Source organism: Lissotriton helveticus, chromosome 1_2 (assembly GCF_964261635.1).
Source record: "Lissotriton helveticus chromosome 1_2, aLisHel1.1, whole genome shotgun sequence".
Classification (NCBI taxonomy): Eukaryota; Metazoa; Chordata; class Amphibia; order Caudata; family Salamandridae; genus Lissotriton; species Lissotriton helveticus.
Window position 1 is genome coordinate 314462775 of NC_136058.1, and position 72089 is coordinate 314534863.

The window sequence follows — 72089 nt, forward strand, 5'->3', positions numbered from 1 at the left end:
GGAAAGTATGCGGAGTGATGGTATGCGGAAAGAAAGTTGCCGAATAATGGGTGTTTATCCTCCCCCGGTAAGTACATTGGTGGCACAGCGGCCCACATCTCCAGCAACATACTCATATTTTTTCACCAACGATTTGAACAATTCACAGGTCTCTCTGATTGATGGCCAGCATCGACATACACTTTTAGGCACACCTCCCGCCACAAGTTCTAGAATTACGAACTTTAGATCTGGGGAGCTACGTTCGAATCTCGGCATCAGCTCAACATCCTGTGATTCCAGGCAATTCGCTTTGTCTCCTCGTGCCTACCACAAATGAATGTGTTCTTCTGTAATGTAAATTGTGCTCATGCCATGTTGTCGAGATCGCGCTATGTAATATTTCAAGGAAAAATAAAGTAGGGCAACTCGAGTTCACACACTATTGAATGCGCACTCTTAAGTGCATCAGCAGTGCACTGTGAATCGGAGCGTTTCACAGGCCTGTCACAGATAAGAAATGCTATCAAAACGAAATCCTACAAAACAATATACTACTGGCCGGCAGCAATTCATACCCGGACAACGTCGGGACGGGCTGCTAGTACTAATATAATAAAGAGAGAGCCCAAACCTTTGAGGTGGGTAATCTCAGGAACCACAGCACCAATCACAACACCCAATACAGCGTTGGAAAGGGCAGTTGCAGCAGAAGGACATAGGCTATGCAGACGCCCACAATATACATTTAAAAGGTAAAAGAACCGTGCCAGCACAGTAGTCCCTTGTGGGCGTGTCTGCGTTGTGCTGTGGGCGTGTGCTGGGGCGTGACAAACGCTGGGGGCGTGTGGTATGTTCCGCCCTTTGGGCTGGACTGTTCCCATGAGGCACAGGGTCAAGGCTGATTTGCATATGGCCATGTCTGAACTGGGGTGGTGTGGCGTGCAAAAAAACGATGGATTTAGGCCCAGATCTCTGTACTGGGGTGAATGTATGACATTGTTCTGCATTCTGTTTATCAACTGTTGTTTTTGCATTTATCACCCCGAGTGGGATGGGTATGCTCAGATGTGAGTCCCATGCTCTCCACACCACTGGAGTCAAGCAATCCTGGCTGAAGTTGTCTGATAGCCAGAAACTGGTCTTTGGATGCTCGATTTCGGTCCAGGAAAGACATGGCTTGGCAGTTTGGGTTGGACTGTTCCCATGAGGCACAGGGTCAAGGCTGATTTGCATATGGCCATGTCTGAACTGGGGTGGTGTGGAGTGCAAAAAAATTATGGATACAGGCTAAGATCTCTGTACTGGGGTGAATATATGACATTGTTCTGCATTCTGTCCATCAACTGTTGTTTTTGCTTTCTGCCCTTCATGCCATGTCTCATATTGTGGACGTGTGCTGGGGGTGTGGTCGTGTGCGGGGTGCGGGATTATGGTGTCCACCCTGCTCCCTTTAAATACACCTGCACCCCATAATCATAACCCACCCTTATTCCTTAAAATACCCCAACACCCTTAAACACTAACCCATCTTAACCCTATAAATATACCCTGTACCCTAAAACCCATACCTATCCCTAAACCCTAAAATACCCATGTACCCCAAAACCCAAACCTAGCCCTGAACCCTATAAATACCCCTGTACCTCAAAACCTAAAATACCCCTGTACCCCAAAACCCAAACCTAGCCCTGAACCCTTAAAATACCCCTGAACCCCAAAACCCAAACCTACCCCTGAACCCTAAAAATACCCATGTACCCCAAAACCCAAACCTAGCCCTGAACCATAAAAATAACCCTGTACACCAAAACCCAAACCTACCCCCTGAACCCTAAAATACCCCTGTACCCCAAAACCCAAACCTAGCCCTGAACCCTAAAAATACCCCTGTACCCCAAAACCCAAACCTAGCCCTGAACCCTTAAATACCCCTGTACCCCAAACCCCAAACCTACCCCTGAACCCTAAAAATACCCCTATACCCCAAAACCCAAACCTAGCCCTGAACCCTAAAAATGCCCCTGTACCCCAAACCCCATACCTATCCCTAAACCCTAAAACTACCCCTGTACCCCATAACCCAAAACTATATCTGAACCCTTAAAATACCCAAACACCCAAAAACATATACCTCAGTACCCGAAAACATATACCCCTATACCCATACTTACCTTATCCAAACATTAAAAAAAACATGCTTTTACCATTCATGCATTTACAACGAATTTTGTTGTAAATGTATGCGTGGTAAAAGCATATGAAATGTAATGCCATGCGTTATAATGGCATTGCGGAGTCATGGTACTTTCGTAAGGAAAGTATGCGGAGTGATGGTATGCGGAAAGAAAGTTGCGGAATAATGGGTGTTTACCCTCCCCCCCGTAAGTACATTGGTGGAACGGTGGCCCACATCTCCAGCAACATACTCATATTTTTTCACCACCGATTTGAAAAATGCACAGGTCTCTCTCATTGATGGCCAGCACCGACATACACTTTTAGACACACCTCCCGCCACAAGTTCTAGAATAGCGTACTTTAGAGCTCAGGAGCTACGCTCGAATCTCGGCATCAGCTCAACATCCTGTGATTCCAGGCAAATCGCTTTGTCTCCCCGTGCCTACCACAAATGAATGTGTTCTTCTGTAATGTAAATTGTGGTCATGCCATGTTGTCGAGTTCGCGCTCTATAATATTGTAAGGAAAAATAAAGTAGGGAAACTCGAGTTCACACACTACTGAACGCGCACTCTTAAGTGCATCAGCAGTGCACTGTGAATCGGAGCGTTTCACAGGCCTGTCACAGATAAGAAATGCTATCAAAACGAAATCTTACAAAACAATATACTACTGGCCGGCAGCAATTCATACCCGGACAACATCGGGACGGGCTGCTAGTATATGTATAAGGAAGGTAATATATGGAGATTTAAGTTGAATTTAATAAACTCAGACTTTCAAGTGTTGCTGTACTTTAAGTTCATGTAATTGCTTTTATACTTTTTTTGTAATTCAGTAGTGAAGCAATTGTAGATAAATAGTTATGATAAAGATATACTTATCTATGCAGTCACCCATATACATGTTAAACATAGAAGAATATAACCATAAGTAATATGTAAGTTTGTTAAGTGGAATTAACGAATATCTATATATTTAAAAACATAATTATTATACATGTTTATACAAAGCAAAACACAAAACTAGGTACAAATATATAGTCCAAATAAATGCTTATATACACAGGCATATGCTGTATTTGTATGAGGATGGTAGGTATGTGGGGCACAGCCAACTCTTGAGTACTCTTCTGATGATAAGGTAGCTATCTGTGGCTCTTATGTTTGGGGGTAAAAAGTCCCATGGTTTGGGTGCTTGAACAGAAAAGTATGTGGCACCTATGGGTTTTTTTCTTGTATGGTGGGATTTTGTGGCGAGCTGCCTAGCATAGGTGCAAGGGGATCAGATGCATGCGGACGCATAGATTTGTATGATGTCCACATACAAAATTTACATGGAATTGAAGTAAAAACAAATCAACTACTTAATCATTGGTTAACCTAAAAATTTGTCATGGATTGAGCCCTTCTTCTGCTGTGTTGTATGTCCCTTCGGTATATATAAACAAGGCAATTACATTTATTAGCATTCATAGTCTAGGTATATGATAAAGGATAAAACTAAACATGATCTTACCAAAATAGGCTTTCGTTTTCCCTGTGCACGTTTAGGCAGTCAGTCGTGGGCAATGGATTGGAAATCGTGGGGGAGCGGAATGTGTACATTATTTTGTGCTTTCATTTGGTCAAACTGGGCTATCCGTCATTCAATAAAGTGCAACCTAAAGGCAATGGAGCATGAAGCTATGAGTTACATACTCCTGACATAGGCCTAGAACTGACATGCCTGTAGGCAAGATAAGGCAGCTGCCTTGGGCCGCCAACACTTGTTCGCATTAAGCCAAAAGAAATTGCCTAAAAATAGCATTGCATGGAGGGGTTATAGATGGAGTCAAGAAAATGTTTGCTCTCTTCCTGTATACTCATGTCATGGTAAGCTTGAGAACTGTGAGGAAGCAGGGTAAAAGAGTGTTTGAGGGAATGGATGGGGGGAAGGAGACAGATGCGAGCGGGGGGAGAGCTGTAGGGGTGGAGTCCGCCTCAGTAGTGTGAAGGGCTTGCTGATGACTGCTCCCACTATCCTACTACTGACATTGCTGTTGTGCTGACACCATCCTTTACTGGAACAGTCAGGGGATATAAGAGGATCCTTCCAATGTCTTCCCCTCAGTGCTTAATTTGAGCCGGTGGGTTACGGTGCTCGGCACCAGAACATCAGTGTCAGTACTGGCACTTATGAAAGTCTGCCACATGGTGGTGCTGTTTGCTCAATTTACAGATGAGCACAACAGTTGTTTATTATTACAATATACATTAGAAATGACTGATGCATGAGTTTAATCTATTACTATTGCTTTGGGGGCCTTGAATAGTCTGAATTGTCACACTTGTAGGTAGGACTAAGATGGTTAGTAGATGTGTTTGTGGTTTCATTAGCAGCATGTCAGGGGCAATGGGTGGTGCAAGCTGCAGCAGGCCTCCTGACCAGGGCCCTGGTACTTGTTTTTGTACAAATGAATCACTGCGTTTAGACCCATCCACCTTGCCCAATTACACACATGTGAACACACCAGACTCCCGCGGGAGATTCCCGATGTTTTAATGCCAAAAGTGGGATTCATTCAATCTGTCTGAAAAGGCCCCTGCACCAATACAAGTCAATGGGGAAAATAAATTCACTCCATTGCTTCTTCTTTCATTATGTTGCCATGTATGCAGTAAGGGCTGTACATTTTGCCCGTGAAATGCAAGTAATTTAAAAATTGCGATTAAAACGTTTTTTCTCACGCTAGATAGATAACCCTTTGCAGCATGGTCTGCTCAGCAACATCTGAAGTAGTACTGAAGCGACGTAAAGCCATAATCAAGAAAAGGCGGAATGATCTAAGAGAACAGTTAGTAAATGTTGCTGCTGAAGTGTCCTGGAACAAGAAAGAAAAGTATATGAGTCTGTTGAAAATTATTAAATGCAAAACGTGTGCCCTCTGTGAGGCTCGAACTCACGACCTTCAGATTATGAGACTGACGCGCTGCCTACTGCGCTAAGAAGGCTCTGACATCACTGCCTCCCCCAGTCGTACTTGAGCACACTAGCAGCGCGTGGTGTGAGAGTGCGCGTGATATATGGTGATCCTGAACTAATTCACTTAACACACAGGGCTCTGCCCAGAGCTGGTCACTGGCACGTGCAGCCAGCATCATCAAGGACAAACGCAGCGCTAGACAGACCCAAGCACGCCCCACTGACCCCGCCCCTCCCACCAGGCTCCGCCCTCCTTGTACGAGCTCAGAACGATGAACCACAAGAGTCTGAACATCATTTATGGCCCCCCATGCGTGTGTGTCCCTGGAGGGGGGCGAGCCCGCGTCTGGCTCGGTTCCAGGCGCCTGTGCCCGAGCCGAGCCTCGAAAAGATTCCTGCAGCGAATTGTGCAACACGAAAAATACGATAAAGTATCTTTCAAAAAGTTCGTATTTTTCTAGCACGTGGAAGTATTTCATCAGACTTTATCAACGAGAAACATGTATTAAAAGCGATAGAAGTTCTTCGTTACCCCACAGTGGACAGGACACTGTCTGCTGTAGATGCCAATACTTTATTTGCTTGTAACCATACAGAGAGCGCCGAGCCTGTTGCGTCACTGGCTCCGGCACCCGCCGATACATTCGCGCGCCTCACCAAAATGGCGGATCGGCGTGCTATGTCATCACGCCGATCCAGACACTGGAACGCTAACTCTACAAAACCAAGACCCATTCCTGACCCCTGCCCTGATGATGCTGCCATTAGTGAACTGAGAGCCGAGTTATTTGAGTGCATTACATGAAGCCTAGGGGTCTCATTTATGAGGCTGTGCGACACTTTTACGCCGCCAGTGCGTCACTTTTTGTGACGCACCAGTGATTTAAAAAATGCGCATTGTTGTGCCATATTTACAGAGTGACGCATCTAGGTAGATGCGTCACTTTGTAAACCCCTGCGCCACATTATACATGCGCCAGGTATAATGTGTGCAAGGGAGGGCGTATTGACCCAAGAAAGGGTCATGGAAGTGACGCAGTGAAATCTATAAGATTTCACTGCGCCATTTCTTGGCCGCTAATGCGTAAAAATCTTATGCCTGCTTCATGGCAGGCGTAAGACTGACGCAGGCACTAACAACATGGGACTTGCCCATGTGAAAGTACACATTGCTGGAGTTGCGTCACTGTTGTGACACACTCCAGCAATGCGTCACTTTTGCGACTATAGATACGTCAGAAATACTGACGTATCTGTAACTCCTTGCGACATGATGCGTCATATTATAAATATGATGCATCAATCATGACGCAAGGAGTGCGCACTGAGAAGTGACGCATCACTGCTTTCACGCAGCGATGCGTCATTTCTCATAAATGAGGCCCTAGATTTTTACCATACATGAAGAAATCTCCGGGGCAGATTTACAAGCCCCTTGCGCCACTTCTCCGTCACTTTTCCCATGTTAAAAGTGACGCAAAAGTGGCACAAGGGACTTGTAAAACTACCCCTCTATTCTTTTAAATCAAATTCTTGTAAAAATGCATTTTTATGGTTATGAAAAAACTACATAAAGTTCAATGTCTGATTGAAATCAAGTACCGGAGGTTTTAGCGCAGTTCACATCTGAAACTCACATATTCGAAGGTGCTTGCATGTGTAAGAATGAAGAAATAGAAGAGTGGTGTAATAAAACTTTTGCCGAGTATGACAAAACTTGGGTACATGGCCAAGCCAAGATTGATTTCAGATTTTCTGGTTTAATTTTGTGCAATTTATGCACTGAAAAGGTATCTCTTTCTCTCTCTCCTTTTTAGGTTTCGACCTGGCGAAAAGCTGCGCCGCGCAGCTTTTCGGCACAGGTCGAAATCTTTTGAGTTACACTGTGTGCTTTAGTTTAGCCTCTCTCTTCCATTGGCTAGCTCCATAAATGGAGGCTAGCCTTTGGAAGAGAGAGGCGTCTGTCATTCACCGAGGCGATTGGTGGGCGTTCCGTCGAATTTTTCCCTTTTGCCTACGTCATGCGGCGGTGGGCGTGTTTATTTATTTATTTTTCTCGGCAATGCGGCCGCCATTTTTTCGTGGAGCTGGGGCGGACAGGTTGATCCTACATCCTGAAACATCAAGGGTGGTCTGCTCGTCTGTCTTGCCCAACAGCTGGAGACTTGTTCTGTCCAGAGATGCCCTTATTTTATTATGTTTTATCCTTGTCTTAGTCTGCGAAAAAAGACATATGATTTTGTGAATAGTGTTAGTTTGTGGCACTCCTGTAACCCTGTTGGGTACTGTGACATACGCGGAAGATGAGGGAGGGCGTTTTAGGTTGATTGTGCGAACTGAAGTCCTCTAATTTTACCTTTCATTTGAAAAGATGTGATGGGTTAGCGGTCGTGCTTTTTTGCCCTGCACAGCCCGTAATGCAGAGCCAGACTGATTTCCTAGAGGCTGTGTGGACTTTGATGACAGTAGGTGGTGGCGTAGACGTTGTTTTAGACTCTTTAAGCATGTTAAGCTGTTCAGCACAGTTGAATACTCTGTGCAACTGAACACTGAGCTATGTCACTCCTTTCCTTTTATCCCTGTGGCACCTTATTTTTGCTGACGGACACACAGCGACTTAGCTTTTCTATATTGAAGCGGGGGTTTGAGCTCAATTGCGAACGCAAACAGTGCTTGGTGTAAGTAACTTTAAATTTCAGGTCGTGTCTTGTATGCTTTAAACTAACTTCCTTTCAGATTTAGGCTCAGTTAAATATTTTTCTGTCTTATGGACAGACTGGAAACCCTCTTAATAGCCATTCGGTAAGTGGCCGTTGGACTACTTAATATAATAAAGATCACATGGCCTAATTCCAGGCATTTTAACAATTCTGAATGCATTTGTTTTTCTTCACTTCCTCCATGAGAGTAGGCACTGGAGCCGCATTGCCTATTCTGCTGAGCTGTGTTTTAACTCTGTGGAGTTTGGCGAAGAAAAGTGATTTCTTAATATAAAGGATCTTAATTCAGGATTGACCAGATGAATTTATACAGCTGCCTAAGTCTGTAATTGCAGTGCAGAGTGCAAAGTGAGTGTGCAGAGTAGTGAGTGCTGAGTGTGAGTGCTGAGTAGAGAGTGCAGAGTAGAGAGTGCAGAGTGCAAGGGAGTGCAGAGTGCAAGGGAGTGCAGAGTGCTAGGGAGTGCTAGGGAGTGCAGAGTGACTAGGGAGTGCAGAGTGCTAGGGAGTGCAGAGTGATAGGGAGTGCAGAGTGCTAGGGAGTGCAGAGTGCTAGTGAGTGCAGAGTGCTAGGGAGTGCAGAGTGCTAGCGAGTGCTAGGGAGTGCAGAATGCTAGGAAGTGCAGAGTGCTAGAGAGTGCTAGTGAGCGCAGAGTGCTAGGGAGTGCAGAGTGCTAGGGAGTGCAGAGTGCTAGGGAGTGCAGAGTGCTAGGGAGTGCTAGGGAGTGCAGAGTGCTAGGGAGTGCAGAGTGCTAGGGAGTGCAGAGTGCTAGGGAGTGCAGAGTGTTAGAGAGTGCAGAGTGTTAGAGAGTGCAGAGTGCTAGGGAGTGCAGAGTGCTAGGGAGTGCAGAGTGCTAGGGAGTGCAGAGTGCTAGGGAGTACAAGGGAGTGCAGAGTGCTAGGGAGTGCAGAGTGCTAGGGAGTGCTAGGGAGTGCAGAGTGCTAGGGAGTGCAGAGTGCTAGGGAGTGCAGAGTGCTAGGGAGTGCTAGGGAGTGCAGAGTGCTAGGGAGTGCAGCGTGCTAGGGAGTGCTAGGGAGTACAAGGGAATGCAGAGTGCTAGGGAGTGCAGAGTGCTAGGGAGTGCAGAGTGCTAGGGAGTGCAGAGTGCTAGGGAGTGCAGAGTGACTGCAGAGTGCTAGGGAGTGCAGAGTGCTAGGGAGTGCAGAGTGCTAGGGAGTTCAGAGTGCTAGGGAGTGCCGAGTGCTAGGGAGTGCCGAGTGCTAGGGAGTGCAGAGTGCTAGGGACTGCAGAGTGACTGCAGAATGCTAGGGAGTGCAGAGTGCTAGGGAGTGCTAGGGAGTGCAGAGTGCTAGGGAGTGCTAGGGAGTGCAGAGTGCTAGGGAGTGCAGAGTGCTAGGGAGTGCAGAGTGCTAGGGAGTGCAGAGTGCTAGGGAGTGCAGAGTGCTAGGGAGTACAAGGGAGTGCAGAGTGCTAGGGAGTGCAGAGTGCTAGGGAGTGCTAGGGAGTGCAGAGTACTAGGGAGTGCAGAGTGCTAGGGAGTACAAGGGAGTGCAGAGTGCTAGGGAGTGCAGAGTGCTAGGGAGTGCAGAGTGCTAGGGAGTGCAGAGTGCTAGGGGGTGCTAGGGAGTGCAGAGTGCTAGGGAGTGCAGAGTGCTAGGGAGTGCAGAGTGCTAGTGAGTGCAGAGTGTTAGGGAGTGCAGAGTGCTAGGGAGTGCAGAGTGCTAGGGAGTACAAGGGAGTGCAGAGGGCTAGGGAGTGCAGAGTGCTAGGGAGTGCAGAGTGCTAGGGAGTACAAGGGAGTGCAGAGTGCTAGGGAGTGCAGAGTGACTAGGGAGGGCTAGGGAGTGCAGAGTGACTAGGGAGGGCTAGGGAGTGCAGAGTGACTAGGGAGGGTTAGGGAGTTCAGAGTGACTAGGGAGTGCTAGGGAGTGCTAGGGAGTGCAGAGTGACTGCAGAGATTAAGCTAATAGCAATGTAAATGACAATGCCATTTATTTATCTGTTTTCAAAACCAACACATAAATACAAATTTTGTCATTTACAATGCCAATAGGTCTAACTTTTCCAAAGGCGAAACCATTGCATTGTAAATGCTTGTTACACTTGAAGGTATATTTATCACAGTCATGCAGAAAGCTAAAGGAGCCGAGATATGCCTGAATCCAGGAAGGCATTGCCCTACACTTTCCTGCTGCTTTAGTGAGGAGCAAGAAGTGGAAAGGGCTTTGCCGCGTGGTACGAGTGATGACGTGCACTGGTGGATCACATGTACCCAATCACAATGCTGTATGTCCTGGCAAGCCTCAGGTGGGCACTGCTACTTGGACCTGAGAATGGAAGTTGGCGAAACAGCAAATCAGTGACTTTCAACAGTTCAAAGTACCATCATCTGAAAGGTGACTAAGCAGGAGACTCTGAAGACGTAGAAGGCAGAGTCATTACTCTCCACATTAGCATTTCATGTGCCCTCCACTAAGGGGCGTATTTATGATGGTCTTGCATCACCTCTGCGCAACACAAGGGGGCACAAGGATGACACAAAACCTAGATTTACATTTATCAAGCCATGCAAGGCCACCGTGCGTTGCCCTTTGTGCCTTAGTAAAAGATTGACTAACATAAGGCTGCGCAGTTGCTGCCTTGCGTTACTCTGCACCAGCGTTCCATGGGTGGAGCATAAGTGTTCCCACACATCCACCCGTGGACTTTGGCACATGCACACATTTACCATTAGTGGAAGACCTGGGAATGTGTCAAATTGCTAAGCCTCCCCATCCTGCAGCACACAGAGCAAGAGGAAAACGCCTCTGTGGATTGTGCTTGTTGTTTCTGTGCAGGAAGGTGTCCCTTCTGGCACAAAAACAATCCTGCCTACAACGCAAGCACACTTGGATCATGGTGCAAGTGTCTGCTTTGGCGCTGGGCAGCAGCCTGTGCACCATCGCAGGCAAAGCGTAGGAATGTACCATATAATGTCAAATATGGCACAATTCTCCCATCTCCCTTTCACGTGGCTTACTGCCTTGTGTTGCGTGGATATTATGCCCCTTGGACTTTGCTTGTGGTGGCCCTTGTTGACATTAAGACTTAGGTACAACAGTTTCAAAGTTGCATTGATCCCTTCACCCCAACAGAGGGCACTGTATAGTACACCCAGTGACTGGCCTTGTCACTCTCCAGGTTAAATGAACTGCAAACCTTGGGATGAAGTCTTAAATCCTTCTTTTTGCCACAGTTAAAGCATCTGCTTTAGCACCCAGAAAACTCTAAACCCACCCAGAGAACATGCAAATTGTTACCAAAACCGATTGATAATTGCAACTCAGAGGCACTTGAATTAGGTCAATCCGCGGAGGGATAAAGGGACTACAAGGGGCTGGATGAGCAGCTCGGGCAGCTTTAATCCTCTGGTCTGACCAACATCATGACCTCTGCAGACATCTCAAGAATGGCAGTACAGCCGGGCCCTCGTGGGGAACTGAAGGATAAACCAATAGATATCAGCAGTGAGGAATGTTCCACCTTTACTTGTAGGATCAGCCTTATGGTTTCAATGAGTGAGTTTAGGCAGTAGCACTCTGGGGCAACTCTCTTACCATAAATGAGTGCCACAACTTATCCTGATGCATAAGTCACCCATACTCTCGTAATGTCACTTTTCAGATTTTGGGGCTTCTTGGTACATAATAGCGAGATTGTTTAAAGTTGGCATGAGGGGATCAGAGGTAAAGGAAACACAGAGGAAATACAGACCTCCATTGGCTGCCTATCCAGATGAGATGCCAGTTCAACATCCTGACGAACAGGTACAAAGCCATCCATGACCTAGGACCTGCCTACATCAACCATCGACTGAACTTCCACCAACCCGCTACACACCTGCACTCCTCTTCATTCGCACTTGCACACATACCCTGCATCTGACACAGCCATGGCAGTGGCCTCTCTTTCTCCTATATCGTTCCTAAGACCTGGAACGACTTTTCCCTCCAGCTCCGTACAGCCCCCTCGCTAGCAGACTTCAGAACAAGACTTAAGGCCTGGCTCTTCGATTGATACACAGCTCCCTAAGGGTGACAGTGTTGCACTATACACATTATTTTTGATTAATTGATCGAGAGGGGGAGGCACAAAGAAGAGAAATATCTGTATTTCTCCTCGTTTTTCCTTTCTCTATGGGTGCCGCATTCTTCAGCATACACAGAAAGAGGAAAATGATTGTTTTTGTGCAGGAAGGTTTCACTTCCTGCACAAAAAGAATCATCCCCGCAACGCAGACACCCGTGCTCCATGGTGCGAAGGTGCCTGCGTTGGCGCACGGCAGCCCATTGTGTGCCGGCGCAGGTGAAAAGGACAGGAGTGAGCCGTATCTTTTGCCGTAGGGCAGCGCAGCAGGAAGGCCTGCGGTGCTGCCCTACTACAAAACCTCATAAATGAGACTCTTAATCTGCCCGACGGCATCCAACACCTGGATACCCCTAGGGGTGATAAGTCTCGCTTTGCAAATCTGGAATTATTATATATAATCCAGGCCTTCATGCTTCTGCTGTTCAAAATGTGTAGAGCTGCCAGTGAGGAACAGGTACAGGGCAGCAGAATTGTAAGGTCCAAATACGCACACCCACACATGCTCGTACATGTGTGTAGAAGCAGGTCAAGCTTCCTGCTTCCATTACATACACAACATTGTTACCCAATACATAGCAGCAGTGAAGGTAAGGCTGACAGAAGAGCATAAGGAGGAGAGATTCATGGTAGAGGTGGAAAGAGGGGATGTTGAAGCAGAGAGGGTGGAGAGTTATAGGTACAAGAACGAACGGGAGAAAAACAGGGAGAGTAGCGAGGAGGAAGGCGGTAAGGTGGAGAAAGAGGGAGGCTGCAAAGGAAGACAGTGAGAAGAGAGCAAGGCAGAGAGAGAAGGGTGAGGCTGAAGACAGAAGGATGAGGAACAGTGAGGTGTTGGCAAAGCAAAAATAGATCAGGGTGAGGTAAGAGAAAGGCATGGCAGAGAAAGAGGAGGGTGCAGTGAAGAGAAAAGAGGGTGAGTTGAAAGGATGCAGAGGTTTACGCGTCAGGAGAGCAGGATGACGTGGAGAGAAAGAACGGGGTGGCAGAGAGAAAGGCGGGTGAGGTGGAGAGAAACAAAAGTAAGGCAAACGGAGCAGTAAAAGATAAAGTAGGGCGGTGCGACTGGTGGCATGGCACCGGGTGCTGCATTTGGGTGGGTACACCGTGTTTGCAAGTATATTATGGTTTTAAAACCACCTGCAGCTGACGTGTCCTTTGCCTCTAGTAGGTTTCAGGTAACAATAAAAATGTCAAAATATCTCTGGTACTCTGATGAATTGCGTAAATGCAAATCAGGATGTAAACTCTTGGAGAGATGCTGGAGACAATCATACTCCCATGACAGCAAACTCAAATACAAGGCAGCCCTTAAAGATTATAGGAAGAGGATAATCGATCACAAGAGAATCTACCTGGAGGAAAAAATTAACCGGACACAAGGCTCCACAAGGGAAATTTTTAACACCGTCAGATCTTTCACTGATCCCATGGCCCTTAAACGACAATCCCCAGTGTCCCAAATCCTCTGCAACCGCCTTTCGGACTACTTTGAGGAAAAAATTGCTGTCATATATGACTCCTTTCCATGTTATAACGATCCAGGCCCCACTGATAATTTTTTAGCCAACTCAGATTCTGCCCCTGTCTTCACAAACTTTGAAGAAATTACCCCAGAACGTTCTCTGGCAGAATTATTAAAATGCAGATCAGAGTCACCCATTGATCCTTGGCCAGCCAAACATTATAAATCCCTGGCCCCTCTTCTCAACCCCATCTTGAACGAGATATGGAACGACTCCCTTCGGACAGGCATTTTCCCCGATTCCTGGAAGCATGCCAGATTGGTCCCTATTCTTAAAAAACCCAATGCTGACCCTAATGAACCAGCTAACTATCTCGCTATTACACGCCCCCACAAAAGTGCTTGAAAAGCTAGTTCACCAGCAACTAGCGGACTTTCTAGAAACCCATGGCGCCTTTCATGACTCTCAACATGGGTTTAGAACTGGCCACAGTACCGAGTCGGCCCTAATAGAAATGGCCGACTCCGTGAGATGGAAGCTGGATGAGGGGTCTAGAGCAGTGTTGGAGCTGCTCGACTTGTCGGCAGCATTCGACACCGTCTCCCAATCGGTCCTTCTTGACCGTCTTCGATCTAAAGGCATTCAAGGTAAGGCACTGGAATGGCTTGCCTCCTTTTTAAAGAATCGGACTCAGGCGGTATTTACCGCCCCCTTCACTTCCGACAGTCGTCCGCTTAAGTGGGGAGTCCCGCAGGGTTCGTCACTAATCCCCTTTCTATTCAATGTTTACTTTTCCCCTCTGGCCAAGATTATTGCCCAATCAGGTATAAAGGCTACCTCATATGCTGACGACATTCAGCTTCTGTTTTCTTATAACAATCCTACTCAGCCCACTTTTGATCCTTTAAAAAACTGCCTCCGTAACATCGCTCGATGGATGGACGACAATTTTCTCCGGCTTAATGCCAGAAAAACTGAGGTTCTCTTCTTCCATCAACCCTCTCCACTAGACTCTAATCTCTGGTGGCCCCATGAACTAAGCATGCCCCCCTTACCCAAGGAATCAGTAAAAAACCTAGGGGTAAGATGGGACCCTTGCCTCTCATTTCATAAACAAATCCAGACGGTGTCCGCAGCGTGCTTCTTCAAAATCAGGATGGTTAAAAAGTTCATCAATTTCCTACCTAGTAACACCAGGAGATCAATTGTCCAGGCATTGATCACTTCTCACCTAGACTACGCCAACCGTCTTAATATTGGTCTTGCCTCTGGCCTCTGTCATCGACTCCAGACGGTCCAGAACGCTGCAGTCCGGCTGGTCTGTGGCATATCCCTTCGCAAGCACATTTCACCATACCGGCGAAGACTCCATTGGCTTCCAATCCAAAAAAGAGCAGAATTCAAGGCCCTAATTCTGGCTCTCGGGCAGTTAAGGGAAAGAGCTCTGCATACCTTTCCTCTTGTCTTCGTCCCTACAGTAATGCCAGACTCCTTCGTTCCAGCTCAAAAAATCTTCTCATCACCCCCAGATTCAAAAAAGTACGCTCCGGAGGTAAAACGTTCCAAGTATATGCTGCCTCCCATTGGAACAAACTTCCTACTTCCATCCGAATGATCCAGGAAGAGCTACCATTCCAAAAAGCCCTGAAATCATTTCTATTCTGCTAGTTCTACCTGGGTCAGATCCAGCACACAATCACACAGGAGCTCCGGGACACCCCGTTGGGGCAGCTGTGCGCTATACAAAATGCACTAAATAAAATAAATCTCTGGTGATTAATGTTCTTCCTTGAGAGATATCACATAGGGTTAGTATGCCTGCTGCAAAGAACGTCCACCATACAGATATATGCATATAATTAAATAGGTAAGTGGGTTATCGCTTTGGACAGAGAGATCAATTTGGTACTAGCAAATTATAAGTTAAAATCCTAATATAGAACCATGAGCTATTAACTGTCATCAAAGAGCTGCATCTAAACTGCAAGGTATAGATTGCGTGCTATGATTTTTTCCCATCTTTCATTATCCTAATGTTGCAAAAAAGGGTTAATTTCGGTCGAAATCCATTCTTATTATTAAAGAGAACCCAACCATGGTGTTACGTTTTAAATTCTGAGTTTGTGCTTCTCCTGACCAAGCACTCCTAAACTATACTGCCTACAAGTATGGATGACATGTGACTCCTATGCCTTGTCGTCCTCTGTCTTATGTAGCATTTCTTTTATGCTTATTTGCACACCTATGATTGATTGTCCTGTGCAATGTGTGTGTGAGATGTAGCGTTCTCTGACACCCTACACTGGTCTGATTGGCGCTATAAAACTAATTAATGCATCTGAGAGTGAGTGGTTATGGAGACTTGAGTGGTACTGTTAAAGGGTGTTAGTGAGGGGATCTGTGGTAGTGACTGAGGGGCGCCAACAAACATTGTCGCACATAGCACCACCAGAGCTAAAGCCGGCCCTGAGATAAAGTGCTTAGTTACAAACCCCCGGAAACACAGAATTCAAACTAATAGGCATGACTCAGTCAGTAGATAGAGTATGCAGCTCATCCACCCACAAGGACCATCCCACAAGCCCAGACACAACTTACAGTCCCCGGGGAGATGCCACAACTTATAGACCCCTGAGAGATGCCACAACTTATAGACCCCTGAGAGATGCCACAACTTATAGACCCCTGAGAGATGCCACAACTTATAGACCCCTGAGAGATGCCACAACTTACAGCCCCCGGGGAGATGCCACAATTTATAGACCCCTGAGAGATGCCCCAACTTACAGCCCCCGGGGAGATGCCACAATTTATAGACCCCTGAGAGATGCCCCAACTTACAGCCCCCGGGGAGATGCCACAACTTATAGACCCCTGAGAGATGCCACAACTTACAGCCCCCGGGGAGATGCCACAATTTATAGACCCCTGAGAGATGACCCAACTTACAGCCCCCGGAGAGATGCCACAACTTATAGACCCCTGGGAGATGCCACAACTTATAGACCCCTGAGAGATGCCACAACTTACAGACCCCTGAGAGATGCCACAACTTATAGACCCCTGAGAGATGCCCCAACTTACAGCCCCCGGGGAGATGCCACAACTTATAGACCCCTGAGAGATGCCACAACTTACAGCCCCCGGGGAGATGCCACAATTTATAGACCCCTGAGAGATGACCCAACTTACAGCCCCCGGAGAGATGCCACAACTTATAGACCCCTGAGAGATGCCACAACTTATAGACCCCTGAGAGATGCCACAACTTACAGACCCCTGAGAGATGCCACAACTTACAGCCCCCGGGGAGATGCCACAATTTATAGACCCCTGAGAGATGCCCCAACTTACAGCCCCCGGGGAGATGCCACAACTTATAGACCCCTGAGAGATGCCACAACTTACAGCCCCCGGGGAGATGCCACAATTTATAGACCCCTGAGAGATGCCCCAACTTACAGCCCCCGGGGAGATGCCACAATTTATAGACCCCTGAGAGATGCCACAACTTATAGACCCCTGAGAGATGCCACAACTTATAGACCCCTGAGAGATGCCACAACTTACAGACCCCTGGGAGATGCTCCAACTTACAGACCCCAGGGAGATGCCCCAACTTACAGCCCCCTGGGAGATGACCCAACTTACAGCCCCCTGGGAGATGCCCCAACTTACAGCCCCCTGGGAGATGACCCAACTTACAGCCCCCTGGGAGATGCCCCAACTTACAGCCCCCTGGGAGATGCCCCAACTTACAGACCCCTGAGAGATGCCACAACTTACAGCCCCCGGGGAGATGCCACAATTTATAGACCCCTGAGAGATGACCCAACTTACAGCCCCCGGAGAGATGCCACAACTTATAGACCCCTGAGAGATGCCACAACTTATAGACCCCTGAGAGATGCCACAACTTACAGACCCCTGAGAGATGCCACAACTTACAGACCCCTGAGAGATGCCACAACTTACAGCCCCCGGGGAGATGCCACAATTTATAGACCCCTGAGAGATGCCCCAACGTACAGCCCCCGGGGAGATGCCACAACTTATAGACCCCTGAGAGATGCCACAACTTACAGCCCCCGGGGAGATGCCACAATTTATAGACCCCTGAGAGATGCCCCAACTTACAGCCCCCGGGGAGATGCCACAATTTATAGACCCCTGAGAGATGCCACAACTTATAGACCCCTGAGAGATGCCACAACTTATAGACCCCTGAGAGATGCCACAACTTACAGACCCCTGGGAGATGCTCCAACTTACAGACCCCAGGGAGATGCCCCAACTTACAGCCCCCTGGGAGATGACCCAACTTACAGCCCCCTGGGAGATGCCCCAACTTACAGCCCCCTGGGAGATGACCCAACTTACAGCCCCCTGGGAGATGCCCCAACTTACAGCCCCCCGGGAGATGACCAAACTTATAGACCCCTGGGAGATGCCCCAACTTGCAGACCTCTGGTAGATGTCCCAACTTACAGACCTCTGGGAGATGCCCCAACTTACAGCCCCCTCGGAGAGGCCCCATCTTACAGACCTCTGGTAGATGTCCCAACTTACAAACCTGTGGGAGATGCCCCAACTTACAGCCCCCTGGGAGATGCCCCAACTTACAGCGCCCTGGGAGATGCCCCAATTTACAGCCCCTGGGACATGCCCCAACGTACAGCCCTCTGGGAGATGCCCCAACTTACAGCCCTCTGGGAGATGCCCCAATTTACAGCCCTCTGGGAGATGCCCCAACTTCCAGCCCTCTGTGAGATGCCCCAACTTACAGACATGTGGGATATGCCCCAACTTACAGCCCTCTGGGAGATGCCCCAACTTACAGTCCTCTGGTAGAAGCCCCAGCTTACAGACCCCTAGGAGATGCCCCAGCTTACAGCCCTATGGTAGATGCCCCAGCTTACAGACCCCTAGGAGATGCTCCAGCTTACAGCCCTCTGATAGATGCAATAACTTACAGACCCCTGGGAGAAGCCCCAGTTTACAGACCTGTGGGGGATGCCCCAACTTACAGCCCTCTGTGAGATGCCCCAACTTACAGACCTGGGGGAGATGCCCCAACTTACAGCCCTCTGGGAGATGCCCCAACTTACAGCCCACTGGTAGATGCCCCAGCTTACAGACCCCTAGAAGATGCCCCAGCTTACAGCCCTCTGGTAGATGCCCCAGCTTACAGACCCCTAGGAGATGCCCCAGCTTACATCCCTCTGATAGATGCAATAACTTACAGACCGCTGGGAGAAGCCCCAATTTACAGCCCTGTGGGAGATGCCCCAACTTACAGACCTCTGGGAGATGCCCCAACTTACAGACCTCTGAGAGATGCCACAACTTACAGCCCTCTGGTAGATGCCCCAACTTACAAACCTGTGGGACATGCCCCAACTTACAGCCCTCTGGGAGATGCCCCAACTTACAGCCCTCTGGGAGATGCCACAACTTACAGCCCCCGGGGAGATGCCACAATTTATAGACCCCTGATAGATGCCACAACTTATAGACCGCTGAGAGATGCCACAACTTATAGACCCCTGAGAGATGCCACAACTTATAGACCCCTGAGAGATGCCACAACTTACAGACCCCTGGGAGATGCTCCAACTTACAGACCCCTGGGAGATGCCCCAATTTACAGCCCCCGGGGAGATGCCACAATTTACAGCCCCCTGGGAGATGACCCAACTTACAGCCCCCTGGGAGATGCCCCAACTTACAGCCCCCTGGGAGATGACCCAACTTATAGACCCCTGGGAGATGACCCAACTTATAGACCCCTGGGAGATGACCCAACTTACAGCCCCCTGGGAGATGCCCCAACTTACAGCCCCCTGGGAGATGACCCAACTTACAGCCCCCTGGGAGATGCCCCAACTTACAGCCCCCTGGGAGATGACCCAACTTATAGACCCCTGGGAGATGCCCCAACTTGCAGACCTCTGGTAGATGTCCCAACTTACAGACCTCTGGGAGATGCCCCAACTTACAGCCCCCTCGGAGAGGCCCCATCTTACAGACCTCTGGTAGATGTCCCAACTTACAAACCTGTGGGAGATGCCCCAACTTACAGCCCCCTGGGAGATGCCCCAACTTACAGCGCCCTGGGAGATGCCCCAATTTACAGCCCCTGGGACATGCCCCAACGTACAGCCCTCTGGGAGATGCCCCAACTTACAGCCCTCTGGGAGATGCCCCAATTTATAGACCCCTGAGAGATGCCACAATTTATAGACCCCTGATAGATGCCACAACTTATAGACCCCTGAGAGATGCCACAACTTATAGACCCCTGAGAGATGCCACAACTTACAGACCCCTGAAAGATGCCACAACTTACAGCCCCCGGGGAGATGCCACAATTTATAGACCCCTGAGAGATGCCACAACTTATAGACCCCTGAGAGATGCCCCAACGTACAGCCCCCGGGGAGATGCCACAATTTATAGACCCCTGAGAGATGCCACAACTTATAGACCCCTGAGAGATGCCACAACTTATAGACCCCTGAGAGATGCCACAACTTACAGACCCCTGGGAGATGCTCCAACTTACAGACCCCAGGGAGATGCCCCAACTTACAGCCCCCTGGGAGATGACCCAACTTACAGCCCCCTGGGAGATGCCCCAACTTACAGCCCCCTCGGAGATGACCCAACTTACAGCCCCCTGGGAGATGCCCCAACTTACAGCCCCCCGGGAGATGACCCAACTTATAGACCCCTGGGAGATGCCCCAACTTGCAGACCTCTGGTAGATGTCCCAACTTACAGACCTCTGGGAGATGCCCCAACTTACAGCCCCCTCGGAGAGGCCCCATCTTACAGACCTCTGGTAGATGTCCCAACTTACAAACCTGTGGGAGATGCCCCAACTTACAGCCCCCTGGGAGATGCCCCAACTTACAGCGCCCTGGGAGATGCCCCAATTTACAGCCCCTGGGACATGCCCCAACGTACAGCCCTCTGGGAGATGCCCCAACTTACAGACCTCTGGGAGATACCCCAATTTACAGCCCTCTGGGAGATGCCCCAACTTCCAGCCCTCTGTGAGATGCCCCAACTTACAGACATGTGGGATATGCCCCAACTTACAGCCCTCTGGGAGATGCCCCAACTTACAGTCCTCTGGTAGAAGCCCCAGCTTACAGACCCCTAGGAGATGCCCCAGCTTACAGCCCTATGGTAGATGCCCCAGCTTACAGACCCCTAGGAGATGCTCCAGCTTACAGCCCTCTGATAGATGCAATAACTTACAGACCCCTGGGAGAAGCCCCTGTTTACAGACCTGTGGGGGATGCCCCAACTTACAGCCCTCTGTGAGATGCCCCAACTTACAGACCTGGGGGAGATGCCCCAACTTACAGCCCTCTGGGAGATGCCCCAACTTACAGCCCTCTGGTAGATGCCCCAGCTTACAGACCCCTAGGAGATGCCCCAGCTTACAGCCCTCTGGTAGATGCCCCAGCTTACAGACCCCTAGGAGATGCCCCAGCTTACATCCCTCTGATAGATGCAATAACTTACAGACCGCTGGGAGAAGCCCCAATTTACAGACCTGTGGGAGATGCCCCAACTTACAGACCTCTGGGAGATGCCCCAACTTACAGACCTCTGAGAGATGCCACAACTTACAGCCCTCTGGTAGATGCCCCAACTTACAAACCTGTGGGACATGCCCCAACTTACAGCCCTCTGGGAGATGCCCCAACTTACAGCTCTCTGGGAGATGCCACAACTTACAGCCCCCGGGGAGATGCCACAATTTATAGACCCCTGATAGATGCCACAACTTATAGACCCCTGAGAGATGCCACAACTTATAGACCCCTGAGAGATGCCACAACTTATAGACCCCTGAGAGATGCCACAACTTACAGACCCCTGGGAGATGCTCCAACTTACAGACCCCTGGGAGATGCCCCAATTTACAGCCCCCGGGGAGATGCCACAATTTACAGCCCCCTGGGAGATGACCCAACTTACAGCCCCCTGGGAGATGCCCCAACTTACAGCCCCCTGGGAGATGACCCAACTTATAGACCCCTGGGAGATGACCCAACTTATAGACCCCTGGGAGATGACCCAACTTACAGCCCCCTGGGAGATGCCCCAACTTACAGCCCCCTGGGAGATGACCCAACTTACAGCCCCCTGGGAGATGCCCCAACTTACAGCCCCCTGGGAGATGACCCAACTTATAGACCCCTGGGAGATGCCCCAACTTGCAGACCTCTGGTAGATGTCCCAACTTACAGACCTCTGGGAGATGCCCCAACTTACAGCCCCCTCGGAGAGGCCCCATCTTACAGACCTCTGGTAGATGTCCCAACTTACAAACCTGTGGGAGATGCCCCAACTTACAGCCCCCTGGGAGATGCCCCAACTTACAGCGCCCTGGGAGATGCCCCAATTTACAGCCCCTGGGACATGCCCCAACGTACAGCCCTCTGGGAGATGCCCCAACTTACAGCCCTCTGGGAGATGCCCCAATTTACAGCCCTCTGGGAGATGCCCCAACTTCCAGCCCTCTGTGAGATGCCCCAACTTACAGACCTGTGGGAGATGCCCCAACTTACAGCCCTCTGGTAGATGCCCCAGCTTACAGACCCCTAGGAGATGCCCCAGCTTACAGCCCTATGGTAGATGCCCCAGTTTACAGACCCCTAGGAGATGCTCCAGCTTACAGCCCTCTGATAGATGCAATAACTTACAGACCCCTGGGAGAAGCCCCAGTTTACAGACCTGTGGGAGATGCCCCAACTTACAGCCCTCTGGTAGATGCCCCAATTTACAGCCCTCTGGGAGATGCCCCAACTTACAGTCCTCTGGTAGATGCCCCAGCTTACAGACCCCTAGGAGATGCCCCAGCTTACAGCCCTATGGTAGATGCCCCAGCTTACAGACCCCTAGGAGATGCTCCAGCTTACAGCCCTCTGATAGATGCAATAACTTACAGACCCCTGGGAGAAGCCCCAGTTTACAGACCTGTGGGAGATGCCCCAACTTACAGCCCTCTGGTAGATGCCCCAATTTACAGACCTCTGGGAGATGCCACAACTTACAGCCCTCTGGTAGATGCCCCAACTTACAAACATGTGGGACATGCCCCAACTTACAGCCCTCTGGGAGATGCCCCAACTTACAGCCCTCTGGGAGATGCCACAACTTACAGCCCCCGGGGAGATGCCACAATTTATAGACCCCTGATAGATGCCACAACTTATAGACCCCTGAGAGATGCCACAACTTATAGACCCCTGAGAGATGCCACAACTTATAGACCCCTGAGAGATGCCACAACTTACAGACCCCTGGGAGATGCTCCAACTTACAGACCCCTGTGAGATGCCCCAATTTACAGCCCCCGGGGAGATGCCACAATTTACAGCCCCCTGGGAGATGACCCAACTTACAGCCCCCTGGGAGATGCCCCAACTTACAGCCCCCTGGGAGATGACCCAACTTATAGACCCCTGGGAGATGACCCAACTTATAGACCCCTGGGAGATGACCCAACTTACAGCCCCCTGGGAGATGGCCCAACTTACAGCCCCCTGGGAGATGACCCAACTTACAGCCCCCTGGGAGATGCCCCAACTTACAGCCCCCTGGGAGATGACCCAACTTATAGACCCCTGGGAGATGCCCCAACTTGCAGACCTCTGGTAGATGTCCCAACTTACAGACCTCTGGGAGATGCCCCAACTTACAGCCCCCTCGGAGAGGCCCCATCTTACAGACCTCTGGTAGATGTCCCAACTTACAAACCTGTGGGAGATGCCCCAACTTACAGCCCCCTGGGAGATGCCCCAACTTACAGCGCCCTGGGAGATGCCCCAATTTACAGCCCCTGGGACATGCCCCAATGTACAGCCCTCTGGGAGATGCCCCAACTTACAGCCCTCTGGGAGATGCCCCAATTTACAGCCCTCTGGGAGATGCCCCAACTTCCAGCCCTCTGTGAGATGCCCCAACTTACAGACCTGTGGGAGATGCCCCAACTTACAGCCCTCTGGTAGATGCCCCAGCTTACAGACCCCTAGGAGATGCCCCAGCTTACAGCCCTATGGTAGATGCCCCAGCTTACAGACCCCTAGGAGATGCTCCAGCTTACAGCCCTCTGATAGATGCAATAACTTACAGACCCCTGGGAGAAGCCCCAGTTTACAGACCTGTGGGAGATGCCCCAACTTACAGCCCTCTGGTAGATGCCCCAATTTACAGCCCTCAGGGAGATGCCCCAACTTACAGTCCTCTGGTAGATGCCCCAGCTTACAGACCCCTAGGAGATGCCCCAGCTTACAGCCCTATGGTAGATGCCCCAGCTTACAGACCCCTAGGAGATGCTCCAGCTTACAGCCCTCTGATAGATGCAATAACTTACAGACCCCTGGGAGAAGCCCCAGTTTACAGACCTGTGGGAGATGCCCCAACTTACAGCCCTCTGGTAGATGCCCCAACTTACAGCCCTCTGGTAGATGCCCCAGCTTACAGACCCCTAGGAGATGCCCCAGCTTACAGCCCTCTGGTAGATGCCCCAGCTTACAGACCCCTAGGAGATGCCCCAGCTTACAGCCCTCTGGTAGATGCCCCAGCTTACAGACCCCTAGGAGATGCCCCAGCTTACATCCCTCTGATAGATGCAATAACTTACAGACCCCTGGGAGAAGCCCCAATTTACAGACCTGTGGGAGATGCCCCAACTTACAGCCCTCTGGTAGATGCCCCAACTTACAGACCTCTGGGAGATGCCCCCACTTACAGACCTCTGGGAGATGCCACAACTTACAGCCCTCTGGTAGATGCCCCAACTTACAAACCTGTGGGACATGCCCCAACTTACAGCCCTCTGGGAGATGCCCCAACTTACAGCCCTCTGGGAGATGCCCCAACTTACAGCCCTCTGGGAGATGCCCCAACTTACAACCCTCTGGTAGATGCCCCAGCTTACACACCCCTAGGAGATGCCCCAGCTTACAGCCCTCTGATAGATGCCCTAACTTACAGACCCCTGGGAGTTCCCCCAAATTACAGACCCCGGGAGATGTCCCAACTTACAGACCCCTGGGAGATGCCACAACGTACAGACCCCCTGGGAGATGCCGGTGAACGGTGCTGAGTGTGAGGGGAGTAGCAGATACTAGTGGCACGGGAGAGAGGAGGGCAAGTGCCAACCACAATCTAGCAGAGACCGTCCAGCTTTGAGGCACTCTCATGAGCAGTATGCTTCCTCTGTGTTTCCCCTAAAATAAATTCCGCTTCAGGAACTGACAATCAAACCTTCCCCTGAGATACATTCTGCTCCCAAAACTAACCATCAATTTTTGGCTGAAAAGTCAAGTTTTCAACTCCAGGAGCCGTGCTGTTGGCACAGTGGGCAGTTAAGGATTGAAAGGGGCCCTTTCACACTCAAGGCCCAGCCAAGCCTCTCCAGGCCCTGAATCCTGGAGCCAGGGCTGAGGGTTGGCCTCTGGCTAACATCTGTTGCGCTGCAGGCGCCCCCACTGCTGCCAGCTGTAATCCCCCCACCCTTGGGCCCTAGAGGACGCAGCCCGGGGGTCGGTCGTATAGTTTGTGTTGTAAAATCCAAGCCCCATTCATTGCGTTAGAAACGACTTGACGGCGATGCAAACTATGATAAATAAAGTAATATTTACGAGAAATATTCAGAGCAAGGGCTCACACATACCACACACTTGCTGTCTGATGTAATACAGGAGACAGAAGTGGTTGTAGTTAGGAGGTTTAATGAGGAAGAACAGCTTGCACATCCACAATCTTCAGAAGACAGACTTACACTGCCTAACTCCCACATATGGAATGTAGAATCAAGAAAGAACCATAACAATTCTAAAAGAACAGAAAGGAGGAATACAACACATCTTCCCCCTTTTGAAACCCCCCCCCCCAAAAACCCCCCACAGATTAATGAATGAAATCACGCAATTTGATAGGAGAATATTTAACAGGAACACTTCTCCTTAAAGCATCATTGCCAGATTGTTCAGCAACATGTCCAGTGACTTCATAATCAGCATTTACATTAGAAGTATCATTTAGAGTACCACAATCGTTAATGGGTAAATTAACATCACCAATTTGCGAATCAACATTCTCAGTTTGTGGCTCGCACCCAAAAGTGTCTAACATGGCTGAAAAGGTTACATCATCTTCAGCATTTGAACTTGATTGCGAAGTTGCCTTGGAATCCACCGCTTTACACAGAGAAATCCTTCTAAAATTCCAGACCTTACCACCTTCAACTCGTACAGCCTTGGTAAAAACCTCAGAAACCTTACACGGGTCAGACCATTTATTCCACTTATTGCCAAACGTTCTACCAAATTTTACACGCACAAAATCACCCACTTTAATTTTTGGACTGTGAATGACTGAACCAGGACAATTTCTCTTCATCCTTTCCTGATATGCTAACACCTTGTCCTTGACTTTAAAAGGATCAAATGAATGCTCGCAAGGAATTTTGGGGCATATTACCAAGCAATAGCGATAATTATCGCTATTGCTTGGTTAGCGGGAAAAAAATATCGCCGAGCACCGAGGATTTTTACCGCTGAGATACCTTGATATTATCAAGGTTTATCTCAAAAGCGGTAAAAATTCTGCGAAATGCATGAATATCGCTGAAAAATCTGCGATATTCATGCATTATCGTGACAATGCTCTTAGCCATGTTATCCACCTTCCATTAGAGAACATGGCTAAGAACTGCTTTTAGCAGGCGTTAGCTTTTGGAGATATTCGCGCTTAGCGTGAATATTTCCAAAAGTTGTTAACAGGAGTTAGAGATGTTAGCAACTGTTTTCAGTCGCTAACATCTTGGCACACCCACTTTGCATGTCATTAGCGATAATTATCGCTGACATGCAAAGTGGGCCCCTAAATGCCCGCTATCGCCTACAAGCTGTCGCTAATTGGTGTTAGCGACAGCTTGGTAATAGGGCGATACAATTATCGCCGCATTAGCGGGAAAAAGTCCCGCTAATGCGGCGATAATGCCCTTGGTAATATGCCCCTTTATTTTTCATCCACCAGGGTAAAAGTGTCCCTGCCTGCTTGAAACTGCTGAGACTTTGCTGTGTGCTGTGCCTACAGCTTGAATCTCCAAGGGCCTGAGAAGAGCTGGCTCCCTGTCTGCAACCCAGGAACATAAAGGTTGCCCAAGGACTGCAAGACTCTGCTGTGCCCCCCCCTGAAGCTGTGGGCCGGGGAGATCGTGAAACTGCTGTGTGCAGTGAACATCGGGGACTGCTCGACTAAGCCTGGCTGTGTGTCCCGGATAGCGCGCTGGCTGCTCTCTGCTCTGATTGAGAGCGCCGCGCTGATTGCTGCCTGCTTTGCCCCGAGATCGGCGTGTTCATCGACACGTGCTCGTGGGGGCCGAGGGGTTCTGAAGCTCCCCCAGCGCAGCGCGGGTTAATTCCGCTTGCCTGCATCATCACCGCCGCGGGCCCGGGCCCTGAAATCGACCTCGAGGGTCTGCTTGCATTCACGAAGGGGCCGTGCGGTGATTGGCCGTGGCCGGAGGCTGGTAGAGAAGTGCCGCGACCGGATTGGCCGATTCCCCCTAAGCTGCGGTGACGTCGCGGAGGGCTCGGCAGAAGTGCCGCGACCGGATTGGCTGATTCCCCCCAGAGCTGCGGACGTCACTGAGGGCTCGGCAGAAACGCCGCGACGGGATTGGCTGGCTTCGCTGAAGCTGCTGCGAGAGCCGAGGAAGTGCTGTGATCACCGCCGGGACCGGGGAAGACTGACCCGACCTCGCCGAGGGATCTGGAGAAGTGCTCGAGCCCCCGGCCTGCCGTCTCTGCTCCCCGCCGCTCCCCGAAGGATTGAGAGCAGGCGGAGAGCCTGCTGAGACCGGCCGGGCCCGAGCGTGAATGAGCGCTCCCCAGCGAGGTCCACCTGAGGCAGGAGAAGTGCCGGGGGAGGGAAAAGGAGTCCCCCCCGGCCCTCGGGTGAGACGCGCTTGTAGTGCTTAGGCTTCTCAGCGGTAGGGGATGATTCCTCTGGCACAGGTTGGCATCCACCTTGTTTTCCTTGCTCGTTTTTAGGGCTAATATAAAGTCAATCAGTACTACTCGTTGTTTTTGATACCGAGGGACTAGAGACTATTTTTGTTTTGATTTCTGAGGACTGCCTATTTACAAGAACCATTAAGAATTAAGTGCAACCTTGTTCTAAATGAAGTGTTTAACGTGCAACCTTTAAGTTAGAAATGCTAGGTGTTTTAAAGAAGTGATTATCATGCAACTGCTTCATTTACATGCTGAAACTAGATAAAGTTATATATTTTTATAAAAATATACTTACTTGTGTGGTCTCAGTTTGTGGTGGATTGGGGATTATTGTTGTGTTAAGTGCAAATGTTATCCACATTGTCTCCGAGTTTAGCCTAGACTGCTCGCGCCATGCTACCTAGAGGGTGAGCAGGGGTTATCTCAGAGGGTTATTCCGTTGCCCTGACCGGAGCTAGGGGTCCCTACTTGGGCCAAGGTACTTACCTTTGCCAACCAGAGACCCCCGGTTCTAACAATCAACATAAGCTAAAAATGTATGAAACCATAGATCCCATTCCATTTTGGGATCACCAGCTACAGGTAAGAAATGTGCAGGAGAAACAATGCTGTTAGACATAGTAGAAAGTACGGTGCAATATCACTGCTTAATGAATAATACAATACAAACTGTGTAGAGTATTAATAGAGGAAGCTTAAAATAAGTACATTGCGCACACATGAGTAATATAATAAAAACAAAACAAACTAAAATAAAAGAGGTAGTCACCGATGTCTACCTTGAGGAAATAAGACGTGGTGATATCATAATCCACAGATGTACCGTTGTGCGCATTGGCGTAGAAATCGTGGTAATAAATAACAAATAAGAAGGTTCATGAAAGCGCTGCCGTGCGCATCGGCGTTGAAGAGCGTGTTGTCAAGGTGATCCAAAATGGTGGGAAACGCGATGACGCGGGACGCTGCGTGATGCGTGATGACGCGGTCAAAGTTCTCCGGTTCGCGCACTTGACTCACCGATCCGATGACAGAAGCCGGATGGAGATTCTGAGCGTGCGGGCCTCACGCCATGTCACCAGATTCAAATATAAACACAGCTCGGGAGAAACAGTACTCGGAGATAAGGTGAAGTCAATTTCCAAAGTTAAATAAAACAATTTCTATACAGGAAATGCTGGAACTTCCTTCAGTATTCAATAGAAAGACGATGTAGGTAAAATAAGGAAAGTTTTATGGCATATAAAATTCAAAAGTCATTAAAATCGTAGAATTTGAAAGAAAAATCCAGGAAAGAAAATAAGTTTCGGCCGCTGGTGCAATCAAAGCACATCCATTAAGGAAAATGAGGCGCAGGTGCAATCAATATACACTTAATATGAATAAATACCTTCATGTATGCGTGAACGCTGTTTTCAATCCTTCCTCCAGGTATCCACGTCTTTTTTTTAAAAAAAATAGTTAAAAAGATGGTGTTCTCAAAATAGATCCCAAAACGTCGCCAAAATTATGATGTAATCCAGGAGACAGAAGTGGTTGTAGTTAGGAGGTTTAATGAGGAAGAACAGCTTGTACATCACAATCTTCAGGAGACAGACTTACACTGCTTAACTCCCACATATGGAATGTAGAATCAAGAAAGAACCATAACAATTCCAAAAGAACAGAAAGGAGGCAAACAACACTGTCCAATAATGATCAGATAAAAACTCTTTAATTACATTAGCTTTCTAGGGCCTCATTTATGAGGCCGTCAGTTTTGCGCTTCCGATGCGTCACTTTTTGTGACGCATCGGCGGCGTAAAGCATGCCTCCTGTTGCGCACTATTTACAAAGTGACGCATCTAAGCAGATGCGTCACTTTGTAAACCCCTGCGCTACATTATACCTGCGTCAGGTATAATGTATGCAGAGGGGGCGTTTCCCCGAAAAAAGCCTCGTAATAGTGACGCAGTGAAATCTCTGAGATTTCACAGCGTCACGTTTAGGACGCTGTTGCGTCAAAATCTTGCGCCTGCCTAACAGCAGGCGTAAGACTGACGCAAGCCCTTTCACATGGGTCTTTCCCCATGTGAAAGGACGCATTGCTGGAGTTGCGTCACTTTTGTGACACACCCCAGCAATGTGTGACTTTTGCGCTTACAGATACGTCAGAAATACTGACTTATCTGTAACTCCTTGTGACATGATGCATCATACTGTAAATATGACGCATCATTGGTGTCGCAAGGAGGACGCAGTGAAAAGTGACGCATCGCTGTTTACACGCAGCGATGCGTCACTTTTCATAAATGAGGCCCCTAGTCATTTCTGTTAAAACTCCATTAAGTCCCTTGCATTTTATAGAAATTGTGTAGGAAAATTTCCATAAAATACATTTAAACTAAAACTGCTCATTGCTGCGTGCCAAAATAGACATATGTTGCATGGTAAAAAGGTCCAAAATACGGACATTTATCTCAGCCAATGGTAAATGTAGTCGAGAAAACGCTTTACATTAGACCAATAGGCAGGAGTACAGTTCGAACGAAATCCTTGGCACACTTTAAGTAATATTCGCAATTTTAGACTAATATTGTACTTTAAACCATTAAAAAAAATATTGTGCCCTCTGTGAGGCTCGAACTCACGACCTTCAGATTATGAGACTGACGCGCTGCCTACTGCGCTAAGAAGGCTCCAGAAGTCTAGGTCCACGAAATCATTGTTAAGCTCTACCGGAAAAGACCATGTGTTTCTCATTTATGTGTTATGATATGATGCTGCTTTTTTAGGATCACATTTTCTTTTCACTACAACTTTATGTGTTTTCTCTGCTAGAGGGGAATTGTTTAATTCGAAATCCTAGATCGAGACTTGGCCTCAATTGCATTAATAAAAAGCAGAGAACAATAATCAGCACAAAAAATAGATGATTCCATCTAAAGGCAAATAACCAGGGGCAACAGAAGAGAGACAGTCGCTGGCGGCTGATGACAGTCTTGCTGTATGCGGTGAGAGGCCAGGGAGTCGCAGCAAAGAGGCCAGGGAAGTATTGAAACACAGCGGTGACGTGGAGCCTGGCTGTAACCTCAAATAATTACCTATTTATGGCCCTGTGCTGCCACGGGATTCAGTCGCACTACTCGTTCTGTTCGTTTTAGGCCAAACCTAGTCTCATCAGCCTCATGTAAAAAAACAAAACAAAAAGCATAACAATAATACCTAAATAGGAGCTGTTCGTGGATCTTCTTGATCCATTGGTCTGCTCTGCTGTCATTCAAACTTGGAGTCTGCTCACCATGACAACCAGCACAAGCCACTGGGTCAGCCCTCTTCACCTATTGGCTCGTTTGCCCCGTGAGCGACCAATCACAAGCGCACCTTGCTGCTGACTAATCAGTTTTATTTAAATATTTTGAGCAACATGACTATATTTTAACCAGTGTTGGCGAGCCAACACATTTACAGGGAAAGCCAAGCCAGATCCGAGCCAAGGTTCTATGGTTCTAAGAGCCTGTGCTACGAGCCGAGCCCTGGAAATAGTAGGGGTATAAATTATGCAACAAACCATGTGAAACCATGATAGTGTTTTTAAAGGTTTTGAAAACATACCGTATATCTTTAACAGGCATGCACCATAGTACATCAGATTGTTTTTTAATAGCACCCACCATGAACTCAGGTATTATTAGTGATGAAGAAAAAAGGGGGGCTCTTTATAATAAAATATTTGTCAAGGATCACACAACTTGGTCAAGGAAAGAAGTCAGCATTGATCCTTGGTTTCCATTAAGCATTTTATCCACTAGACCTCTTTGTCTCATTTTAACATCTTAAGTTCATGCTTTGATGTTTACATTTTGTGCTCTTGCTGGTAAAGCGTGGGTAGCAGGCAGTAGCCACATTAAGGGGCATATTATCAAAGTTGGCGTTAAAATGATTGCTGTTGTAGCTGCAGAAAACGGCCGCTAAAGCGGCGATAATGGACTTGATAATATGCCTTGGAGAATTCCAATAGAAGCCCATGTTCACACCAGAACATGGGCTTCTATTGGAATTCACAAGGCCATATTATCAAGCCCATTATCGCCGCTTTAGCAGCAGTTTTCTGCCGCTAAAACGACGATCATTTTTAACGCCCTGCTTGATAATATGCCCCAAAATCTTGGCTCATTTTGGACTTGAGGGAACAAGACGACCTTGAGCTAGGACAGAGCCAGGTTTCTGGCGCACACCTTCAGTGGCTCGTCCACCCCGCCTGCTTAATTTATAAATAAACGAGTGCCCGCGCCCAAGGTTTTGTTCATTCGGGTACTGCAGCTGTTCTACTGAGTGGAACTGCCATCACTGCTGCAGGCCAGTTTAAACGCTTCCGACTAAACATCACTCCCATATAAACGTGACAGTCTAAACAATTCTGTAGCATCCTCCCTAGCATGGGTATATGCAAATGATCACGCCCCACACAAGCTCGGTTTTACACATCTTTATTCTTCAGAGTGTAACAGTTAACTGAACGTACTACCTCATGAATTTTTTAACTACACCCATTCAGTTACGTCACTCTTCTACGGAGTCTCTCAGGGACGAGAGGGGCCCGCTATCTCTAATATACATGACACTATATCTCACCCATGTTAAATAAAATGTACACAAACAAAATACATATATATGTCATAACTCCTCAACGAGTCTTCGAGGGGCTCGATTCAATCTTCCAGATCTCATTGCGTGAGGTTAGGGAGACACAGGCAGGGACATATGATTTTGGGGGCCAACCGTCTTTTGAGAACCCAAAGTCAACCGTATTTTGGGGGCCCTATTTGTAATTGATGATCCAATTTCAGCTCTCTCATTCCCTGTTTGGCCAGGTCACTGCCAGTGCACAGGCGCACTCCTCCAAATTCTAAGGGCCTTATTTATGAAGGCCTGCGTCACTTTTGCGGCACCATTGCATCACTTTCAGTGACGCAGCGCTGGCATAAATAATGCTCCATGTTGCACCATATTTTCTAAGTGATGCATCTATGCAGATGTCTCACTTTGTAAACCCCTGCGCTACATTACACCTGTGTCAGGTACAAAGGTATGCAGGGTTGGCGTTACCCCACAAGAAAGGGCCGTAGAAGTGGCGCAGTGAGCCACCTCTAGGACGCCAATGCGTCAACACCTTACACCTGTCTCATGGCAGGTGTAAGAGTGATGCAGGCCCTTTCACATGGGGCTTGCCCCATGTGAAAGGAACATTGCTGAAGTTGAGTCACGCTTCCGGCACAACTCCAGCAATGCATCAGTTTTGCGCCTACAGAATCGTCACTAATACTGACTTAGCTGTCATTCCTTGCGACATAATGCGTCATACAGTAAATATGACTCATCAATGATGTTGCATGGAGAGAGCACTGAGAAGTGTTGCATCGCTGCTTTCATGCAGTGATGCGTCACTTCTCATAAATGAGGAGCTAAATGTGTTTGCATCTAATATTCAGGGATAGTGACCTCTGTTTTTTAATGTCGTAACACAGCAGCAGCTCACTAATATTACTACAAAAAATGTCCATGACACAATCCCATTTCCCATATGTGAGTTCCTGTTTTGATCGAAAAGAAACTTTTGTTATGGATGTTGCATGTAACATAAACACATCATTTGTCTGCAAAATATCTGTAATAGACTCTTCCACATCACGCACATTGAAAATAAATCAAAGGAAAATGCTATTCAAAACAGTCTGTTTCAGAATTATGCAAGGTCATCAAGGCAAAACTCTCTGCAGAACAGAGCTGGCTTTATCATGGACCCCCTTGAAAGGCTGAGGCCCCGGGCATTAGCCCACTTTGTCCATGCAAACGTCTCTGGACACAGGAGACATAGGAGAGGCATCCATGGCTGTCACAGGTGACACAGGCACAGGTGCAGACTTTGGGCCCTCCTGACTCTCTCAGATGAAAGGGTCTCACTCTGAACATCTGGAGTCAACGAACCTCGAGTCAGGTGTTTGAAATCGGAAGAATCTCTTGTGATGGAAATTCCAGCAGCGGTGCACCTCCCCCCCACATACACACACATCTGCTGCAATTTTATTAGCATTTTATTTTTCCCATTTTCTGCCAAACAAGATAGGGCAGGCCGGGCCAGTGAGTCATTGCTGCTGATGGGCAGCAATGATGAGTGGCTCCTTAGGTATGAACTGCGCATGTCGGTTTGGGCGGCTTCAATATTACGGCTAAACAGACATGTGCAATTCAACCTCTCCAACCCAGCTGTCACAGACAGTCAGGTTGGAGAGCAGGCACAGACCTTTAGTGCTCTTCGGAGCGCTGAGGCAGCCTGCTCCAGTTAATCCAGATACATCTCTCATGGAGCATGAGAAATGTGTCTGGATTGGATATGGACTTGTGGGATGTCACGGGTGGAGGAGTCTGGCGCCGGGGCTAGAGAACTCAGGGGACGTGCTGCATGCTAAGGTAAATTAATGTTTTTTTTGTTTTGTTAATGTTTAGTTGCATGTTTTTTATTGTATTTATGTTGTGGTTTTAATTGTATTGATGTCGACCCACTATTTTTGTGGGTCACCATCCACCAATGCTTTCCATGAGGATAAGCATGTGTCCTTTGCTAGTCACAGCCCTCAGTGGGTCAGCATCAAAAGGAGTATCAGGCTTGTGTTTCTGTTTCTACGTGAAAATGACTTTGAACAGAGCACGCCAAGCACAGCGGTGTCTATCTGCATAGGCCTTTATTTTACGTTTGTGAGACAAATCCATAGTGTGAAGCTTATCAAGGTCAATAGATCTTTTATTGGTACATTGTGACAATTAGGTTCCCAAGGGTCTCCCAAAAATTAAGGTGGGAGGGCTTTCACCTGTGGTAGAATGGGGAGTTGATCGACACAAAAAAATACTTGAGAATGTTGTAGTCACTACTGTTTAATTGCAGTTCAGACTTAGAAAGATAGGGTCATCAGCACATATTTGAGAGGTCATCTCACCCTTAATGTATCAAGGCATACTTCATCATTGGCGACCTCCCACACTGGGGTAGGAACAATGCCACTCCAGCAGACTCTTTTAATGAGAAAATACATTTTTATTGCTTGATTGTTAAAATCGTTGTTACACACTACACAGTGGATACATAAACATATATATTAAAAAATTGCATTTATTATTATTTATTTTTAAAACAGACACGTGGTCCCATTGCAGTTGACTTTTAAAAAACAGAACCCTGGAAAGAGAGTCACTTCCTACCCCGTAGTCAAGGTGATACTGCCCTAAGCCTGTTAATGCCATTGGTCTCACCTGGGGGTGGGAGGTGTGCAAAAATTGAGACAAGCCTATAGTGTGTGGCCAGATTTCTTGGTGAACTGACCCAAAGTATTGCTTGTTCACACAGATAATGCAGATAATTTGTATAATTTGTAAACAGTGAACCTGAAAAAGTGGGGGTGCAGCAGATAAAGTTACAAAAACAGTTGTCTTTAAAAGGTGCACATACAATTGTTCCAGATGTCTGGAGACCTTAGCCGATTGGCGGACCTCTGCATCAGATAAAGTACGATGTGCTCAGACTAAACTAATTTAAAAGGCTTGATCTGTTGACACGAAAACGAATAAAGAAGCATATTACCAAGCAATAGCGATAATTATCGCTATTGCTTGGTTAGAGACAAAAATTTACCGCTGAGCTGCGGCGATTTTTATCGCAGATAAACCTTGGTATTACCAAGGTTTATCGCAAATGCGATAAAAAACGGCCGCAATGCATGAATATCGCTGAAAAGTCAGCGATATTCATGCATTACCGAGCTAATGCTCTTAGCCATGTTATCCACCTCCCATTGGATAACATGGCTAAGAACTGCTCAGGGCAGGTGTTAGCTTTTGGAGATATTCGCGCTGCGCGAATATCTCCAAAAGTTGGTAATAGGAGATAGCGATGTTAGCGACTGTTTCCAGTCGCTAACATCTTGGCACGCCCACTTTGCATGTCATTAGTGATAAATTTCACTGACATGCAAAGCGGGGCCCAAGATGGTCGCTATCTCCTACTAGCTGTCGCTAACTGGTGTTAGCGACAGCTAGGTAATAGGGAGATAATTTTATCTCCGCATTCTTGGCTTTTAAAGCCAAAAAAGCGGAGATAAACCCCCTTGATAATATGCCCCAAGGTGCAGTGTGCTTGGGCTAGAGTAGTAAAAAGCTTCAGCTATTAACACTAAAAACAAGTGTTTATGCGGAGTCTAGACTTTGGAGGCTGTGGTTTACTGATGTGCCTACTCACTCCTTATGAAGCTTTAAGGGAAAGGACTTTAAAAGTGATAGAAGAGATGTAAACTAAGGGAACTAAAACCAGAGCTGTCAATTGTCTAATCGCACTCCTTCCCTTCAGTTGCCAGAGTCCTAGCCTCCAACTTAAAAAAAAATTATGGGGCATATTAATAAGAACGGAGTTACGATTATCGCCGCTTTAGCGGCAGGAAACTGCTGCTAAAGCGGCAATAATGGTCTTGATAATATGCCGTAGAGAATTCCAATAGAAGCCCATGTTCACATGAGAACATGGGCTTCTATGGGAATTCACACGGGCGTATTATCAAGCCCATTATCGCCGCTTTAGCAGCAGTTTCCTGCCGCTAAAGCAGCAACAGTTTAGTCTTGTGTCTTAAGGTTCAAAGCAGGCCAACACTGCCTCCCTGTATGACCTTGTGCCCCGTGCAATCCACCTTCTACGTAGCATCTCCCGCCTGTCCTCCATAATGGTGAGGTACAGGCACAGAACATACATTATATCTTCCTTATGCTGGTTGCATAACCGGCAATTTGCCTGTTCCTCACATCTTTTCTATACAGGGTAAATGATTGGGATGGGAATTATCCCCATCCTGAGTTTCATAAACTGTGTCTGTGTTAAATCATTAGAAAAGTTTGCTTTGATAGCACTGTGGTTTCAGACATCTATAGGTGTGCAGTGTCATCCAGCCGTGTTTGCATTGTGACAGGCAAGCCTTGTCCTCTAGTAGTGAGAGAGGTTTTGTGTTTGTATTTGTCACCCTTTTAAATTCCTGATGGTTAGGTCCCAGCCATTGGTTAACCAAGCATGCTTCAGGTCTAGGTCAGGTAGGACCTTGCCGGAGACCCTTGCTTTGTTTCCAGTTCGGACCAAAGATAGTGGACCAGCAAACCCTCTTTTGCAGACCTGAGTTTGTGACAACATATCGCAAAGGCTAACTTCAGTGGTAGTGCCTGCTTTGTGATTCCAAACCCCAGCCTTATTTGGGCTGGAGATGAATGGGACGGCAGATGAAAGATTGTTCTATAGATTTTAAGAAGCATTCTGTCATGTGCTGCACTGTTCCGCCCCTTGTGAGCCTCACTTCCGTAAGATAGGTTCACGAAAATCTTTTCTTGGGCCACCTGGATGATAGGCGTAAGCGTAGGGCCTATTAGTTTTACATAAAGAGACATAAGTGCAAAGGAGAGAGTGATGCACTTCTTCCTGATTTCATTCAATTGGCCGGTATAGCTCCCATTATCATTGAAGTAGACTCCAAGGTACAGAAACTTTTAGTTGACCCTAACGTTTCTTGATCCAGGAGCCACGTTGGTATTTGTAGTCTGACCCCTTGAACAAACAAGCATTAGAAATGCAATCGGGCTCGGATTTATTTGAGTTTGAGCTAATGGCATTGTAAATGCCAATGTCTTTTTGCCATGTGTTATGGAGTGTGTGCATGTGGTGTGTAGTGGAAGTATGTTAGTTGAATTGTAATTTTACCAATGGTGGCATGCTGTGCTTTATATGAATATGTTTAAAAGTAAAGTGTACCATACTGCGATTGCTTGGTGGAAAAGTGCACTGCTGGCTGGAGGTGTGTGTGCCTGGTGGAAGGGTGCACTGACGGCTGGTGGGTGTGTGCTTGGTAAAAGCGTGCACAGATGGATGATGGCTGTTGGTGTTTGTGCATGGTGAAAGCATTCATTGACGGCTGGGGGTGTGTTGTTGTGTGTGTTGTTTTCTGTGTGCTGGTGAGTGTGTGCTGGTGAGTCTGTGGGGGTGAGCCTGGGGAGTGAGTGTGGTGGTGAGTGTGTTGTGTTGAGTGCTGACAAGTGTGTGGTGTTGAGAGACTGAGGTGTGTGGTTTGTGTGTGCATTATGTGTGTGTGGTGTATGTGTGTGTGGTGTTTTCTGCACACTCACACACTGCCCCGTAACATTCACACACTGCTCACCCGCACACTCCCAATGTCACCCTGCATAGTCACACACTGTCACATAGTCACACACTCAGCAGCACACAGCACTCAACAGCACTCTGCCCTCAACAGCACTCTGCCCTCAACAGCACTCTGCCCTCAACAGCACTCTGCCCTCAACAGCACTCAACAGCACTCTGCCCTCAACAGCACACAGCACTCTGCCCTCAAAAGCACACAGCACTCTGCCCTCAACAGCACACAGCACTCTGCCCTCAACAGCACACATCACTCTGCCCTCAACAGCACACAGCACTCAACAACACACAGCACTGCACTCAACAGCACTCTGCCCTCAACAGCACTCTGTCCGCAACAGCACTCTGCCCTCAACAGCATTCTGCACTCTGCACTCAACAGCACTCTGCACTCAACAGCACTCTGCACTCAACAGCACTCTGCACTCAACAGCACTCTGCACTCTGCACTCAACAGCACTCTGCACTCAACAGCACTCTGCACTCAACAGCACTCTGCACTCAACAGCACTCTGCACTCAACAGCACTCTGCACTCAACAGCACTCTGCACTCAACAGCACTCTGCACTCTGCACTCAACAGCACTCTGCCCCCAACTGCACTCTGCACTCAACAGCACTCTGCCCCCAACTGCACTCTGCCCCCAAAAACACTCTGCTCCCAACAGCACTCTGCACTCAACAGCACTCTGCACTCAACAGCATTCTGCACTCTGCACTCAACAGCACTCTGCACTCAACAGCACTCTGCACTCAACAGCACTCTGCACTCAACAGCACTCTGCACTCAACAGCACTCTGCACTCAACAGCACTCTGCACTCTGCACTCAACAGCACTCTGCACTCAACAGCACTCTGCACTCAACAGCACTCTGCACCCAACAGCACTCTGCCCCCAACAGCACTCTGCCCCCAACAGCACTCTGCCCCCAACAGCACTCTGCCCTCAACAGCACACAGCACTCATCAGCACTCAACAGCACACAGCACTCAACAGCACACAGCACTCACAGCACACAGCACTCAACAGCACACAGCACTCACAGCCACTCTGCACTCAACAGCACTCTGCACCCAACAGCACTCTGCCCCCAACAGCACTCTGCCCCCAACAGCACTCTGCCCTCAACAGCACACAGCACTCATCAGCACTCAACAGCACACAGCACTCAACAGCACACAGCACTCACAGCACACAGCACTCAACAGCACACAGCACTCAACAGCACACAGCACTCAACAGCACTCTGGCCTCAACAACACTCTGCCCCCAACAGCACTCTGCCCCCAACAGTACTCTGCCCCCAACAGCACTCTGCCCCCAACAGCACTCTGCCCCCAACAGCACTCTGCCTTTCAGTGATTATTAAGCACTGCCATCCAAGTACTTGAAGTGGCAGTCATTGGAAATGCAAACCCCATTTAAACGTTTTAATTCTCTCACAGACCTGGGGCTGCACTTTTAAATCATTATTCACATTGGGCATTCAAATTCATCTCACTTAAGGCAAGATGGGTTAAGCAAAGAGCAAGTTTTAAACAAAAACACTGACAAAGGGGATGTGGCAGCGAAATTCTTATTGTGTACGAATTTAAAGTGCTTCTTTAGTTAGAAGTGCAACTACGAAAATGAGTTAATGAAAAAAAAAATTCTCATAGAGTAATGATCTTACTGAGCACTCTTAATGTATAAATACATGTTTTGATTTCCACTGTTAGTTGTTGATTAATTAAATGCTCAAAGGCGGAACTTGTTCATGCTTACATCGTTGGAGCACAAATTACAGACAGTGCATATATTTCTTAGGACCTACTCACTAACACCTTGTAATGTCATTAGAATCCAAATGAACGTGAGGGAATGTGTTAAGAAGCTCTGGTGCAACGATCTACAAAGCCCCCGTGAAATATGAATGTTACCGCTCACCTTCCCCAAGTAACAACTGGCAAACCCAAACTTGAGCACTCCCCCCGTTGCAAAGTATATGGAGGGGGCCTCGCTACCCTCCGGACCCATCCAGGAACTCTCAGGCCAGGGGCTCTCAATGGTGTACAGTGCCGGAGGGGCCCCACCAGAAGCTAGGGCCCTCCGCACCACAGGAGCTGCGGGGGCCTTCGTTACGCCACTTCAACGTCTTTCTCAAAGTTTCACTTGCAGCCGGATGACCCTTGTGCTCGTACCCTAAGGCAGCTCAGTATTGAAGTACGATATACAATAAAACAAGTGGCAAGCAATTCTAAAAACTGAAACTGACCTTTGATGAAAGTCAGGACGCAGCGGGGTTAGGATCAGCTAGTTACATCACGGCTATATGCTGGATTGCCGGAGAAAATCGCCTTCGCCCCCCCCCCCCTGAGTTCTCGGAGCAAAACATGGAGGCGGGGCTGTGCTGAGCTTCGTTGCTGGAAGACGTGCGGGGAATTGCTGGTACGCTGCTTGCCTTCCGATTTATGAGACCCGCTGGCTCTTGCACCGAGAGAGCAGACCCCGTTGCAGACTGAGGAGGTGCTGCAAAACGTTCCTGTCGGCTGTGGGACCCGCAGCCGGAGAGACGACTGTGAATCACTTAATCTCACCGTGCCTAACAAAACAAGGAAGCTGCGCGCTGAGCGCTGCAGAATTGTGAACGCGCCCGGCCATCTGCAGTCACTAACGGAGGCACCCTGACAGCTCCTAATTACAATTTATGTACTTCTTTGCGCAAGCACGCACGAAATATGCCTCAAAATGGCGGAACAAAACTACATTTACCCTATCACTTCAAGCCTATTACAAAGAAAACACAAGGAAGACGAATCACTGGCCACATGACATAAAACGCTAAGGAATGTCTGGAATTTCTCTCTCCAAGGCCCTCTTCTTCTTTTTTTTTTTCTCCTTTAACATTAGTTCTCTAACTCCTCCCCTTTCAGGGGAAGGAGTCCGAGCCCTAAAAAGATCTTAGTTTTATTTTCATTAATCATCAGGTCATTCCTTTTTGAGAAGGCTGAGGCAGCAGCCAGAAGCCATTGCAGGCCGACCTTGGTTCTGCTAATAAGTACTAGGTCATCCTTATACTGCAGTTTTGAGAGTTGGAATCCCCCCAGTTTAGGCGGATGGGCGTTAACTGAATCCAGAGCAGGGGTCAGATCGGATAAGAACAGGCTATATAGTGTTGGACACAGCCCTGCTGGAATCTGTTGTGTGGTTCCTATAAAAGGGTAAACAACCTTTACAACGAAACTTTTACAACGCACTACCATTACAACGCGGTCATTACAACGCAAACCATTACAACGCATTGCGCTGGGGGGCGCTCTAGGATAGGGAATAAGTTTAATTTTCTATCCAACACCTTCCCTAGTGTCCACGGGGACTGGAGTTGGAATAGAAAATTAAACTTTTCACTATCCAGCACATTTAAGCGCTATGCGTTGTAAAGGTTTGCAATGTAAAAACCGCGTTGTAAAGGCAGGCGTTGTAATAGCCTGCGTTGTAACGTCATACATCCCTATAAAAGCTATACAGGATCTGCGCGTTTGGACAGCATACACTGTAGGATTGGTGTCAGACTGACTCTGAACTGACTGACTCTGAACTGACTCTGAACACCCCCCGCTCCCCTCAACCTCTGGCGACATTAGATCATTTCCCTCTGCTAGACCTTGAATCCTTGGACCTACTAGCTCGTCAAGTAAAATCGGGATCGCCATGCGATCCAGCCCCGCCAGAGATAATGTTGCTGGCAAGCCAAGCCGTGCTTCCCACCATAATGAACCTCCTGAATGCCTCCATCACCTCCTGCACCGTCCCGCCTGCCTGGAAGAAGGCCAGGGTTCGGGCTCTGCTTAAAAAAACAAATCTTCATCCCGAGGATCCCGGCAGCTATCGCCCGATCTCCTTGCTCCCCTGGGTGAGCAAAATTCTCGAGAAACATGTCAATACCCATGTAATGGACTTTCTCGAGAATAACCAACTGTTAGATGCCTCTCATACGGGCTTCCGACCGAAGCACGGAACAGAAACCACTCTGTTAGCAGTCACTGAAGGAAACCCGAAAGATTCTAGATCAAGGGGGATCAGTGGCAGTGGTCCTCCTTGACCTGAGTGCTGCTTTCGATACGGTCAGCCATGTCACCCTACTGAGCCGTCTATCGGATGTCGGAATAGCAGGCAGGGCACTGCAGTGGCTCGAATCGTTTTTGAACACCAGGTCTTTCCAGATCTTTGACAGGGACACTGTGTCAACGAGCAGGCCACTGAGCTGCGGAGTTCCGCAGGGCTCCTCTTTAAGCCCTGCGCTTTTCAACATCTATATGAAACCACTGGCTGAGGTTGTCCATCCGTTTGGTATTAAAATCATCTCATACGCGGACGACACTCAGCTAGTGGTCTCTTTGGCGCAGGAGGGCGGTCAAACATCATCATCAGGACTAATGAAATGCCTGGAGGAAGTCAAGGGATGGATGACGACATCCTCCCTCAAACTCAATGGGGATAAAACGGAGCTGATGCTTCTGGGACCCACATCTCCGGTACATTTCAATTCCCTTTGGCCCCCTTGCCTAGGCAACCCCCCAGCCCCCAAAGACAACATAAAGAGCTTGGGGGTTTGGCTGGACAAAGCTCTTTCCTTTAACACTCAGGCTACGAAATTGTCTGCAACCTGTTTTGGTCTTCTTAAGATGTTGAGGAAAGTCCTTCCTCTCCTGCCTATGGAGGCCAAACAGGTAGCCGTACAGGGCCTGATTCAATCTCGGCTGGACTTTAACAATGCCCTGTATCTCGGCCCCCAGAATACACATTACGAAAGCTGCAGATAGTGCAGAACTGTGCAGCCCGCACATTGCTCCAACTGCCCCGCAGACAATCAGCTAAACCTGGCCTGAACAAGTTGCACTGGCTACCCGTACGACAAAGAATCGCCTTCATGGCGATGTGCATTTCCCACCAGGCATTTTGGTACACAGGACCAGCAATCGGCCGCCAAATAATAACTCAGTACCACCCTACCAGAAATCTCAGATCAAGTCAGGCTTTTATGGCCTCAGTATCTAGAATAAAAAGGGCAAGGAGGAAGGATGTTCTCCTTCAATGCCGCCAAACTATGGAACTCCCTTCCCCTCCAACTCAGGTCCAACCCCAACCTTCTTATGTTTTGGAAACAACTGAAAACTTTCCTGTTTAATGCTCATCATTAACACCTTGGCTGCTAAGGCTTTTCCCGCTGGGTGCTGATGAGCCTGGCTTCCCATTGTTCATGACAAGGTCAGCTCGTCATAAGCACAGCTCCAGTGCACTGCATGACGAGCTGACCATGTCATTAGCATGGAAGTGGTTAATCTCCTGGCTTAACCCTCCTTCGTTCAGCAACTACACCTCACACCAGCGCTTGGACGCCCCTGGGCAGCAACCGCGCTTTATAAATACACATTTCATTTCATTCATTTCATTCATATGTTGGCCTTCTGTATCAGCTAGCTCACAGTGCCACTAGAATCTCCTCTTACCAACGAGAGAATAGTTCTTGGCAACCATCGAACATGACAAACCTGATCCTCAGGACCGTGGAAACAATATACTTCCTTTCGCTCAGTCACTCCTGCTTACTTAGTCTGTCTCAGAGAGATACACGGAATAAACACACTGGTCGTTTTGAATAAACATTTATGGAACAGTTGTCATTCTGGTGTAGAATAGATGAGCTGCAACAACTGTTAAACAGTGCAAGATATAAATGATTAGCAGTACTATAAAGGTAAATGGATGGTATGGCTCTGCCATCTTGAATAATCATGAATACATACGAGAATATAAAACACATGATAATAAAAATATGCATACTCCCATGATGCCTTTCTAACTAGATGTACCTAAGTGTACCTAACATGTGTGTAGGTGTTAAGCCAAGAATCCCTTTAGGGTAAAGGCAACCCCATTACCTGAAGTGAGGGACTGTGGGACCCCGTCCTGGACTCGGGTTGGACACCCTGCGAGGGATGTTTAGACCACTGCAAGCTGTAGTGCCTGCATGCAGGAACCTCAGCATCTCTGGTCAGTGTGTCGGCCGGGAAGTCTTGTTCTCCTCTGTCTTAGCGTAGCAAGATGTGATGTATATATACCCATAGTTCTCCCCAGGGGACCCACCTTGCTGTCTTACTGTGTCGGCCAAAGGATGGCATCGGGCATGAACTTTATACATATATATTATACAGGAAATGGTAGTCCTGCTGTGCTTCCAAGAATCCTCGGGCATAATTTATGAGATTTCGAACTAGGGAACACCTGCGTTCTGAATGCAGTGTCGTATCTAGGTAAAAGGTCAGTCCCTGTAAACCGGTACAAGTGTAATGTAGGGAAGAATATAGGTGAAGTGTTATGAGCTACCTGAGCCTATATCAGGGCACATATATGGAATATAACAAGTCCTTTTGCAGTGTTAATTGGCCTGGACAGGCAAGACCCATCTCCGATTTTGATTCTGACCTATGTTTCTTGATGTAGTAGTTGCAAGGCCCAAAGCAAGCCACCCGGGATGTTGAGGTGAGATAGTTTCTGCCAAAGCTTCCCCCTATCGACTCTATCGAATGCAGATTTGTAATCGATAAAGCCCATGTATACTGGTTGGATGTTGGATTCTGCCTGATCAGATAAAAGGGAGAATGCCATAAGGTTCAGAGAGGTCCCTATGTGCTTAGTGAACTCAGTTTGGTTTGGTGGGAGGATCTTATTTGTCTCGGCCCATAGCTGTCACTCATCCAATAGCACACCTGCAAAGTATTTGGCGTTGTTGTCAATTAATGCTACCAAATGATAGTTCCCAGCGACCCCTTTGTCACTCCCCTTAAATATTGGTGCAAGTATCGAACCACGCCATTAAGGGGTAATACAGTTCTGCTGCAGTATGGTAGAAAAGAGTGGGGATATTTGAGCAGCCCAGCATATCGGATATTTTTTTGGATGGCTGGTGGTATTCCACCGGGCCCTGGCACCCCCTCTCTGCAGCCCTTTCTAATTTGTTTCTGAACTGAAGTATCAGTAAAGGAGGACCAAGATGTTTCATGGTCACTGCTCCTGAAAGAGAGTTTCGGAGATTTGTTGGCGTCCCATCCAAACTCCTGTACAAGGAACTGGTCCATTTGATCCGACTGGTTAAAGTGATCATACAGAAAGTGATACCAAGTTGGCTCTGCGACGTTGGAGGAGGCCACTTTGGGAGAGGTCTGCCCACTCCATTTATAGCCCACCAAAATGTTGTGGTATGGTTATACCTGATTTTGTCCAAAAGGAGCTCCAGTTCTCCCTTTGATTTTTCCTTTTCTCCACCTTTAGGTTTCTTCTTGCCTTCCTTAGTTTGCATATTATTTTTGGATCCATTGGCAACTTTTTAAGGGATCTCCACAGCTGATTGATCCTTCTTTTGGCATTCCTTATCAGGTGATTTGTCCCCTATCCATGTGGAAGGGGCGACTTTTGCCTACTGGAATTCTTTCCTTTTGCCTGGAAAGGGCTTTGCATGCTGACATGCACATTTTTCAGACTTATGGGTAGTAGCCAGTAGTTGTTTGGCTACTGAGGCCAGGCTTGAAAGTGTGTCAATAGTATACTTGATGCACTTGAGGTTAATTGTGTGCCCTTCAATCCCCGGGTCTACTGTGCAATCATATTCATCCAACCCAATATTAAGGCTTAACTCTTGAGGACGGTAGTCACTATTTTTTTTCCAAAGACAAAGGAGGTGATGGTGTTCGGTGGGAGGAGGTTAAAAAATATATAGTCAATTAAAGAAGCCCTGTAGCTTGTTAAAAATGAGAGACCGGCTGGTATGTCAGGAAGTATTCGTCCATTTAAGACTCTAAGGCTAAGATGTTCAAGAATGCCTTGTAAAGACCGTCCCCTCGTATCATCTTTGTGCCAACCGGGATAATCTTGAGGTGGTGTCGCCCAGTGGGCATCTTGCGCCCCTGTAATCTCGTTTGAAGGTAGTGAGCTCATTAGCTACATGTTGAAGTCACCTGATATCAAAAGGCCCTTATTGGGCTTCTCCGATCTTAGACCTAAGGTAATGTCAATCAGCTTGTTAGAGACCTCTGTCCTTGAGCTGGAATTTGGGTGAATATAAACGTTTAGCAAAGTTATTCTCTTAGATTGACCTTTGGAAGATAGACCTACTGCTTGTAGTCCTGCATCGTCACTCTCTTCTTCCCAGGACTCAATTGCACTTGTGATGGATATGTATATGGCCAGGCCACCCCTGCTAAAGCCGTACTTTTGTTGTTTAATTGAAGGAATTAAGTGGTTTGTTTAGCCCTCCCGATGGTGAGCCTTCTGTGACCAGGTCTCTTGAAGTAAAATAATTTGAAAAGAGCAGAGATATAGAAGGGTTTCTGGATCTGCCAGTTTGTTTGCCAATCTAAAGTGCCCACTCTGGGGGACCAATCTGGCAGGTGTTTTGTCAATGTAACAGCCTAGTTGAGTTAAGGGTGCCCAGCAAACCAGCCCCAGTTGTGTGCCACTTCAGGGCCAGAGGGTGGCTTTTCGTGGTGCCCGCTGGCTTGCTCAGTTGCGGGGACAGGAGTTTTGCTTAGTGAGCCTCTGAGGACTGTATAAACCAGTCTGGGCTTAGTTATAATCGATTTTGTCAGCCTTTTAAGGACATGCAGGTATCCAGGTTCCCTTAATGTAATGATTTATCCTCCACTGTTTAAATGAATTGGAATATCTCAGTACTTTCAAGGCCAACTGGGTGGATCTCCAGATTACCTTGGTCACTTCGTTATTCTGGCCAGGCCCTGGAAAAATTAACTCATTGAGATGATGTCTTGTGGTGTAAATTCTCCGAGCTTGCCCATTGATCGAATTAGCATGAGGATGTTGCCTCGATTGAGAATGTCAAACAGACCTCTGGGTAGAATAGTGTGCAGGCAGTTGAAGTTGAAACTTGCAAAGTTTCTAGGCGGCCAGCACGTAACTTAGTGGATGATCGATTGTCCTAGTCTGGATGGGCGGGGGCTGCAAGGTAGGTTCTAACAGGGGTTGGTAGCACATGCCAGTCGTGTGGTTCTCCCACGAGTCCAAGGAATGTGACTGTTGCCCCACTCTTATTGCTGATCATGTTGGTGAGAGAGGAAGAAAGGCCCCCATCGTTGGATATGGAGCCTGGGGTTGACCTACCCATTCTACATGCCAGAGGGGGAAATTAGTGAGACTCCATTATGCTTGAATGGCTGGTCCAGTAGCGTCATGTTGGACGTTTACTTTATTTATTTATTTATTTATTAAGTTTATAAAGCGCGACAGCTACCCAAAAGGGTTTCCCGGCGCTAAGAAATGACCACAAGCAGCAAAGCACAAGAGGATACCCAGCTATTGATTGAAAAGCCAGGTCTTAATGGCTCTGCGGAAACGAGCATAACAGGTCTCAGAGCGAATGTCAAGAGGAAGGGAGTTCCAAAGCTTGGGCCCCAAGAATGAGAAAGACCTTCCACCCATTCTAGACAGTCTAAACTTGGGCACAGCAAGGAGAATTTGAGAGGAGGAACGAAGGGAACGCGATGGGGAGTAGGTGTTGACAAGGGATTGCAAATAGCTGGGAGCATTTCTCATCCTAATTTTGTGCATGTAACTAAGAGCCTTAAATTTCACTCGACTCTCCATCTTCAACCAGTGGAGATCTCAAAGACTTCCTGTTATATGGTCGGATTTACGACAGCCACAAAGCAGACGTGCAGCGGCATTCTGCACTAACTGGAGGCGTCTAGTGATTGCCTTGGTCGCCCCCAGGTAGAGTATGTTCCCATAGTCCAACCGGGAGGTAACCAAGGAGTTCACCACAGACCTCTGGGTGTCGGTCGGCAACATCCAAAGAATCTTCCTCAGCCAGCGCAGAATGGCAAAACAGATGGAAGACACTTTGTTGGCCTGACATTGCATTGTCAGACCATTGTCTATAATCACCCCCAAGTTGCGCACATGCTCAGATGGAAAAGGAAGTGGGCCTAACTCAGAAGGCCAGTGCCTAGAGGTCCAGAGATCTTGTTCCCACCCAAGGACCAGGACTTCAGTCTTCCCTCCATTCAGCTTGAGGAGGTTTAGATTCATCCACCTGGAGATCTCTCCAAGTCCAAACTGAAGGAGGGAGGTGGAGGCCTGGTCATATTGTGAGAGGAAGAAGACAACCTGCGAATCATCAGCGTAGGTAAATGCTATGTTATGTTATGTTATGTTATGTTATAGATTTTTATTATGCGCGCAGCTACTCCAGCTAAGGAGCGTCCTGGCGCATTGACGAGGAATAGCATGAGAAACATAACACAGCTAAAAGAGCCAAAGGACCACTTTAAATACATAGCACATACTGAGGGTAAAAGACTAAAACAGGAATGTTTTCAAGGCTTTCCTAAAAGCCATAAGATCTTCTAAGAGGCGCAGTTCCACCGGGAGGGAGTTCCAAGCTGATGCCGCCTTTACTCCAAAGGAACGGCCACCCATACGGCAGAGCCTATATCTGGGAACTACCGCCAGCCCTGGGAGCGAAGAGTGCGCGTAGGAACATAAAAGAGAAGAGAGCCAGACAAGATTTCAGGACCCATGCCTCTCAAGATCTTAAAGGCGAGGCAGAGTATCTTAAAAAGAATCCGCTTCCGTATTGGGAGCCAGTGTAGGGAACGGAGAACATTCGCGACCGAACAGAATTTAGGGAGGCCGACGATTGCCCTGGCTGCGGCGTTTTGTACTCGTTGTAATCGAGTAAGTTCGGCCTGATTGGCCCCGGCGAGAAGAGAACTCGCGTAATCCAAGCGAGAGATGACAGTAGCCTGGATTACAAGCTGTCTAGTTGGGGCATCGAAGTACTTAAGAACAGGTCTTAAGCCTCTCAACAGACCGAAACAACAAGCCGCTGTTCTTTTTGTGTGCCCTACAAAAGTCAGGCCCGAGTCTATCCACACGCCCAGGTTTTTCAGCTCCAGAACCGGCGCCCGGGATGGTCCCAGCTCACGTGGCCACCATTGGTCACCCCAAAGTTCCGCTCCCCTACCGACAACCATAACCTCTGTTTTAGTGGCATTTAGCTGGAGACAGTTTCCTGTCAGCCAGCTTGCCACCGCCTTCAATCCATCCTGAAACCTGGGGCATCCACTTCTGCGTCCCCGCTGAGAGTAACCGCCAGCTGTGTGTCATCGGCATATGAGACCAATGTTAGGCCCCACTGCCTCGCGACATCAGCTAGCGGTCTCACGTAAAGATTAAACAACGTGGGGCTCAGCGAGGATCCCTGTGGGACCCCCATGGCCAGTGGTTGGAAGTTGGACTTGAAGGGAGAGATGGAAACACAGAAGGAACGATCGCCAAGGTAGGAGCGGAACTATTGCAGGGCCAGTCCACCGACACCTATCTCCTCGAGCCGATGCAGGAGGATGCTGTGCGAGACGGTATCGAAAGCGGCGCTGAGGTCTAACAGTATCAGCGCCGCCGTCTGTCCAGCATCCAACACCGCACGGAGATGTTCCACCATCACAAGAAGGGCGGTCTCCGTGCTGTGACCAGCACGGAAGCCGTTCTGTGTGGGATCGAGGGCATTAGTTCGTATGAGGTACTCCGACAGGGCCAAGTTGACATGGGCCTCTGTGATTTTCGCCGGCCAAGGCAGCAGCGAGATGGGTCGATAGTTCTCGGGCTTGGAAGGGTCAAGGGAAGACTTCTTGAGGATGGGAGACACCACCGCCTGTTTCCACTTAGTTGGAACCACCCCTGTCTCCAAAGATAGGTTGACAAGGGAACACACCGCAGTGCGCCCCATAAAGGCCTGCTCTCTAAACAGAGCAGACCTAACTGGGTCGGATGGAGAGCCAGATTTAACTCGCAAAGCGAGTTTGTCAAACCCGTCTAAGGGAAGAGGGGGAAAGGAAAGCAGGGTGATGGAATGTGGTGTCGCATTAGAACTTCCCAAGTCGATCCCTGTGTTAGGGAATGCCTGGTAGATTGTTTGGACTTTCCCCAGGAAATAAGCAGCCAGGGATTCACAGTGGGAGATAGAACTCACCACTGCGGAGGAAGTTCGCTTCGCTACCAAATCCTTCACGGCCTTGAAGATGGTCTTTTACGGAACTTCAACGAAACTCTGCAGCATAATAAGCTGCCCGAGCTCGGCAAATTGCCCGATGGTAAGTCTTGGTAGATGCGGCATATGCAGCTTTTAAGTCGGCCCCATATGTCTTTCGCCAAGCTCTTTCAGCCCGCCTACAGGCCCTCTTCAAGGCACGCAGGGCACTGTCGTACCAGGGGCTCGACTCTCTAGTACTGATCTTAGTTGATGTAATAGGAATCAGAGTGTCGAGAGCCCTGGTGGTCCAGGAGCAGAAGCGGTCATACCCATCCTCAACATCTTCCAGTGGACCCAACGGATCTTCCGCTAGAAGGTGGTGCAAATCCTCTAGCTTAAGTTGATTCCACAACCTCCTAGGAGCACATCTCACCGACGGAGTGGGAGGAGCCGCCGGGATGGGACACAGAATGGTCACCAGAAAATGATCAGTCCATGCTACCGGGGAGATAGATGTAATATTAGTCCCCGGCAAGTTGGTGAAAAAGGGGTCAAGAATGTGACCCCCTATGTGGGTAGGCTGCGAAACCAGCTGAGTAAGCTGGAAGGCCTCTAAGTCAGCGGTGATGCTACGAACCGCCAGGTTAGAGGGGGCGTCGAAATGTAAGTTCAGGTCGCCCAAGATGGAATAGTTGGCACATCCTATGACCAGTGTGCCCAGGGCATCCGGAAACGAACTTCGAAACACCACGTCACTACCCGGCGGACGATACACCACCATCCCAGAGAATGTAAATTCCGGGCTGACAGTGATTTTAAAAGAGGCGCTTTCACAGCCGGCGATGTTAAGGCCATTCCACACGCATGCAAAGCAGGACCTGACTATAAGTGCTATACCGCCACCTCTGGACGGTCTATTCAAAGTGAACATGGAATAGCCAGGAGGACAAACCAAGTTTGGAATAGCTACATCCGTGTCCTGAAGCCAGGTTTCCGTAATGGCCAGGACATCTGGGGCCCCATCCTCAACTAAATCATAGATATTCTGGTAATGATTCAGTGCAGATCTAACATTTAGGTTGGAAACCCGCAGAAAGGGCGAAAATCCCTTAAGCCGACGAACCGGCACTGTAGCCTTCACAAGGATTGTCCCCGGCAGATCCAACGCCCAGCGGTTACAGCGGCATCGATACGGGTCACAGAGCGGATGGACAGGCGGCAGAAGACACCTCTGTCCGGCCTGGCCAATGTTGTAAAGGCTCTCTCTTGAATAGGTAAGCATGGTAACACGCCACAGGAGCCTACCTGAGCCCAACTGCCCGCAGCGTCCGGCACGTCCTTAGCGCGGACGGGCGCAGACGGGCAGGACTCTGGCACGACTCCGGCCACGCGAGGACACGCCCGCTACGCGATCCCGCTACGCTGGGGGAGGAGCGTTAAGTAGGCGTCCCGTCCCAGGAGCATGCGCAGTCACGCGCTGACGAAAGAACCTCCCCAGCCCAGGCAAAGATGGCGACACCCGGGGACCAAGCCCGCCAAGCGGCGGTGGGGGCACAAAATTACAGTGCAGGTAAGGGGGGATTTAAAAACGGGCAGCCCAGAGGACCATAGGCTAAATGAGGTTAGTCCGGCACGATCAGCGATACAGGCCAGGGGAGTAACATAAAGATTAAAAAGTAGGGGACTTAGAATCGAACCCTGGGGTACACCATAGGGTGAAGAATAGGTTTTGGAGGTTGCTGAGTGAGAGAAGATTTGGAACGTCTGGTCAGTCAGGAAAGAAGCCAACCAATCAAGGGCCAGGCCTCCAATGCCTATGGTGGCAAGAGATTTAAGGAGAATTTTATGAGAGACAGTATCGAAAGCTGCACTGAGATCAAGTAATATCAGTACAGCAGTATCGCCCCTGTCTAGCAAGGATCGAAGATTCTCCGTAACGCCAAGAAGCGTGGTTTCTGTGGAGAAGCCTGGACGAAAACCCGACTGGGAGGGATGCAGTAAATTGTTGGTGGCAATAAACTGAGACAGATGGTGATGAATGTGCCTCTCAAAGACTTTGGAGAAGGCTGGCAGTAAAGAGATGGGGCGGAAGTTGGAAAGAACCTTAGGGTCAGCAGTGGGCTTTTTCAATATTGGCGTGACCATTGCATGCTTCCAGCCAGCAGGGACAATGGCAGTCTTAAAAGAGAGATTGAGAGTATTGCAGATCAGAGCGAGCTGGGGGATTTCCGAGATATTGGTCGTTTGGTGCTCAGTCACCTCATTTTATTGCTGTGCAAGTGGTTCAGCTGGGCAGTTGAACCCCCTCTCTGAGGTGTTTGGGCCCAGGATTTTGTCTTAAGTCTGTCTTAAGTCTGTCTTAAGACAAACTTAAGACAAAATCCTAACTTCTGTGAATACCAAAAGTAGTAAGTTCATTCTGTGAATACCAAAATAGTAGTAAGTTTAGGATTGAGTCTTAAGTTCATTCTGTGAATCGGGCCCTTTGTGCCTGGTATGGACCGGCCCTGATTAACTGATGGCACAAAGTTTGTGTGGGGATCCTATTTCTCTTTCGCGACTGGCTCAGCGTCATATTGTGGGGAGCTTGCTTGGGATGGATCCATCGTGTAGGGCCTACAACTTTGGGAGCCTCTTCCGAGTAACTGGCGGGAATTTGTTCTTTAACCAGTGAAACAAGGACTGAACGTTTTCTAGTGTTGAAGATTGCGTAGAGCAGCTCAGCGGTAAATTTTTGTCTCTAACCAAGCAATAGCGATAATTATCGCTATTGCTTGGTAATATGCCCCATGGTTACTGGAGTTGCTTGTGGCCTTCCATTTAAAGTGGTTGGGTCTGACTTTGTTAGCAAGTATCAGAACATTTTTGGAGTGATTCCATCCTTAATACATTCCCTATTTTGTATTGTTTTTGGAGGCTTACCACTGGATTAGATGTTCCACCTTGAGTCCATAAGGTAATCAATTTACCGCATGTTCAAATGTGTTGTGTACACATGATGCAGTTTTTTGCAGTGTCTGTGCTTCAAGAACTGAACTGTTACTGGTTCCTATCCTTTTGACCAGTGTGGTTTACCAGCGTGCAACATTGCTTCGAGATGTTTCTAAGAAGCCTTCTCTTTGGATATGGATGCTTTGGCTCCTGAGTTCCTGGGGCCTCATTTATGAGGCCGTGCGTCACTTTTACGCCATGGGTGCGTCACTTTTTGTGACGAACCAGCAGTGTAAAAAATGTGCCTTGTTGCACCATATTTGCAAAGTGACGCATCTAGGTAGATGCGTCACTTTGAAAACCCCTGCGCTACATTATACCTACGCCAGGTATAATGTATGCAGGGGGGGTGTTCTGACGCAAGAAAGGGTCATAGAAGTGACGCAGTGAAATCTATAAGATTTCACTGCGCCACTTCTAGGACACAAATGCGTCAATTTCTTACGCCTGCCTCACAGCAGGCGTAAGACTGACGCAGGCCCTTTCACATGGGGCTTGCCCCATGTGAAAGGACACATTGCTGGAGTTGCGTCACTTTTGTGATACACTCCAGCAATGTGTCACTTTTGCGCCATACAGATACGTCAGAAAAACGGACGTATCTGTAACTCCTTACGCCATGATGCGTCATACTGTAAATATGACGCATCATTGGTGTCGCAAGGAGAGCGCAGTGAAAAGTGACGCATCGCTGTTTTCACGCAGCGATGCGTCACTTTTCATAAATGAGGCCCCTGGATTCCGGCTCTTCTAATGCCGGTGCACAGTAGGATGACACATCTTCAGTGGTGACATAGGGTCCGATTCACAGAACTAACTTAAGACAAAATCCTAAATTTACTACTATTTTGCTATTTACAGAAGGCACTTACTCATTTTGGTATTCACAGAAGGCACTTACTCATTTCGGTATTCACATAAGTTAGTTGTCCTAACTTTAGGATATTGTCTGCGGATGAAGAATCCATCTTAGATTCCCTTGACACTGGCAATATGGATGACATCTTGGGAGCCTCCTGTGATTTTTATTCAGCCTTCATTTTTATTAATTGATTTAAATATTCTTTTTATAATGTTTTTTAATTGCCATATTTTTAAATAGTTTTAGGGGCAGATTTATGAGGCACTTGCGCCACGTTTACGCCGCTGTTGCGTCACGCAAGGCGGCGTAAACGTGGCGCATCCCTACGAACGATTTACAACGTGACGCATCTAGGCAGATGCGTCACGTTGTGAAGCCCTGCGCCACTTGTGGGCGTTCCGGCGCAGGGTGGGCGTTCCGGGGCAGGTGCGCCTCGCAAAAGTGGCTGAGTGAAATCTATAAGATTTCACTCAGTCACTTTCAGGCCAATGCTGCGTCAAAAGCCTGCGCCTGCTTGTAGCAGGCGTAGGTCTTGACGCAGCATTGTGGAGATGGGGCACCCCCGAGCCTTGCTGGAGCTGCGTCGCGCTTGCGACGCAACTCCAGCAATGCGTCACCTTTACGGCACAGATGCGTCACGCATCTGTGCCGTTTTTGCCCCATGGTGCGCCGCATTATAAATGCAGCGCACCATGGGTGGCGGAGCTGTGGCGCACTGTGGCGCATGTTAACTGGCGCATCTCTGGGGATGCGCCAGTTAACATAAATCTGCCCCTTAGTTTCCTATGGTTGTGAGAGTGCCTATTATTCATTATATGCTTTATTTTTCAGACTAGTTTTATGTAGAAGCTTTTCGTGGCCAAGAAGAGCGTGTAGTTGGTTCCCCTTTGGTTTTCCATTTTTGTTTCATAATTAAACAGACTTTGTTTTAGTTAAATTGTTTTTATATATTTGCTTGCAGGATATTCTTCTGTGAAGACACTGTACATGCTGCTCGTTTTTAGAAAGTCTTGCTACTAAGGGGAATTCTGTGCAGGGACACAAAGGGGCAGATTTATGTTAACTGGCGCATCCCCAGGGATGCGCCAGTTAATGTGCGCCACAGTGCGCCACAGCTCCGCCACCCATGGTGCGCCGCATTTATAATGCGGCGCACCATGGGGCAAAAACGGCACAGATGCGTGACGCATCTGTGCCGTAAAGGTGACGCATTGCTGGAGTTGCGTCGCAAGCGCGACGCAGCTCCAGCAAGGCTTGGGGGTGCCCCATCTTAACAATGCTGCGTCAAGACCTACGCCTGCTTCAAGCAGGCGCAGGCTTTTGATGCAGCATTGGCCAGAAAGTGACTGAGTGAAATCTTATAGATTTCACTCAGCCACTTTTGCGAGGCGCACCTGCCCCGGAACGCCCACCCTGCGCCGGAACGCCCACAAGCGGCGCAGGGCTTTACAACGTGACGCATCTGCCTAGATGCGTCACGTTGTAAATCGTTCGTAGGGATGCGCCACGTTTACGCCGCCTTGCGAGACGCAACAGCGGCGTAAACGTGGCGCAAGTGCCTCATAAATCTGCCCCAAAGTGCTTTGCCCATGATCATATGATCAGTGGAAGAGGTGTGGCGCCGCGGCCAGGGCGACTGACGCTGGAATCTGGGGACCACGGTTCGATCCCCGGCTCCGGCGGCAGGTTAGCCCAGCACCATGTGACTCTGGGCAATAGCTTGCTTAATCTTCCCGACGGCCCCCCAGCGCCTAGAGACCCTTACGGGTGATTGTGCGCTTTACAAATGTGGACTTTAACTTTAACTTCCTGCTACATAATCTGTACACTTCATTCAAAGCTAGGAACACAGAACGAGATTTCCTAGTACCTGCTCGGAGACAGCGCCTAACATCTAGTCACATCATTGCATTAGAGCTTTACCTCTTATATAAACAATGCACTGTCCCTTTGTGGTTTCTAGGGGACACTCCTGCCACAATGGTTCTGGAACAACTTCTGTGTTCAACATGCAGCTTTGTCTGATGCTAATTTCCCTTCTTGCCGAGAGGGTATGCAATCCATCAGGTATGGGGCTTTTGCTAACCTAAGATATCGGGCAGAGGGTACACGCAAAATGCTCTCAGAGTAAGGATAGTACAAGGTAGGAATAAAGGGGCATATTACCAAGGGCCTTATCGCCGCTTTAGCGGGAATTTTTCCCGCTAAAGCGGCGATAATTTAATCGCCCTATTACCTAGTTGTCGCTAACACCAGTTAGCGACAGCTAGTAGGAGATAGCGAGCTTCTGGGGGCCCACTTTGCATGTCAGCGATATATATTGCTAATGACATCAAAGTGGGCGTGCCAAGATGTTAGCGACTGGAAACAGTCGCTAACATCGCTAACTCCTATAACCACCTTTTGGAAATAATCGCGCTAAGCGTGATTATCTCCAAAAGCTAACGCCTGCCCAGAGCAGTTCTTAGCCATGTTATCCAATGGTAGGTGGATAACATGGCTAAGAGCATTTGCTCGGTAATGCATGAATATCGCGGACTTTTCAGCGATATTCATGCATTTCGGCCAATTTTTATCGCTTAGGAGATAAACCTTGATAATTGCAAGGCTCCTAGGCGATAAAAATAGGCGAAGCACGGCGATATAAATATAGCCGCTAACCAAGCTTAGCGATATTTTTCGCCAATGCTTGGTAATATGCCCCATAGATGTATAGAAATAAGCAGAGCCGGCTTTAGGGCAGTGTTACTGGTGCGGCCATGCCGGGCGCTGACCTATGGAGGGGGCAATGACCTCAGGGGGGGCGTTGTGTTTAGCAGTAACTTATGATTGGAGAGATGAGGGACACTTATGCCCGGTGGCAGTGCGAGAATCTGAGGAGGCAGTCATGGGGTGTGGGGGCACAAAAAATAATTGATGCATGACGTGCCACCAACGCTAAAGCCGGCCCTGGAAATAAGACTGAATGGTTGGACTGTTAATTCTTTTCCCCATGTTCACAATACTGGTTACTTTGCTTTGTTTATCTGCCTAATAATCATAGCTCATTCTTTTGGTTCAGATCTCAAGGGGGGATCAAGGTAGTGGTGTAACAACAAATGATGCCCCCCCACTGCAATATGTAATGAGGGGCCTCTGAGTCTCCCGTATCTCACAGATATTGATTGCTTTTGGACTGAATGGGGGTGTCCTAGAAGGTACCCCCTGAAAGGTTGGGTACCCACCTGTGCTGCAGGGGCCTACTTTACACCCCAGCATGTGACAGGTAACAGGCAGCTGGGAAGAGGGCACTCTAGGCTTGAAGCCTTGAGCAGTCTCTGCTAAGCAGCAGGAGTCCTGCATCGTTTTAAAATCTGCTTTGAAACCCGGGCACCAGTGAACAGCGAGTGCCCCCTCCCACAAGCCCTGCAGGGTGTTTGTTACACCCATACCTCAGATCTACAGCTCTCTCTCTCTCTCTCTCTTTATCTCTGTGATTGTGAAAGCTACACAGCACATTTGTGATGGCCCTTATAACTACCAGCACTGAATGAACAATGTTGCACGTTTGTAACTTTCTGATTGGGAAAACACTATGTAGCTTTCACAAACAGGGAAAGTTGTAAACAATTGTTTTCACTAGTTTTTGCAGATTACTAAGTGGTGGCCAACAATGCATATTTGTATGGTTTGTCTATGCTTGCAGTTTGTGGCGGAAAGAGGCATTCACACACAGGTGAATCAGTAAATCTCGATGTTTCTAGAAAGTGAACACAATTCTTAATTCAGCAACGGGCCATTTCCATTAATTCATGAGAGGGGAGGATTGTTTTTGTGCAGGGAGGGATACCTTCCTGCACAAAAACAATCATTAAAGGCATGAATGAAGCATGCATAGAAACGGCTAAAATGAGGATATAGAAAAGTATTTCTCCTCGTTGCGCCTCCTTACCCCTCCCAGGTTTACAAAATGTTGTTGTGGATGTTGCGAGGGAACACCCAGAGCAACACCCATGGAATGCTCCTTTCATGCAGAGCAATGCCTGAAAGGGAAACCTAATTGCAGGGCCATGAAAAGTCAAGCAGGGTGACTTTACATGGCCTTTTAAATATGGGGAAGGCCATTGCGCTATCAGTGCGTCAATAAAAGTGACACACCAGCGGCACATTGTGCTTGTAAATGTCCCTTAGTGCATTAATCCTCTCCCAGCACAGATGATTAATATCTTAGCCTGCTATAAGGGGATATTGTTGAGGGACATTTGCAAGACACCACTGGACTATCAGTATCATCCTAGGTGTACTGCTAAAAGAGGTTTGGAGGCCTCTCATTTCTTACCATTCATTGATATCACTCCACACTCTTTTTTGATGGCTCCTGATTGGCCAACTCAGGCAGATTTTACTCTCTCCTAGTTTGATTCTTCTTTCTATGGAGCATGGACCAAGTACTGATTGTTTCTTTTTGATTAGCGTCCTTCCGCTGTTTGCACTGTGATTGAGGCAAAATGTTACGTTTTTTCTTCTTCCCACGTTGTTATCCCTTGGTCCCCCTCCCACGTCATTACTTGCCCCCTTTCTATATCATTGATTCACCCTCCCCTCTCTGCCCCCACGTTGTTGCTTGTCTGTTGTTTTTGTTTGCCTTGTGACCACTCCAGTGCTGTTGATTGCCCCTTCGCTGCCTACCGTTCTTACTTACATCATTTTGTTCTTCCCCGTCCCCTCTCTAGTTGTTGTTATTGTCCCTGTGACACCTACCATGCCCATCAACCCCTCCTACTCGTTGTTGCTTGCAACATCCCACCTGCATACAGCTTTCCAAAAAAACAAGCATTTGCAATGCCATAGGTCTAGCATTAGTGAAAATGTGAGATATTGGCGTTGCAAATGCTAATGTTTTTTTCCCGTTTATAATTATGACAGCAGTAGCATAGTAAGAAAAGAAGATCCTTTAATGACGAAAGGGTGCAGTACTACAGGCTGTTACTAGGTTTCAGGGACACCTAGTAACAGCCTGTGGTATTGCACCCTTTCCTTCACGAAAGGAATGTAGGGACATATTATCAAGGGGGGGCGATAGGCAATTTTCGCCACTTTAGCGGACGTTTTCGGCCGCTAAGCGGCGATAATACTATCGCCCTATTAGCAAGCTGTCGCTAACAGCAGTTAGCGACAGCTTGTAGGCGATAGCGAGCGGTTTGGGGCCCGCTTTGCATGTCAGCGATATTTATCGCTAATGACATGCAAAGTGGGCGTACCCAACCTGTTAGCGACTGAAAGCAGTCGCTAACATCGCTATCGTCTATTACCAACACAGGCAGAGCGATGGAAATATTCACGCTAAGCGCGAATAGCTCCAAAAACTAACACCTGCTCAGACCAGTTCTTAGCCATTATATCCAATGGGAGGTGGATATAATGGCTAAGGCCCTGTTAGCGATAATGCGTGAATATCGCTGTATTCTCAGCGATATTCACGGATTTTGCCGCTATCGCCGGGAATGCTATCGCTTTTGAGATAAACGTTGCTAATAGCACGTTATCTCAGCGATAAAATCCCGTGATGAGCGGCGATAAAAAAATTGCTGCTAACCCTACTTAGCGATAAATATCGCTTTTTGTTGATAATATGCCTGGTATTTTCTTATTATGCTAATGTTGGCATAATTTTAAGCAAAAAAAAAATTTGCATTTGCAATGGCTCATATTTTCACTAATGCGAGACCTAGTGCATTGCAAACGCTTGTTGCTTTCAGTATTGTTTTCATCATTAGTGTAAGAGAGAGAAAATCAAGGATGTAAAAGAACCCTTGATAGTGAGATAAAGAAACGAGAAGTGGATGGCTGTGGACAAAAAACTGGACAGCCTTGGCATTCACAAACCCTGGCATTCGGCAGCGGGCATGTAAGCATAACTTTGGACTCTGCACAGAGGGGCAGATTTACAAGCCCCTTGCGTGTCTTTAACGCCGCCGTTGCGCCACTTTTGTGACGCAGCGACGGCGCAAAAGATGTGGCATGGTGCAGGGTATTTACAACGTGACGCATCTGGGAGTCACGTTGTAAAGCCCAGCGCCAGAAGGAGGCGTTCCTGCGCAGGGAGGGGCGTTCCGGCGCAGGAACGCCTCCTAAAAGTGGCTGAGTGAAATCTACAAGATTTCACTCAGCCACTTTGGGGCCCATGCTGCGTCAAAAGCCTGCGCCTGCTTGAAGCAGGCGTAAGGATTGACGCAGCATTAACAAGATAGGGCCCCCCAGAGCATTGCTGGAGCTGCGTCGCGCTTGCGACGAAACTCCAGCAATGCGTCACTTTTACGGCACAGATGCGTGACGCATCTGTGCCGTATTTGCCCCATGGTGCGCCGCATTGTAAATGCGGCGCATCCATGGTGGCGGAGGCATGGCGCACAATAAGTGGCGCATCCCTGCTGATATGCAGGGATGCGCCACTTATTGTAAATATGCCCCTTATTTTTTACTAATGAAACAATAAGAGGCTGGAAGAGTCTGGTGGAAAGAGGCTTGATTGAATAATGGTGGTCAACCAACAAAATAGCCCTGCTTTTGATCCCACCTCCACACTCACTGACCCCGCCCCAAATGAACTCAACATCACAGCTACCATTCTTTTTTTAATGCACTTCTTTTAGTGCTTTTTTTTTTTACTCCCAGCCGTGCTGCTGTATAAGCTGGCTAACGCAAAAAAGAATTGAGAAAGCCAATAGCTGTGGCGTGGGTGAGACCTCCTGACTTTGCTCATGCTTCTTCAACAGTGTTCAACATGCTTCAGAGGGTGAGGCCTGGCTGCTGATTGGAGGGAGACATTTAGGGGCATATTTAACAATGGTTGGCGTTGCGTTTGCACCGCGCAAAACATGGTGCATGCATGATGCAAACCCTAAAATGCGATTTATCCAGTTACGCAAGGCCACTTTGCGTGGTCCCGAGTGGCTTAATAAATTTGGATTAACGCAACGTAGCGCAAATCACTGCGTTGCAACACTCTGCCCAAGGGAAGCGTTTCATGGGCGTTGCATGTGTGTTACCACGCAACATCCATGGTTTGTGACGCCTTCACAGATTTACCGTTACTGGTAGACTTGGGAATGCGCCAAAATGCTACGCCTTCCCAGGTGAGGCGTAACGAGGAGAAATATCTTAAGTTCTCCTCGTTACTTCAGAGGAATATACCTCAGGGGATTGTTTTTGTGCATGAAAGTGCCCCTTCCTGCAGAAAAAGAGTCCTGTATGCAATGCAGGCCTTCCACCATGATGCAAGGGTGCTTGCGTTGACGCTAAGCAGCTCATAGTGCACCAGCGCTGGGGAAAAGGCAGGAATGCACTGTATAGTGGAAAATACAGCGCATCCCTGTCATGCAAGGCAGCACAGCACTGCCTCACTTGTACATAAATATGGCTCTTATTGTGTCTGTAGTGTCCTCCATAAGGGTGGACTAGTGCTGCTTCATACCATCTGAAGTAACTGAAGGGACAAATGCAGAGCCCTGCATAACACTTCAATAATGAATAAATAAAGTATATGTTCTGGATATTTCACACTCTGGGGCAGATTTACAAGCCCCTTGCGCCACTTTTGCGTCACTTCTCCCATGTTAAAAATTAGGCAAAAGTGGTGCCAGGGCCTTGTACATAAGCCCCTCTGTTGGGGTGAACTTTAAAGATGAAATGACATCTCGTGGTCAAATGTGAATTAGTGTGTTTCAGAGAAATCTGATGACTTCAGAAAAGGACACGCGAGAGAGAGTGATAGAGGGGCCTAGGTTTTAGATTCAGACATCGGATGGTTATGAGTACACTCATCTGTTATACTACCAGCAATTATAGCATAAGCAAAAATAGTTGCAATTGGGTTGAACTGCAATGAGGCGGTTTTATAACAATCTAAATTAAAACACTGTTTAAAATACCCCAAAATGTACGAGCTACTCACAAATCGGTAAAATATCACCAACTATTCTAATGAAAAATTAATCTCAGAGGGAAAAGACTGCATGTGTCAGAAGTGGGATTCGAACCCACGCCTCCAGAGGAGACTGCGACCTGAACGCAGCGCCTTAGACCGCTCGGCCATCCTGACGGCTGATGCCAATTCTCTCATCATGCCATACTACTGATTGTTGGAAATGCAGGAATGTGTGTCTATGTTATTGACTTTTTATTGCTGATTTCCAAGGATAACAGAAAGGGCTGCGGTGGGTTTGCTTTGGCTGAGGGTGATGAGGAGCTCTTAAGGGGGTGTGCGAGGGATGGGCGGGGCCTGGTGTAGGTTGCACAAACATCACGAGGTGCTGTGGGAGGAGCTTGAGGCACGTCACCTAAGAAGCCTTTAAGTGACAGGAGGCGCTGCCTGCCAGAACCTGAGATGACCCCGGAGAGGCCTGGGATTGGATGCGCGAGGCAGGCCAGCTCTTAAACACCAGGGGAGACCCTGAGGTCATGCACTGGTGCACACACTTCCTGCCTGTCTATGCACAAATCCATGTGAGCAGTTATACTAAGGTATTTGATGCACTTCATGACTACGCTCTCAATTTAAGAGGGGGGGCTCCAGATTTTTTACAATGATTATTTGTTTGATTTCTCCCCTATAGAACTTGTTGACTCCAGTTCAATTTAAAGGACAATTAATTGCACCCTCATTTTATTTTCAAACTCTCTCTCTTATGAGTTTCCAAGAGTTGACCTGTGTGCTCCTTCTATCCGGATCCGGATAACGTTTAGCGCCAAACAGGAAACATGAAGAAATAAAATGTGCAAAACAGGCACACATAGTTTGTGTTATTCCCCACTTTTTGCAGAGGTGTGTAAATTGAGTGCAAGAAATTTGAGGACACCTAGCTCAAGTTTGTATTGAAGTGTCGTGTCTGCAGACAGCGCATGCACTGTCGCTGAGAGGGGTCTTGTTTACAATAAAGGGCTTGGAGCCCGCCCATTGCTTACCATTTGTTGGCTTCATTTTCACTCTTCTTTTCTGACTTCTAACTGGCCAGTGCGTGCTGGGCGTCACTTCCTTTTCTTACTGTAGAGCATGGACCAATTACAGATTGCTTCCTCTCAATTAGAGTCCAGCCACCGCTTATGCTGTGATTGAGGTATTTAATCTTCTCCTCTGACTCCCCCTTTGTCTGTGGTTCTCCTTGTTCGTCCCACCCACCCTTCTCAATGTTGCTTCTTTCACCTCCCACCCACCACTTCTCCTTGATGCTCATTCCGCTCTCCCACCCACCCATTCTCTATATTGCTGTCCCCTCCCACCCACCACTTTTCTGTGTTGCTGTCCCCTCCCACCCACCCCTTCTCCGTGCTGCTGCCCCCTCCCACCCACCCCATCTCCATGTTGCTGCCCCCTCCCACCCACCACTTCTCCGTGTTGCTGCCCCCTTCCACCCACCCCTTCTCCGTGTTGCTGCCGTACCTCCACCTCTCCCCATCATCACTGCTTGCCCATTCCCCCGACCACTTCCCCCATTCTTCCTTGCCCGTTACACATAGAAGAAGCACTTTTTTCTAACTTTTAGCCATGGTGCACAGCCACACTGCGGTATAACCGGCAAAAAGATGTGGCAAAGACATTAGCTCTCACATAGGCTAGAGCTTTTGGATTTACCAATTTATGTTTGTGGTTGTTGTAAATGTTTGTGGGAGGCAGGGCAGTAAAACTTTCTTGAGCGCTTGCCTTTGGCTTGATGTGTTTCTTAAGCATGGGAAACAGCTCCAATTGAGGGCACTCATGCAGACAGTCAGCTGGTTTGAGCCATTTCGGTAGTCCCAGTAGCATTTTCTGAGAACTAAGAGCTAGATGTACTATTTAAGTTGTCTCAAAAAGCTGTCAGAAATTGCATACCAACTTTTTGCAACCTCTGTTTCATTTTGAGAACCGACCTATCTGCAAATAGGTCAGTTCGCAGAATAAGGACAGGGGTGAGTCACTGAAAGACCTGTCTGATTAATATTCAGTAGGCGGGTCGCAATTTGTGACTGCCTCTTTGATTGGCTGCAGTCACATGTGGATGGTGACTGGCAAGGGACAGCAGACCACTATCCTTATATTCCAAAAGAGAAAACTTTTTAAAAAGCATCTCGAGTTCCTTAAATAAACCAGGGATGCATTAAAAAAACAGTTTTGGAAAACGTCCGTGATCTGTGGACCTCTGGCTCCTCCCCCCTGAATCTGCCACAACGATATACGAAGGGGAAGGCTCCAAAGAGGACCCTTTCCTCTCTGCAAATAAAAGTAACCACCCCAACTTTGGAGTCATGCCATTGTGTAGACGTACACATGCAAGAGGACTTGTGCGCACAAGTCTTTTATACATGCGTTCAGGGCTTTAAGTGAGATGAAAAAAACTAGGGGGCTCTCAAAGGGGCGTGGCCAATGTAATTAAGGGCGTGGCTTTAAAACAAGCTAAAATTCTATGCTTAGCATAGTGTGCCGCCCGACTTGTATTTTTCCTATTTATGTCATTGCATCCAGATATATGATACAAGTAACATCATACCTACAAGTTAGGAATATCACCGGTCCGACGACACAGCTCACATCATTTTACTCCACAGCCCTGAAGAGTCACGGGTTTACCCCAGTTTTGACGAAACACGTGTCGGCTGGTTTTTCTTGTGAAACTAATACTCATATTGGATGAATAAACACCTTACAAGTCAAAAACATTGGAGTTGGATCTTATCCTTTTCATTATATGACTACCTTACTTAATTGATATACTGATGCAGGTTGTGTGCGCTTGACATTGCATTCATGTACACAGAAGGTTGAGATTTCCTCCCCTTCTTTTCTCTGAGACAAGGGTTATCTCAGATCAAGTAGCACCAACCACCTAACTTCACAAACTACCCATTGACCACTACCTGTTGAGCGCCTTCACATTTCTGAACACTCTCATAACCTCTCGCCGAACTTTGAATATTGGCTTTGTCAATGGTTGTTAGTTGCTTAAGATAAATAAGCAGAAACTATGGCTTGTATATAATATTGAAAAAGGTTCCCCTTAAACAGGCCCGGACTGGCTGTACCGGGCACAGGGCAATCCCCCAGTGCTCCGCACGGGGTGGGGCCTGGTTTTGGGCCCCTGGGGGCCGATTTTGTTACAGGGACGTTTTTGCAGGCCGTTTTTGCAGCTTAGCTGCAAAATCGGCCCTGTAACAAATTCGGCCGAAAACCGGCCCGGCAAAGAGCTCGGCGGCACCCCAACCCCCGGGTGGAGGGGGGCCGGCTGAGCACTTTGCCAGGGCCGTTTTGGTTCCCAGTCCGGCCCTGCCCTTAAAGCCCTGGTGACACCACGACAATGTTGCTGCTCCTGATTTTCAAAAAGAGAAGGGATATCCAGAGAGAAAATGACCCTCTTTAAAGGATTTCCCTTCCCCTGCAACGCTCACCTGGCATGACGTCATGGCTTAACTTTTCCACTAGTGAGAAGTGAGCAGTGTGAGCCACACACATCCATGTGCCTGCTGTCACTGCAGTCCCGGGGAAAAAAACGAACCGCTTGTGCCAGAGCACAAAACAGAGCCCGATAGAGACCAGTTTTGAGGCCCCCTGTAAAAAAACTGCCGGCCCACTTAAAGCCCTGCATGCATACCTAGAAAATAACTAAATAACATGGGAGTGATGTTTATTTACCAATCCAAGATGGATCAGTTTATAAAAAATAAAAAAAATATGTGGTGAGAAAATGCTTTTTTTTTTGTAAGGCAGACATGCCAGAGGCAATTTGGAATCTGTCCCCCCAGCCTAGAAAATAAATAAAGAATAAATTGTTTAACAAAAACAAAAAACGGGCTCGCAGGGCAACAGAGCAGCGGATGAGGGAAGCCATGGGGGGTGAGTGGGAGAAGAGAAATGTTGCACAAGAAGGAGAGCAGCATGAAGAAGGGGAGAGAAGCACATGAGCGAGAAAGTAACACGAGGGAACAGTAACATGGAGCACAGGGGGTGGGTATGTTGTGGGGGAGAAGCACACAAGGGAAAGAGCTGGAGAACATGTGTACTCTCATGGAGTGCTTAAGAAAAAAAAGAAGTTCCCTACACATGAGCAGTGGAAAGATCAAAAGCAGTCAATCACAGAGATGATAAACAGGCTATGCTATAGCTGAGGGGTAAACACGAGATGGGAAAGCTGGGACAAGGGAAGGTATTGAATAAAAAAGCAATCAAATGAGAGAGACAAAAAATCCAGATTATGGTAAGCAATGGGCTGGCTGTGAGCCCCTGTAAGGTCTTGGTAAGCCCACTATAGGTCTTTTGCAACCAGACGGCGTGCACGCTCTGGTAGACTCGACCTAAAAAAGAACATGGAACTAGGGGGCATATTATCAAGACCTGTGATAAAATTATCGCTGTTTTAGCGGCAGGAAACTGCCGCTAAAGCGCCAATAATGGGATTGATAATATGCCCTTGTGAATTCCCATAGCATCCCAGGGTAACACCAGAACTGGGGCCATATTACCAAGTTGAAGTATCGCCGCTTTTTCGGCGAATTGTGCCGAGAAACCGGCAATACTTCTAGCGCCCTATTTAACAAGGGCATGCTAACGCCTGCCTCAAGCCCACTTTGCATGTCAGCGAGAAACATCACTAATGACATGCAAATGTGGTTGGAGGTGGTAACACCCTATTACCAAGGCAGGCGTTGGGAGAAGGAGACCTGCGATAAACTCGTTTATCGCAGGTCTCCCAACGCCTGCTCTAATCAGGTGTTAGGCATTGATAACATGGGGGTGTGGATCATAAAGCTGAATCCACCCCCCCCCCCATATTATCAAGGCACACATTAGCGCGTGACAACAACGCTTGTTTTCACGCGCTAATGTTTCCTATCGCCGGATTTAATATCACCTACGTGTTGTGCGTTCCTTTGTCAAGTGTTGCATTTCTTATGGCCTAGGTTAATTGTACTACTTTAAATATGAAATATCATGTTGTCAGCTGAATTTGGTTGTTCCTTGTCCAGTCAGGCTCTATTTAAGTAGTTTTGCAAGCACAAGGGGGCATATTACCAAAAAATAGCGATAATTATCGCTATGTTGGCTTAGCGGGAATATTTCTATTGCCGCCCTTCACCTGTTTCTATCGCTGAGATACCTTGCTATTAGTAAGGTTTATCTCAGGAGCGGTAAAAAAACAGGCGAAATGCGTGAATATCGCTGTCAATACAGCGATATTCAGGCATTACCGTGACAATGCTCTTAGCCATGTTATCCACCTCCCATTGGATAACATGGCTAAGAACTGGTCAGGGCAGGCGTTAGCTTTAGTAGATATTCACGCTTAGCGCGAATATTTCCAAAACTACGCCTGTGATGATCATAGGCGATAGCGATGTTAGCAACTGTTTTCAGTCGCTGACATCTTGGCACGCCCACTTTGCATGTCATTTGTGATAATTATCGCTGACAAGCAAAGTGGGCCCCTAAATGCCTGCTATCACCTACAAGCTGTCGCTAACTGGTGTTAGCGACAGCTTCGTAATAGGGCGATAAAATTATCGCCGCATTAGCGGGAAAAAGTCCCGCTAAAGCGGCGATAATGGCCCTTGGTAATATGCCCCAAGATTCTATCTTATATGTATTAGGTCATCCTTCTTGTGGAGGTCTGTTAGATACACATCTTGGGCCACACTCCTTTCATACCACTCCAGTCTCAACCCTTTTAGACCCACTTAAAGCTTTGAATTGAAGACCCAATGACTTGCTCAGATGAAACAAAAGAATAGAAGGCTAACCTGAGCTCAAAGACACCTTCGAATAACTTGCAACTCCAACCCAACCTGCAAAATTAAACACATTAAACAATCCTCGTAGATGCCTCTTATCTGTAAGAACAAAACTTTTGAGAACTAATATCACAGAAGCCCAGCAGACACGTGCCCGAGCCATCTACAAGGAAACCCATACTATTGACACAAGTCAAACAATAAACGATTCCTCACTCACTACTGGAATCATACCAAATGAAAATAAATGCTCATTCATTAATCCTCTTCTAGGAAAAGCTTCTCTGGAATGAATGCAAATGATCCTGACCAATAGCAAAGCAATGCTTCATGACCAAATTGATAGAAACGATGGCCCACGCTCAGATGCTGAAATTGATAGAAAAAATAGCACAATCTGTAATGCAGCAGTGTGGAAATGGATGAACCCTGAGGAACCCTGGTGTCTTAGAACCTAAGGAAGACCTCAGGGTCACCTGTAAATAAAGCAGACTCTACTAAATGTTTGAATCAAACTAGGCTGACAGCTGAAGTAGGTGTTGAACAGGAGTGTGGAAATGGATGAACCCTGAGGAACCCTGGTGTCCACCTCAAGACTTTGTCTTGAAAACATATATTCTGGCTCTGGTCAGTATTGTTCCATCACAAAGAGGTCTTGTGGAACCAGAACTATTTCCCAGTTAGAGCTGGCTAGTGTTCTAAGCTCATCTACAGTAAATACTAGGGCAGGTTCTGCACTCTGCATGGACACAATGCCTTAGTATTTACTGTAGATGAGCATGTTTTCAAGACAAAGTCTTGAGGTGACAAACAGTAACCACATCACCTCCCTAAACCGTACCCCATGGACTAACCTCATCCTAGAACCCCAAGTAGAATCCTAAAGTATCCTTTCCCTTAGCCAGGGTTCACCCCACAGAGTTCAAGTGCATTGTACATTCTTTTTTTTTTTTTTTTCAAATACATTTTTATTGTTGCTCTGGGCGTATCATCTGAAAATATATAAGAACACAGGCTGGCTTCAACATTCAGCCAGTATCCGTCAGTTCCGCAACTTTTCTTTTGCTCATTAGGCTGAATCACATATCAAGAATAACAGTACAGTTTAACCAAGGCTGGTTACAAAAGCAAAAAACGAGAAAAACAACCCCTAAAACAGCTCCTACCATGCCCGCCCACCTCCCCCACCCCGAAGTCCGTCTACCCTTTGTCGATAAAGTTACATCCACCTGGCGAGAACCGGGTTCTACAGTATGCCATTTAACCGGACCATTCTCCGTCTCCACCTTTAGGTGTGCACCAAACCTCAAGTATGACAAAATTCCCCTTTAGAGCCCCTGTGAATTCACTCTAGTCCGTGATATTGCCTCCACTTAGTCCATACTCTCCGGAACTTTTTGGGGCAACCCCTGGCTTTATATGTCACTCTCTCAGCCGCCATATAGAGGTCAAGCCCTCTCCTCCGCATTGTACATTCTTAGCTGGACTATGGGGCATATTAGCAAGGGCAATATCGCCGCTTTAGCAGGACTTTTTCCCGCTAAAGCGGCAATATTTTTATCGCCCTATCAGCAAGCTGTCGCTAACAGCAGTTAGCGACAGCTTTTAGGCGATAGCGACCGGTTTGGGGCGGGGAACATCCTTTAACACGCGGATTTTAATCCGCAGTACCCTTTCAACGTGTCTTTTACAACGCAAGTCGTAACCACGACTTGCGCTGGAGGGCGCTACAGGACAAGGAATAATTTAATTTACTATCCAACACCTTCCCTACTGTATGTAGGCTGGTGTTGGAATAGTAAATTAAAAAATTCCTAAGTCCGCACCCCTACAACGCAAGTCGTGGTAACGACTTGCGTTGTAACGGTACGCGTGGCAAAACCATGCGTTGTACCGTCGTACATCCGTTTGGGGCCCGCTTTGCATGTCAGCGATATTTATCGCTAATGACTTGCAAAGTGAGTGTACCCAAACTGTTAGTGACTGAAAGCAGTCTCTAACACAGCTATCGCCTATTAGCAACGCAGGCTTAGCGATAAAAAAAGTCTTATCGCTAGAATCTAACGCCTGCTAATAGGATGACTTACCTGTACATTCAATGGAGGTGGATTTTCAGGTTAAGCCCCCATTGGCGTTAACGCGTGAATATCACTGGATTTCCAACGATGTTCATGCATTTCGCCGCTATCGCTGGATATTTTAGCACAATTGAGAAAAACATTGCTAATAGCATGTTTTCTCCGCTAACATATCCAGCGATAGGCAGCGATAAAAAAAGAATATTCTAAGCTCGTTTTGCGATAAATATCGCAATTCCTTGCTAATATGCCCCTCTGTGAATAGACGTTACCCAAAAGCATCACTATTTCGACTCACCAAATTACAACAGGTGCAACTGCTAAATAACCTACAACTCTAGCTGGCCTTCACTCCAACACACTCCTACAAAACAAAGTGCCACGGTGTAAAAAACACAGATTCAGAGGCGAATGCTCCCAACCCAATCCAGAAACATGGGGGCATATTAGCAAGAACCTTGTTAAAATTATCGCTGTTTTAGCGGCAGTTTCCTGCCTCTAAAACGGCGATAATTTTAACGAGGTTCTTGCTAATAAGCCCCTCGGTTCTTCAACTTTCAGGCCCCCAATGATGATTAGTAACAAATAAGACGAAAACTGTCAACAGTGGATCAATAACAACATGTTAAACACTAGCAGTCAAACCCTGTAACAAATAGGGGCATATTAGCAAGAACCTCGTTAAAATTATCTCCGTTTTAGCGGAAGGGAAACTGCAGCTAAAACGGTGATAATGGGCTTGCTAATATGCGTTATAGAATTCCAATAGAAGCCCAGTTTAGATGTCATGCACATCTAACCTGGGCTTCTATTGGAATTCTATGACGCATATTATCAAGCCCATTATCGCCGTTGTAGCGCTAAAACGGAGATCATTTTTACGAGGTTCTTGCTAATATGCCCCATTATCCTTCCAGACAAAAAGCCGCTAAATACAGCCAAAGCCCGGTACATAGGGGAACATCCTTTACAACGCAACCTTTACCCCGCACTATCAGTACAACGCAACCATTACAACGCAAGTCATTATAACGAATTGCGGTGCAGGGCGCTGTAGGATAGGGAATAGCTTAATTTTCTATCCAACACCTTCCCTACTATCCCGGGGACTGGAGTTGGAATAGAAAATTAAACTATTCCACTATCCAGCGCCCCCCAACGCAAGTCGTTGTAACTACTTGCGTTGTAAAAACTGCGTTGTAATGGCATGCGTGGTAAAAGCATGCGATGTGATGTCATACAACCGCTACATACAAATATCCTAAGGACACTTTCAAAGACAAGCAAGCGTGGGTCAAGATTTCTCCTCCATGGAGGCACACCCCGCGCAGAAGCAAGCCCAATGATGACGCATGCCACACACTGTGGGTGAAGATTTCTTCTCCATGGAGATGCACCCCGTACAGAGGCAAGCCCAATGATGAAGCATGCTGCACACTATGGGTGAGGATTTCTTCTTCATGGAGACGCACCCCGCACAGAAGCAATCCCAATGATGAAGCATGCTGCACACTATGGGTGAGGATTTCTTCTTCATGGAGGCGCACTCTGCACAGAAGCAAGACCAATGATGAAGCATGCTGCACACTACAGGTGAGGATTTCTTCTCCTTGGAGACGCACTCTGCACAGAAGCAAGCCCAAGCATAAAGAATGCCACACACTGTGGGTGAGGATTTCTTCTCCATGGAGGCACACCCCACGCAGAAGCAAGCCCAATGATGAAGCATGCTGCACAGTATGGGTGAGGTTTTCTTCTTCATGGAGGCGCACCCCACGCAGAAGCAAGACCAATGATGAAGCATGCTGCACACTATGGGTGAGGATTTCTTCTCCTTGGAGACGCACTCTGCACAGAAGCAAGCCCAAGCATAAAGAATGCCACACACTGTGGGTGAGGATTTCTTCTCCATGGAGGCGCACCCCACGCAGAAGCAAGACCAATGATGAAGCATGCTGCACACTATGGGTGAGGATTTCTTCTTCATGGAGGCGCACCCCGCGCAGAAGCAAGACCAATGATGAAGCATGCTGCACACTATGGGTGAGGATTTCTTCTTCATGGAGGTGCACCCCGCGCAGAAGCAAGACCAATGATGAAGCATGCTGCACACTATGGGTGAGGATTTCTTCTTCATGGAGGCGCACCCCGCGCAGAAGCAAGACCAATGATGAAGCATGCTGCACACTATGGGTGAGGATTTCTTCTTCATGGAGGTGCACCCCGCGCAGAAGCAAGACCAATGATGAAGCATGCTGCACACTATGGGTGAGGATTTCTTCTTCATGGAGGCGCACCCCGCGCAGAAGCAAGACCAATGATGAAGCATGCTGCACACTATGGGTGAGGATTTCTTCTTCATGGAGGCGCACCCCACGCAGAAGCAAGACCAATGATGAAGCATGCTGCACACTATGGGTGAGGATTTCTTCTTCATGGAGGCGCACCCCGCGCAGAAGCAAGACCAATGATGAAGCATGCTGCACACTGTGGGTGAGGATTTCTTCTTCATGGAGGCGCACCCCGCGCAGAAGCAAGACCAATGATGAAGCATGCTGCACACTATGGGTGAGGATTTCTTCTTCATGGAGGCGCACCCCGCGCAGAAGCAAGACCAATGATGAAGCATGCTGCACACTGTGGGTGAGGATTTCTTCTCCATGGAGTCGCACCCCACGCAGAAGCAAGACCAATGATGAAGCATGCTGCACACTATGAGTGAGGATTTCTTCTTCATGG

General features: G+C 47.9%; 3 non-coding genes across 3 annotated transcripts; all 3 read right to left on the bottom strand.

The window, feature by feature from the left end:
• Positions 1-5080: 5080 nt before the first annotated feature.
• Positions 5081-5153, bottom strand: TRNAM-CAU (transfer RNA methionine (anticodon CAU)). Its single transcript has one exon. It is a non-coding gene; the product is annotated as a tRNA-Met (tRNA).
• A 24894-nt stretch (positions 5154-30047) lies between these two features.
• On the bottom strand, positions 30048-30120 carry TRNAM-CAU (transfer RNA methionine (anticodon CAU)). Its single transcript has one exon. It is a non-coding gene; the product is annotated as a tRNA-Met (tRNA).
• A 31415-nt stretch (positions 30121-61535) lies between these two features.
• On the bottom strand, positions 61536-61618 carry TRNAL-CAG (transfer RNA leucine (anticodon CAG)). Its single transcript has one exon. It is a non-coding gene; the product is annotated as a tRNA-Leu (tRNA).
• Positions 61619-72089: the final 10471 nt, after the last annotated feature.